The sequence below is a fragment of the Azolla caroliniana genome, unplaced genomic scaffold (genome assembly GCF_043228905.1).
Source record: "Azolla caroliniana isolate FFs.n. ecotype wild unplaced genomic scaffold, voAzoCaro1.0.p SCAF_8, whole genome shotgun sequence".
Taxonomy (NCBI): Eukaryota; Viridiplantae; Streptophyta; class Polypodiopsida; order Salviniales; family Salviniaceae; genus Azolla; species Azolla caroliniana.
In genome coordinates this window covers 9940347-10012435 of record NW_028230443.1, presented here as the reverse complement: position 1 = coordinate 10012435, position 72089 = coordinate 9940347, and the positions used below count along the sequence as shown (strand labels likewise).

At 43.3% G+C, this 72089-nt stretch overlaps 3 protein-coding genes and 1 pseudogene across 7 annotated transcripts; 2 read left to right on the top strand and 2 right to left on the bottom strand.

The window, feature by feature from the left end:
* The first annotated feature begins 21067 nt into the window (after window positions 1–21067).
* Window positions 21068–42023, top strand: MAPR4 (membrane-associated progesterone binding protein 4). The gene is made up of 8 exons (XM_087323527.1): window positions 21068–21352; window positions 23493–23569; window positions 23661–23732; window positions 26958–26995; window positions 27105–27148; window positions 27260–27306; window positions 41276–41450; window positions 41529–42023. Exons 1-8 carry the CDS (start codon window positions 21083–21085, stop codon window positions 41697–41699), a joined length of 894 nt encoding a protein of 297 aa, XP_087179653.1. The 5' UTR covers window positions 21068–21082; the 3' UTR covers window positions 41700–42023.
* Window positions 42024–46014: 3991 nt separating this feature from the next.
* LOC147860990 (FAD-dependent oxidoreductase family protein) lies at window positions 46015–52821 on the bottom strand. 5 transcript variants are annotated; one of them, XM_087323521.1, is made up of 10 exons: window positions 52541–52821; window positions 52401–52458; window positions 51599–51707; window positions 50895–51021; window positions 50732–50783; window positions 50473–50634; window positions 50279–50387; window positions 46948–47074; window positions 46742–46869; window positions 46540–46658 (listed from the first exon to the last, which is right to left on the bottom strand). In XM_087323521.1, the coding sequence occupies exons 1-10, from the start codon at window positions 52789–52791 to the stop codon at window positions 46609–46611; spliced, it is 1173 nt and encodes a 390-aa protein (XP_087179647.1). In that variant the 5' UTR covers window positions 52792–52821; the 3' UTR covers window positions 46540–46608. The 5 variants fall into 5 exon arrangements, with proteins under 5 accessions (XP_087179645.1, XP_087179646.1, XP_087179647.1 ...); XM_087323523.1 differs by having other exon boundaries at window positions 46742–46834; XM_087323519.1 differs by having other exon boundaries at window positions 46015–46869.
* A 337-nt stretch (window positions 52822–53158) lies between these two features.
* Window positions 53159–54843, top strand: LOC147860989 (uncharacterized; annotated as a pseudogene).
* A 533-nt stretch (window positions 54844–55376) lies between these two features.
* On the bottom strand, window positions 55377–55814 carry LOC147860988 (uncharacterized; the record flags this gene model as incomplete). Its single annotated transcript, XM_087323903.1, has 1 exon — window positions 55377–55814. A coding segment is annotated over one exon (408 nt), but the record flags the coding sequence as incomplete, so codon positions are not given.
* Between the last annotated feature and the right edge of the window lie 16275 nt (window positions 55815–72089).

The following is a 72089-nucleotide window of genomic DNA, read 5'->3' as shown; positions in this document are numbered from 1 at the left end:
CAAACTATGGTGTGATGGCTGACCTAGAAAACAAAGCGCCGATGTTTGTTATGCGACACCGGGTGAATAGCATGATAACAAGTGTTTCCCAACCTGATGATGTATGGTTCGTGGACTCAGGTGCCTCAAATCACATGACAAGTCATCAAGAATGGTTCATGAATTTGAGGGAACCCGAGAGACCCGCGTAGTGGAAACTGGTGATGACTCCACACACATGATTGAGCACATTGGAGATGTGGCCCTTAACAATCACAACAACAAGGGCTACATGAAGGATGTATTGCATGTCCCGACAATCATAAAGAATTTGGTCTCGGTTGGCCAAATTGTCGAACAAGAAATGCAAGTGTGATTCAACTAGGAAGGTTGCTTCATCGAGGATAAAGGCCAACTTATCGCTCATGCAAGAAGAGAAGGTCGCATGTTTATTCTTGATGCGACGGAGGTGACCACAACAATGTATGCAAAGGGACTCAAGGCGGAGTCTGATATTGAGTTGTGGCACAAAAGGGTTGGCCATGTAAACCTTGGTAAACTCCGATCAATGCAAACAAAAGGGGTTGTGCACGGATTGCCACAATTTACTTCGAAACATCCTGATAATGTATGTGAGGTGTGCCAACTAGGCAAGCAACATAGGCATCCATTCCTAAGTGAAAGAAATGTGAGTAAAGGCTTGCGGGAAGTCATCCACTCAGATGTATGGGGCCCAGTTCAGACAACGACAATCGGTGGGTGTAGGCACTTCATTACCTTCATTGACGACTATTCGCGGCATACCTGGATATGCCCTATGAAGTCGAAAAGTGAGGTCTTCTCCCACTTTCTCAAGTTAAAGAATTGCGTGGAAAATGAGACGAATCGCAAGATTCGATGCTTACGGTCTGATGGTGGCCAAGAATACTTCTCAACCGAGTTCAAGGCCTTTCTAGAAGAGAAGGGGATTCGTTGGGAATTCTCTTGCCCGTACAAACCACAACAAAATGGTGTTGCTGAGCGGAAGAATCATACAATTCTTGAGATGGCCCTCGCCATGCTACATGAGAAGAACATGCCCAAGATCTATTGGGCAGAGGCAACAGTTACGGTTGTGCATCTCATCAATAGGTGCACAACCGAGGGTGTCCATGACATCACCCCTCACGAGAAGTATTTTGGGACAAAGCCAGACCTTTCACACTTGAAGGTTTTTGGCAGTATTGCATTTGTGCATGTCCCCGATGAGAAGCGGAGAAAGCTTGACCCAAAATCAGAGAAGATGATCCTCGTTGGTTACTCACTTGAGCAAAAGGGTTACAAGTGTTTTAACCCCATCACTCGACAGTCACGAGTAAGACGAGATGTGGTATTTGATGAGGTGACATAATGGTATGGCCCAACATCAGGGACCCCCACCATGCTCGAAACAAGCAGATCTGGAGCAGATTCTCAGAGTGAAGAAGAAGAGATTCTAATAACCATTATGGGTGGAGAACCAGCAGAGAGTCAGCCCACACTCCAGCTAACAGGACCTAAGGTGTCATCCAACAATCAGAGTCTTGCACAACATGAAGAAACCTCTGATGTGTTGTCACCTTTGTGCTACACCCGTAGAAAGAAAGAAAAGGGCTAGATGCCTGAGCAAGAGGCCAAGGACATGACATCCAGTGAAGACTCAGATCATTCACCCTGATCAGTCCACATCAAGTATGAAATGAAGAGGGCCCCAGAAATGACCAAAGGAAAACTCCGTCAATCGAACCGACAAAAGAGCCCGATAGTTAGGTTCGGGTACAATGAGTACATGGCCCACCACTATGCATTCATGATGAAGGTCGCAACAAACCAAGAACCCGAGACTTACAAAGAAGCTGCCCAAGATCCCCGGTGGATCGAGGCAATGAGGGAGGAGATGCGCGCGTTGTTTGACAATGATACTTGGGATTTAGTCCCATCCTTTGAAATCAAGAAGAAGCCAATTGGTTGCCGTTGGGTGTTCAAGATAAAGTATAATACATATGGCACGGTCAATCGGAAGAAAACAGAAAATAGGAATAAGACGATTAGTGCACTTACACAGAGTGAGACATCACCAAATATTTTACGTGGAACTAATCGGGAAAAACCACGGGAGCCCACAGACTCCAACTATCACTCTAAGAGGAAGGATACAATGCGAGACTTGGAGGCAACGACCTCAAGCTCTATATCTTCGTCAACCGGCGGTTACAACAGAAAAACTTTTTGTCTCTCTCTCTCTCTCTCTCTCTCTCTCTCTCTCTCTCTCTCCGTACAACAATAATGACAACAACATCAACAATCACAACTACATTATTTGCCCTAGTTATAATTATACTCATATAACTTACAGGCTATTTACAAATATGACCTCAATGGTCACGTCTGAAAAAATTTACAAATATGTTCCTACTTGTTGGTTCATACCGAATCCGACTAGACTCCTTCCAGATCCATCCGATCCGGCTCATCTGGAGGGACCTGTTTGTAAACATATCATGGGCAAACATGAATCGATATCATGATCTCACGTCAATACCCCTCTAGACGTATGAGATGAGGTTCAAGATCAAGTTACTATGGTAACACAAAGGTATTTTAAAAACCATGGGGGTGACAAATAAATGTCTTTCCCTGATCTCTATATCAATTTTTTCATGGTGGCTGCCCGAGGCTCAACCATGTATGTTCGCGTCATGAATAGTTTATACACGAAAAAAATGTTAACAATAAACTATGTTTCCGTGCCCACATATGTGGTTTCGGCTCTTTAAGTCCTATTACGAGGACCCCAAAGTGCACTTAGACCTCAAGTCTAAACATGTGTTCTAGTCATATGTATCAACGATGTTGTATGGTCTTGGTCATATTTGAACACGAGACTTCGAGAACAAATGCATTAAACACTTGAGCCAACCAAGTAGGTTGCTCTTCTTGAATGTTTAATATTTCATGCGTATAAGAGATATGCGAGGCATTTGCCCATATATGTTTTTTTAAAAGAAACATATATGTCAAGAGTCCTTATTTCACCCTCATTTACTACAACTATGTTGGTACGTTACCAAACCTCAAGTCTCGTAATTACGATGGCATACGCCAAAGTGCAACCTAATGGTCAAGCCAAATGAGCACTCTTTTCGTAGTAGGCCCAGGTGGCCCATCACATGGTCACGTCAATACGAATGCCTCTCGTAAGAATGATCTCATGGTGGCATCGTATCCATGTAATGAGGGAGGGATGTTGGATACGTGTGTCATAAGAGTGACCTCACATGAAGTGGGTCAAACCCTACGTACTCAACATCATTATGGCTATTGGCGTTTCTTTACGTAACGAAATATCGAAGTCACCAACGGGGATTTCAACAATAAAAAATTGTTGAAAAAAAAGGATGGTGACAACACGATTCTCACAAAAATGTGAGGACAACCACCAAGAACCTTTCCCCGAAAAGGAAAACATTCGATTTAAAATCACGTAAGAACGTATATACACATATGTATATTATCACATATATACGATCAACTACGTATACACGTGACCACATATACCTATATTAAAGAAATCGTTATATTTAATAGCAAAAAATGACGTAATCGAGATACATAGTCGAGGCATATACCTCTACGCACGCGAGACATCCAAAAATAAGGGTTCAACGTAATACACAATTGAGGTATTGACCTCTTACGCATACGAGACCAAACACATATCATTTACAACAAAATCGAGGTGTTGACCTCATACGCAAACGTAACATATGTTCGTGAACGTAATACGTAATTGAGGTATTAACCTCGTACGCATACGACACTCATCACATATTATTTATATGTCAAACAAGGTATTGACCTCGTGCACATATGTAAACGTTTTAGATAACCAATTAAATACCACTACAACATCATTTAATTAATGAGAATAATCTACATATTAACCATACACATGATTAGATGGGAGAAGAAAAAATAGACAAAAAATAACAAGAAAGATTACCGAAGTTCCTTGTTGATCCTTGTCTGCATGAAGGCCAACCGCACAACGATCGATTGCCATCCATCGAGAAGATAAGACCAACAAAAGAAAGATTAGTACATAGGCTCGGATACCAAATATTAGAGACATGTACTAAAGTAAGCATTAGATAAGGATAGATCTAGGTAGATAGAAAGAAAGGAGAGAGAGAAAGAAGGGTGTCGATCCACCCGACCACCCCCGAGCGAAGGGATCGAGACGGACTCGAGCCTCGATCGGCGTCCCATACCACCGCTGTGGCGTTTAGTTGTACCTGGTGCTGGCGCGCTCGCTACAAGAGTTGACCCACCACAAGACAAAGTCTCGATGTAGTCAACCAGATAGTCAAATGAGGGTAGCTAGGCCTCTTATTTATAGCGATACCCAAGGCCCCTAGGCAAGTTCACACTTGGCCTAATGGGTTGTCTCAATCCCGAGGATTTAAAAGTAATCCTCCCCTTCTTTACACTCTCGTTTAACCCTCACACTTATCCACGTGTATAGAATACTATGGTAAATTCTCACCACGAGATATTATATGGTCATGCCCGTAACAGATCGGATGGAGGAAAGGAGTACTTCTCCGATGAATTATCGGAATTCACCTCCTACCTCCAAAGTGAAGGCATTCGTAGAGAATTCTCATGTTGACACACAACCCAACAAAATGGAGTCGTCGAAAGGAAAATTCGGCAAATACTCGAGGTAGCACGCGCCATGATGCATGAGAAGCACATGTCGTACCTCTATTGGGTCGAAGCTGCATCCACGGCCGTCTATCTCATGAACCGGTGCACCACCAATGGAGTCCATGAGCTAACTCCATACGAGCTACTCGTCGGAAGGAAGCAGATCCTGTCGCACCTCAAGGTGTTCGGAAGCATTGTGAATGTATGCATCCCGAACGAACAACGACAGAAGCCCGACGCGAAGTCGGAGGAATGTATCCTCATAGGATACTCGTTCGAGAAGAAGGCATACAAGTGCTACAACCCTTCTACCCAAGCGGTTCGGGTAAGTCGAGACGTAGTCTTTGACGAGTCCGCATCCTGGTATGCACCAGAAACAACTTCGACTTTGACTCCGCTCGACCTAGAATCCGCCGAACAAGAGGTAGAAGATGGAGATCGCTTCGAACACATGTTCGAAGAAAGTTCGATTACGGCAAAGCCTAGTGGGCCACAAGAGCCCCTACGCAACCGAAGCACGTCGCGGCCAAGTACGAACTTGGACAAATGCAAAGGTAAGATGCCCGAATACGAAGTCGACCACCTCGACGACAATGATTCGGATGGATTGGCTCCCTCACTAGACAGTGAGCTCGGTGTACCCATCATGCGGACACCCGGAGTAAAGAAGGAACTCACATCGGCGAGCGAAAAACTTCAATGCTCATCTAGAGCTAAGAACCCCGTCACTTGGCATGGCTACAATGAGTACATGGCCCATCATTACGCCTTCGCGATGAAGGTAGCAACCGAACAAGAGCCCAAGAGCTCCACCGAAGCGGCTCATAACCCACGATGGGTGGAAGTAGTTGACCTTCGCCCACACACTACAAGCCTTCGTCACCGGCTTGAGGGGGAGGAACCGAGATTGCCACGGTGAAGAAAGTCGAAGATCGGACGGAAGCACATGAAGCCGACAAAAGCCAAAGCAGATGTCGGACGCCTCACACTTGAGCTTGAGGGGGCGTGTTGAGAGATCAAGCTCAACTTAGTTTAGTTAGTTAGTCAACCATGTAACTTCGTAGTTACCTAGATAGAATCTAGTTAGAAGTGTTGATTATAATACCTTAAATTCGACCTTGTACTTAAGTGGGATATTCTAGATCCTCCACTCCTAAGTACATTTAATATAGGACTTACACCTTATTACCTATATTCTACTCACACATGTGCACCTTTGAACATGAGATGTATATATACCTCATTGTGGGTATTTTTGTATTTGATGATGATAATGCTAATTTAATATAGTTACTCATCCCCCATCTTGTGTTGTTCATAAGTGTTAACTTCCTCTCTCTTCCTCTCACACACATATCACTTAATCTTGCGCTTATCAACTAATCACATAATTAGGTACTAATTAACCCTTGCTTAATTACTTACCTAATTCTTAACAAATAGAGACCACCATTTGAATCCACAACAAGTCAACGAGAAGGGCCAAAATACAAGTCCGATGGAATGAGATGGACTCAACCCTATGTGAGGAGATTCCATCTTATTCAAATGAGGAAGCACAAGATGTTGGAATTGTTCACATTGGATTAAGAAAGCCACAAGATCACAAAACATGACAAGTGGTAATAAGTTAGCCATGTATGCCAAAGTGTTTTGGGTTTGTTCATTTGGTACACTAAATATTGCAAGTGTTAACCATTTGTGATACTTGTAATTTTGGCCTAAAAAACAGGTTCCAACTTGCATGTCGAAGATTGAATCTGTTGGTCTACATGCTTGATCATGATTTGTGATCATTATACAAAGCGGGGGAGATGGCATCCACCTAGATGATGAGCCTCTTCAGCATATGATGGAATATACGCAATCCCAAGAGGTCTCTAGCCGATAATATTTTAAATTTTTTGTGGCTAGAAATTTGTATAATTTGAAGTTTCTAATATGTTCAAAACACATATTGGATATTTTTGTGACTAAAAGTTTTGGTGGCCCAAATTTTCATGGAGGCCCATATCTTCGTAATTTTAGTGTAAGGCCCACAAGCTTGCGAAATTCGACGATGATGGAACTCACTCAACTGTTTGAATCGACACCAATTAAATTGAGAAGGGCCAAAATCCAAGTCCAATGGAAAGAGGTGGACTCAACCCTATGTGAGGAGATTACATTAGATTCATATGAAGCACGAGATGTTGGAACTATCCACATTGTATTTGGGAAAACCACAAAACCATAAAACATGACAATTGGTAGTAAGTTAGCCATGTATGCCTTGTTTATTTGTTCATTTTGTACACAAAGTACGGAAAGTGTTAATGGTTTGTGATCTATATGCTAATTCTGGCATAAAAAACAAGTTCCAACTTTGCATGTCAAAGATTGGATCTATTGGTGTTCGTGGTTGATCATGATTTGTGATCATTATGCAAGGTGAGGGAGATGGCATCCACTTGGATGATGAGCCTCATCAGCATGTGGATGGAATATTCCCAACCCCAAGAGGTTCTTAATAGGTATTGGGATTGTAGATCCACTTTGGGTCCAACTTTCCAAACAAAGCAACAAGGTGGATGACATCCTTGGTCACGTGCAAGAGCGGGATTTATGTTTTCACACCCATATTTTCAATCAGGCCATTGGTTGATTTGGAAAAAAGATGCACAACAATTCAATTGGCGTGGATGTTTAGAAGGTGATTGGTCCTATAGTCTTTTGCAATCCATTGAATAATTCGACGACCTGAGCCTTGAAGACTTTGGTAGATCCAACTGTACAGAAGAAATGTAGCATGCTTGGAGAACATTGCATCCTAAGTAGGGGGAAAAATCACAAACACCAAATCCCAACACAACCCAATGGGACCCTTTGTGGCTATTACGTGATGTAGACTATTCAAATGCTAGTGGAGGCGTTCATTCAAGGATTGGGATCTCCAAATTTGGTAAGTAGTCATATTTGCAAGGATGCCCATGGTGCGGCCAAATGCAATAGTCTTTGATAAAATTTGGACATCATATAATGTCATATCTATTGTGGTTGCTCAAGACCTCAATGTTGGATTGTTGCAAATGGACAATGCTCACAAACACAATGTTGTCTTTTGTTGTGCTAGTTCCACGCTAAAAAATCATGGGTGGACAACATGTTGCCGAAGGTAAGTGTTGCAAAAAGAAATCACCTTTATCAATGAATGTGCCAACTCATGGATTGCATTACGGAATCTGTCTTCAATGTTATGTGTGAGGAGTTAAAGGTAGAGTATGTGGACAAACCCGATGTTTGACAATATGTAGAAGGAGAATGGTGTGGCATAACTATGAGCCTGATTCAGTTTGATTTCTTTACCTTGAAACCGAACCAAACTGAATCAAACCATTTATATAAAACAAAAACAAAATAAAACCGTTGATGACCTCTCAAACCAATTAAGAAATGGTAAATGAGACCATTTAAACCAAATTTGTTCAATGAAAAATTGAAACCTGCAAAGAATATGCAGAATAGTGCTCGGCCACAACTGAGTCTTCAATCACTCAATGATAATCAAACACAGAAAGGGTGAGAAATGGAAGTAAGTACGCAAACTTAAGAGAATGCACAGGATGTTAACGTGGAAAACCCTAAATGGGAAAAACCAAGGGAGTTCACAAACTCCAACTATCACTATATCAAGAGGAATACAATAGGTAAACACGGAGGCAACGACCTCATGCTCACAATCTTTGCCTGGCGGCAGTTACAACATAGACTCTCTCTCTCTCTCTCTCTCTCTCTCTCTCTCTCTTTCCCTCAGCTTCACTCTGTACAACAGTTACACTCAATAACTCTATATAAAATAATGACAACACACCGATACTGTTTGCCTTAGGTTATATTTATACTAATATGACTTTCGAGCTATTTACAAATATAGTCCATGTGGGCTCTCTGGAACATATTTACATATATGTCCCTTCATCCGGTGAGAGGTTCTCACCGGGCCTTCAACATTCGGTTCTCATCGGGCCTTCATCATCCCATTCGGAGGAACCGAAATCCTAACAAACTCCCCCTTCACTTCGGCATGGGATGCCTCATCAATCCAATCCGATTCCGGCATGCGTCTAGTTTGTCGAGTGTCAGCACTTTGGTCAACATATCTGACCCGTTCTCCTCCGTGTGGATCTTCGTCAGCACGAACTCTCGCTCTTCCACTCGCTCCCGGATCCAGTGGTACCTTCGCTGGATGTGCTTCGTCCTGGAATGATACGCTGCATTCTTCGCAAGGTGGATGGCACTTTGACTGTCGCAATAGAGCCGGTATTCCTCTTGCCGGATCTCTAGCTCTTCGATGAAGTCCTTCATCCATAGTATTTCCTTGTTGGCTTCCACATCCGCCATGTACTCCGCCTCTGTGGTTGACAACGCAACCGTCTTCTACAACCTCGATTGCCACGAAACTGCTCCCCCTACATATGCCATAACATATCCCGATGTTGATTGGCTAGTATCTACATCAGCCGACATATCCAAATCGATGAAACCATCAAGTTGGGGTTTACCGGAGCCGAATCGAAGGCACATACTTGAGGTGCCTTTCAAGTACCGAAGTATCCATTTTACTGCATTCCAGTGCTCCTTGCCGGGATTGCTCATAAACCGGCTCACCACTCCGACTGCGTATCGGATATCCGGTCGGGTACACACCATTGCGTACATTAAGCTCCTGACGGCAGAGGCATATGGTATCTTCATCCTATCCGCCTTCTCTGCCTTCGTCTTCGGGCTTTGCTTACCGGATAGCTTGCAGTTTTCCGGAAGTGTCGATCTAACTGGTTTCACGTCCGACATGTTGAACCGTTGAAGCACCTTTGTCACGTACTTTTCCTGTGATAGCCACAATAGCTTCTTCGACTGGTCCTGGATGATATGCATCCCCAGTATCTGTCTTGCCAGACCCAAGTCTTTCATTGAGAAGGTTTGTTTCAGAGCCTTCTTCAACATCCGTATCTTGACTTGGTCTCGTCCGACGATCAATATGTCGCCCATGTACAAGAGGAGTATCAAGGAGTCTCCACCTTCGAACTTCTTCATAAATACGTAGTGATCGGCCTGCGTCTTGTGGTACCCTTGATCGGTCATGAAGGAGTCGAACTTCCGGTACCATTGCCGGGGAGCCTGCTTCAAACCATAGAGACTCTTCTTCAACTAGCAAACCAGGTGCTCCTTCCCTTTCTTCACAAATCCCTACGGTTGTTGCATGTAGATCTCCTCTTTGAGGTCATCATGGAGGAATGTTGTCTTCACGTCTAACTGCTCTACCTCGAGGTCCATGCTTGCCGCTATGCTCAGCACCGTCCGGATGGAAGTCATCTTTACTACCAGGGCAAATATCTCATCAAAGTCCACTCCCTTCTTCTGCTGGAACCCCTTCACCACGATCCTAGCTTTGTATCTTGGGGGGTTGTCGGCATCTCCCGGTTTCAACTTGTACACCCACTTGTTCCGGAGTGCCCGCTTTCCTTTCGGCAACTCCACCAGTTCATATGTGTGGTTCTCATGCAGGGAATCCATCTTGTCCTGCATGGCACTCAACCACTTGCGGTTGTGGGTGTCCTCCTTTGCTTCTTCGAAGCTTTCCGGCTCCCCCTCATCGGTTAGCAGCACGCGCTCTTCATCCGGAAATCTCCTTGGGGGCCTTCTCTCTCTGAGAGGATATCTCCATCTTTGGCTTTCGGCAACCAGCTCCTCTGTTTGTTCTTCATTCGAATCCGATTCGGGGTCTTGGCCGGTTCCGGTTTCTGCTTCTTCTTCTTCTTCTTCTTCTTCTGCTGGTTCGGTATCCTCACCGTAATCGGCCGGTTCTTCGAGTGTCAACCGGCTCTTAGCCGGGTAGGTCCGAATCTCATCGAACCGATCCTTACCGGTCGACTCAGAGTTGATTATCTTCTTCTCCGACTCCCAGTCGGCAAGGGTCTTGTCCTCCATGAAGATAATATCTTGACTCCGGAAAACCTACTTGTCAACCGGATCCCACACTCTGTAGCCGAGCTCATCATCGCCGTATCCAAGGAATATGCAAGGTCGAGACTTTGGATCCAACTTTGCTTTCCGGTCCTTTGCAACATGCACGTAAGCGAGACACCCAAACACCTTCAAATGCTAGTAAGACACTTCCTTACCGGTCCACACTCTCTGCGACGTGTCTCCGTCCAAGGGCACTGAGGGTGATCTGTTTATCACGTACGTCGTTGTCACCAACGCCTCAACCCAAAACGTCTTGGGTAACCTTGCATGTGCCAACATACTCCGGACTCTCTCCATTATGGTCCGGTTCATCCTCTCGGCGAACCCGTTTAGTTTCGGCGTCTTCGGCACGGTAAATTTGAGCCGGATTCCCTTCTAGCGGTAGTACTCCTCGAACTGCCTTCAGCTTTCGGCCAGTTTCTCTTTCCACTCTTGCGTGGAGCTCCTTGAAGACAGATAACACCTGATCATTTGTCTTCAACGGTGTGACCCACAGCTTCCGGTTGTGGTCATCTATGAACGTCACGAAGTACTGCGATCCGGCATGTGACTTCGTGTCCACTTGACACACATCGGTATGCACCAACTCCAGTGATGCATTACGTTTCATCGGTGGCCTTGATCAGAAGGAGGTACGGTTTTGCTTACCGGCAAGGCAGTCGGTGCACCTCTCAAGATGCACGTCCTTCACTGGAATGAGGTTGTCATCGGCAAGCCTCTTCATCTCCTTCTCACTCATGTGACACAATCTTTTGTACCATAGCTCACCGGCAATGTCGGACGCAACGTTCACTTCATCCCGGCATAACCGGGCATTCATTAGGTACAGTGTGTTGACTTTTCGGACCCAAGCCACTATCAGGCTCCCCTTGCTGAACTTCATGACACCATCCGGATGCTACCCGTGTAGCCTTCATCATCTAGCCGACCAGCTGATATCAGGTTCAAACGAACCTCTGGAATGTGTCGGACATCCTTCAGCAGCAGCTTGCATCCGGTTCACGTCGTCAACAACACATCTCCTATGTCGATAATTCGGCAAATCCCTTCATTCCCCATTCGGACACACCCATGCTCACCGGTTGTGTAGGATGAGAAGCATTTCCGGTCCAAGGTAAGGTGGAACGACGCTTCGGAGTCGACAACCCACGTTGTCTCGTCGACGGCAAGGTTCAACTCACTCTCCTCGGCGATGAGCATCAACTCCTCTTCATTTGCTGCGATTGTCATCGTTCCCTTCCGGTCCGGTCCTCGCCGATCCGAACCGTTTCGGTCTGGTGACTTCTTCGAATCAGTACTGTCGATTCCCTTGTCTTTTCGAAAATGCCGATAGTTCTTCTGGAAGTGCACCGGCTTGCCGCAGTAGAAGCAAGTGGGCCTCCCCCTTGACTTTGACCGTGTCCCCGACTTTTCCCGGTTCTAAGGACTCCGATTCCTTTGTTTTCCGCGTTCCGATTCGGTAAGGAGGGCTTTGGCGTCGGAGATCACCTCCTTGTCTTTCTGACGTGCCTCCTCATCTAGCAAGCTCGACTTGACTCTTGCTAGGGATAGTTATTTTCCTTCCGGCCCGGCGTTGCCCAAAGTGACAACTAACGTCTCCCAGCTATCTGGGAGGGAACCGAGCAGGAGTAGAGCAAGTACCTCATCGGCGAGAGGTACTTCCAACGAGGTTGCCTGGTGAATCAGCCCCTGGAAGGCATTCATGTGCTCCGCCATACTGGAGACGTCTTGGTATTGGAGCCTCACTAGCTTCCAAAATACCGAAACCCGATTAACATCATTTTTGTTTTGAAACATAATGCCGATCTTCTCCCAGATCTCATGAGCCTTGCTCTCCTCATTAAAGTTGTTGTACAAGCCCATGTCGATGAAGCACCGTATGTACGTTGTTGTCTTCATGTGCATCACCTCCCATATCGTGGCATCGATCTCATCCGGTCTCTTGTCCCCGAACTGAACCGGTAACCAAAGATCTTTGACCACGAGCATGTCCCTCATCTTCGACTTCCACACTGAGTAGTTGGAGCCAGTGAGCTTGAATATGCCGCCGAACGGTTTTTCCATTTCTGTGTTACCTGCTTTGATACCAGTTTGTAAAGAATATGCGGAATAGTGCTCGGCCACAGCCGAGTCTTCAATCACTAAATGTAAAAAGTAACGTGCGGAAGCAAGTATGAAGACCGAACAGAAGGAAGAAAACTCAGGTTTAATGGAGAGCTTGAGCTTACGCAATATACGCGGGAGAGACAGAGAGAGTGAGAGAGAGAAAATACAAGAACAATCTTAACAAAAGATCTCAATTCACTACTATATACATATGTGTGTTCCATGAACACTTTTATACAAGTCCTAGAAGGACTGACCGTACTTCAATGCTCTTTAAGAGCTCCTACACTAACTCCCAAATATATTCCTCACGGAATATCTTTCCTAACGGCCTCTCAGTTTACGCACTCGGCCTAACCGATTGGTCCCAACCGATCCAGTCCTCGGCTTCTTCAGTCGATCCGGCCGATGTTGAGCTTGTCTCTCAACACTCCCCCTCAAGCTCAACTTGAGGCTCTTCGGGATCTTCGGGCTCATAGCTCCGGTTCCTCCTGGCTTCACGCCTCGCTCGTGCTCCACGGCCTGTTTGACTCCGCGCGCTTCGACCCTTCCGGTTGGCTTGTCTGCTCATGTGGCCCTTATCAGCTCTTTTGTTGTTGCGGTGTTGACGCTTCTCCTATTGCCTTTTCTTCCGCTTGGGCCTCGGTTGATTTAGCGTATCTGAATCAAACATCTGAACTGACTCGACTACCTCCGATCGGTTTTTGCTCTCGTCCGAGTTGGCTGTCTCCAACTCGTCTTCGGTCTTCTCGCCCTCGGTGGCGTCATCTTCCCCATGCGTGGTTGGCTTCGGCTCTCTCCTTCGGTCGCTCCCCTTCTGTCCGTTTCTGGACTTTTCCCCGGGTCCGCCCTCGGCTTCTTCAGCCGATCTGAAGTCGAACTCGACAACCGAGTCAACCGACTCGGTGTCTCGGTCTCCGCTCCTTTCCTGCTACCTTGCTTGGTCATTCGGGACTGTTCTCCCCCTCAAGTTCGGCACGTCGAGGTGACGCAATCCGAGCGCACCTGAGAATTGCCGCAACTTGTCCAGACCAAGAGGCTTGGTGAAGATGTCGGCAGTCTGCCGATCCGTTGGAACGTACTGAAGTTCGACTTCACCGGAAAGGACACGCTCACGAACGAAATGGTAGTGCACCTCAATGTGCTTGGTCCGTGCGTGGAAAACGGGGTTTTTCGCGAGTTGGATGCTGCTGATGTTGTCGTAGTAGATCGTCGTTGGATCGGACACCTCCACCTGCAGATCCTTAAGTAGCCGCTTCAACCATATGGCTTCGCATGTCGCGACAGCCGCTCCTCAGTACTCAGCTTCGGTGCTCGACAGTGCAACTGTCGGTTGCTTCTTACTGCTCCACGCGATCGTGACACTCCCGAGGGAGAACGCGTATCCAGACATGGATCGGCGATCGGCGGCGTTGCCAGCCCAATTAGCATCGGTGTAGCCGACTAACTGCGCGGCTGCACCGGTCCGATATAGCAGTCCCCGGTCCTTAGTGCCATTGACATACCGAAGTATGTGTTGCACACACTGGCGGTGCTCCTCGGTAGGTCGCACCATGAACTGACTTATCACTCCGACCGGATAATTGAGGTCGGGTCGGGTGATGGTCAAGTATATGAGGCTTTCGACAATTTGTCGGAAACTCGTCGGGCTGCATACCTTTCCGATATCGGGACAAAGCTTCATGGTTCTGTCCAGAGGAGTCGAGACGGACTTACAGTCGGCCATCCTGAATTTGAAGAGCATACTCAGCACGTAATGATGTTGGCTGATCAATATGCCTTCGGGGGTAGGGATCACTTCGATCCCGAGGAAGTAATGAAGGTCCCCCAGATCCTTCATGTCGAACGATGCCGCAAGCTGGAGCTTCACGCGGTCGATTTCACCTAGGTCGGCGCCAGTGATGACCAAGTCATCAACATATAGTAAAATACTAACCGGTCCGAGTCGACCTTTCCGGATGAACAGGGAAGAGTCCGATTTTGACGTGATGAAGCCCATCCGACGCAGTTGTTGCGTAATCTTCGCGTTCCAGGCACGCGGAGCTTGCCGCTTGCCTGGAACGCGAATCGGCATATTGCCGAGGAGTTCGTTCTAGAGTGAAATCCGGGGGGTTGTACCATGTACACCTGTTTCTCAAGGTCACCTTGTAGGAACACATTCTTTACATCCATCTGATGTAAGTGCCACCCCTTCACCGCAGCTACTACGAGCAAAACACGGACGGTCGTCATTTTAGCGACCGACGCAAACGTCTCATCGTAGTCGATGCTGTGTTTCTGCGCGTAGCCCTTTGCCACTAGCCAAGCCTTGTACCGGTTGACCGAGCCATCGGTGTTGTACTTGACCTTGTACACCCACCTACACCCGATCGGTTTTACCCCTTTTGGTGTGTCAACCAGGTCCCAGGTCTCGTTCTCCGCCAATGCGTGCATCTCTTCTTCCATCGCGGCACGCCAAATCGCGTCTTTAGCCGCTTTTGCGTAGCTCTCCGGCTCATGCACTTCTGCTACACGAGTCATGTACGCATAATGATGCGCCATGTACTCGTTGTATCCGAACCGCAAAACAGGATTCTTCTAGCGGGTAGATCGACGTAGTCTCACATTAGCCGATGTCGAGGCCTTCTCAGTCGACGCGGTCTTCACCTTTAAAGACCCGTCACCAGTTCCCTCGGAGTCGGACTCGTTCTTATCCGTGCCGGAATCCGACACCTTCTTCTTCCCTTTCTCTTTGCGCGTAAGCCGTCTCCTCGGCTTCTTGTGCGGGGAATAAACGGCCGAGTCTCCACTACTCGCCGGCTCTTCATCGGACTGATCGTACTGACTCAGTCGTCCAATCGGTCCACTTAAGCGGAGTGAAATCGGACTCTCTTCGTGGGTCTCGATTTTGGGCTCATCCGGAGGCATCTCGGCCTCGCTGACCTCATCGTCAGAACACGGATTGGAGCCGGGGTTCGGAGTCGGGGGCTGGTACCAGGACGCGGACTCGTCAACCACAACGTCGCGGCTAACACGCGCTTGTTTGGTGCAAGGGTTATAGCACTTATAACCCTTCTGCTCGTCCGAGTAACCGACCAAGATGCATTTCTCGGCCTTTGCGTCCAGCTTCCTCCTTTTCTCCTTCGGTACATGCACATACGCAATGCTACCGAACACCCTCAAGTGTTGCAAGTTCGGCTTCGTTCCGAAATACAACTCGTGCGCCGACACTTTGTCTCTGATCCGGTTCTGGATGTATACCGCGGTCCTTACCGCCTCGGCCCAGTAGAACTTGGGCAAGCTCTTCTCTTCCAACATTGCCCGTGCCGCTTCCACAACTGACCGATTCTTCCTCTCGGCCACGCCGTTATGCTCCGGCGTGTATCTACAATTGAATTCGCGCCGAATTCCCATTTGTTGTAGATAACCGTTGAATTGACCAAAAAAGTACTCTTTCCCGCCATCCGACCGCAGGCACTTGATCTTCCGTCCCGTTTCCGTTTCCACGAACCCTTTGAGGTCCCGGAAACAGTCGAAGACTTCGCTCTTCCTCTCAATGAGGTAGATCCACGTGTGCTGCGTGTGGTCATCGATGAAGGAGAAAAAATATCGGCTCCCGCCAAGACTAACGTTTTGTGTCGGCCCCCATACATTGGAGTGTATAAGGTTGAGCTTGTTCCGGCTCCGGTTTCGCTCGTTGGGGAAGGGAAGTCAGTGTTGCTTCCCGAGCTGGCAGGCTTCACAAATTTGTGCCTTTCGGCCACTAAATTTGGGCAACCCAAACACTACCTGTTTCGTTTGCAGATCTTGAAGCCGCTGGTAGTTGACATGGCCTATCCGCTTGTGCCACAAGTCGATGTCCGACTTGGATTTTTGTCCCTTCGCGAACATTGCGGTGCCGCCGTCAGTGGAGTCGAGGATGAACATCCTCCCGTCTCTGCGCCCTTGCGCAATCACACGGCCTTCTTCCTCAATGAAGCACCCGAGGTGTGTAAACCGAACCTCCATCCCTTGGTCGACGATCTATCCGACCGAGACCAAGTTCTTCGTGATTGTCGGAACGTGCAACACGTTCATGAGTTTCCCTTTCTGCTCGACATGGCTAAGGGGAACTTCTCCGACATTCACGATTGGATACAGAGTGTCGTCTCTAGTTGCGACTACTCCAGGTTGTATCGGTTTTTCAAGGTACGAGAACCACTCCTTATGGCTCATCATGTGGTTTGACGCGCCGGAATCTACGTACCACACCTCGTCCGATCTCGGGGTGGTCTGTTTCATTGAGTTTGCTTCGTGTCTCGTCACGAAGGCAGACCCTTCTCCGGCTCTCCCGGAGTCTTCGGCGTAGTGCGATCGCTGCTGATTTCCCTTGTCGGTATGTCCGGAGCCGTTTCCGGAACCGGTTCTCTATGAATCGGCGCGCTTCTTCCAACACTCAGTTTCCCTATGGCCTTTCTTGCCACAGTACCAGCACTCCGCGATGGCCTTCCCTTGCCGGTTCTCATCGCTTCGACTCCCCCTGTTTCCGGAGGGTCCGGAGTTGCTGTCGGCATCACTTCGGTGCCTTCTTCCTTGATCTCGTCGGCCGCCTCCATTGCGCGCCAACTTGCCTCGTCCTCCACGTCCACGTGGCCTAACTCCCTCCGTGTACAACATTCTCCTGTTGGTATGCGTGCTTGTAGACGCACCCGCGTGGTTCTCCTCTACCAGGAGCATTGACTGTAAGTCAAAAAAGGATGGCGTATTCTCCCAAGTACACACAGCCGTTCGGAACGCTCCGAACTTCGACGCCAAACCTCCGAGACAGATCTGGACCATCTCGCTCTCCTCGATGTTCACCTCTATGGAGGCGAGGGAGTCGCAGATATCCTTGATCTTCGAGGTATAGTCCGCCACCGACAAGTCGCGTTGTCGTAGGTTGCTCAACTCCTGTCGGAGCTGAAGCTTCCTGGCTGTGGTGCTCGCGGCGAAGATCTTCTTTAGATTTTCCCACGCACCCTTCGGCATCTTTGCATCCTGAACATAGCTCAATAGTTGTTCGCCCACACACGACGCAAAGCAGTATAATACCCTGCTCGCTGATTGCTCCCACGACGGGAAGTCTCTGTGTGTCGATTCGGGTGTCGCGTCATTAGCTCCTTCGACATAACTCCAGTAGCCGTGCCCGAGCAGGTACTGGTGCATCTTGTAGGACCAAGACGCGTAGTTCGTTCTGTCGAGCTTCTCTGTTGGAAGCGAGCTCGCCATGCCTCTATCCATCGTTCTTCTTGTTCTTCTTCGTCAAGCTGTGTTGGCTGCAGAGAGGTTCTCAACCCTCGCGCTCTGATACCATGTAAAAAGTAACGTGCAGAAGCAAGTATGAAGACCGAACAAAAGGAAGAAAACTCAGGTTTAATGGAGAGCTTGAGCTTATGCAGTATACGCGGGAGAGACAGAGAGAGTGAGAGAGAGAAAATACAAGAACAATCTTAACAAAAGATCTCAATTCACTACTATATACATATGTGTGTTCCATGAACACTTTTATACAAGTCCTAGAAGGACTGACTGAAGTACTGACCGTACTTCAATGCTCTTTAAGAGCTCCTACACTAACTCCCAAATATATTCCTCACGGAATATCTTTCCTAACGGTCTCCCGGTTTACGCACTCGGCCTAACCGATCGGTCCCAACCGATCCGGTCCTCGGCTTCTTTAGCCGATCCGGCCGATGTTGAGCTTGTCTCTCAACACTAAATGATAATCAAACACAAAAAGGGTGAGAAATGGAAGTAAGTACACAAACAGAAGAGAATGCACAGGATGTTAATGTGGAAAACCCTAAATGGTGAAAACCACGGGAGTTCGCAAACTCCAACTATCACTATGTCAAGAGGAATACAACAGGTAAACATGGAGGCAACGACCTCATGCTCACAATCCTTGCATGGCGGCAGTTACAACAGAGACTCACTCTGTCTCACACTCTCTCTGTCTCTAACTCTCTCTCTCTCTCACTCTCTCTATCTCTCTCTCTTTCCCTCTACTACGCTCTGTATAACAGTTACACTCAATAACTCTATACAAAATAATGACAACACACCAATACTGTTTGCCCTAGGTCATATTTATACTAATATGACTTTCGAGCTATTTACAAATATAGCCCCTGTGGGCTCTCTGGAACATATTTACATATATGTCCCTTCATCCGGTGAGAGGTTCTCACCGGGCCTTCAACATCCGGTTCTCATCGGGCCTTCATCATCCCGTCCGGAGGGACCGAAATCCTAACAAAACCAGACCAAACCATTTTAATAAAAAATTTAAACTTGACCATTTAAGTCCAATCTAATTTTAAAAAATAAATAAATAAAAATACATTAAATTAAATAAGTATTTAAGTTAAATCAATTAAATCAATTAAACAATTAAGGAGAAAAAAAAGTTAACAAAAAATCCATAAACCTTTAAACCAAACCACTTAAACTTATATGTAAATTCATAAACTTGAGTTTTAGAACCAACCTAAGCTAAAACCAAACCAAACCATTTTATTATTTTGTAATGATAAATCTTAAACCATGGCTTAACGGTTTAGTTCAATTTGAGCCAAAACTGGACCCATAGTTAGTGTCACATTACTTGTGTTTAGAGGAATCTATGGCCCAAGTTTGGAGGATTATTCAACTACACATTACTTGTGTTTAGAGGAATTGATGGCCAAAGTTTGGAAGATTATTCAACTATGGACATGTTGACACTACGAATATTGTGAAGAGACATTAATAGTTTATCAAGTACATTATCTTGAGAGGAAGAATATACCGGTCTATTACCGATCTTGTGCGTGTCTTAATTTGGGACAGTGAAACCAACACTTGCACAAAGGAACCATCATAGAATGGTACATGCACTAAAAATAAATATGTGAGAGTGGTAGATTTGCGGCCCATGCAATTTGTAGGGATCAAAGGTTAATACTTGAAGAGGTTGAGAGGATACTCAAAAGGTATGTGACTAATACCAACACAATGCATATTGTAAGTTTATGGCCCGATATTGATTTAGAATATTGAGCATGACCACTCCCACTCTTATGGTATTATGTGCTCCAATGCTTTTTTTATGATTACCAAGACCTTGCAAGTAAAGGTAAGCATTTAGTCGGAATTTGGATGATCATTGAGAGGCATATGCCATCCCTATGTGGGTCATTACCATTTATAGATAATGTTAAATGTGAATGGATGATATCATAGAAACGGATGTGGAGACAAAAGTAGAACCAACAAGTGGAGGTGAATGTAGAACCAAGAACCATCCGAGGTGGAATCATGAAAGCCTTAAATACAAATGATCGAGAAAGCTATTCATTAGCTCAAGCATTGGTTAGGATCCTTTCGAAATGGATGTCGTTGAGGATTGTATGCAACAATTGACAAATTTCGGGAAAAAGGTGTACAATCTAGGCGCATTGAAATCAACCAATGAGGTAGGCACGAGATCCATAAGTCGGAAGCAGTGCGAAAAGAGGAGTGATGCTCGACATTTCACAAGAACCTATTGGCAACTCCCCAAACTTTTAATGGTGGAAATTTGATATATCTAAAACTCGGGGCAATAACTCGATCGGGCTATTGATATTTGGGTTAGATATTGTCCTGAGTTGGTCAAACTATTGATTTGGGCCGGGCTACTTCCCTACGTTGGTCACACTATTGATTTGAGTCGGGCCACTGCATTTAGAGAGTCGAGCTATTAGTGACAAAGGTTGTTAGAGTGGGGGTATTGTATACTCGATCAAGCTATTGATATTTGAGTCAGGCTACTGTCCTGAGTCGATCAAGCTATTGATTTGAGTTGGGCTACTTCCCTAAGTTAGTTGGTCACTCTATTGATTTGAGTCGGTCGGGCTATTGCATTCAGAGAGTCTGGCTATTAGTGACAAAGGCTGTTAGAGTGGGGCTATTGGATACTCGAGCGCTTTTTTAAATAAAGATGTGACGGTGCAGATCGCACGGGCCGCGATTCCAATATGCCAGGAAGGCCTTTTTTTATGATTTGGTACCAAATAGACACGAGCGTAGCGTAATGTACATATGTAAAGAAAGTATAGATAGACACGAGCGTAGCGTAGCGTATGTAAAGTATTTGGTATGTTGATCGTATGTGCGTGCGTAGCCTTGCTTTCTTTTTTTGTTTCTGGTTTTTTTGGAGGAGAGCTCTGCTGCTGGGATTCCTTTTTATTATTATTATTATTTTGTGCTCGTCGCTTTCCTCCCAGTTGCGAGGAGCAGCTATATGGCAGCAGCAGCAGCAGCAGATGACAGTCTTCGCCATCGCCGATCAGCAGACACCGTACCTGCTCCTGCTTCTTCCTCCTCTTCTCCCACAACTGACGGCGTTTCTTCTTCACAAGGAGAGCCGGATAAAAAGAAGAAGAAAGATACAAGTAGAACAACTTCTGATGATGAGGAAAGTAGCCGTGCCCCTGCTTTCCTTGGTCTTTCCATCGCCCTCTGCTTCGTGGCTGTTGTTCTCTACTTCTCTTCAGAACCTGTCATAAGTCCGGTAAGTCTAATTTACCCAAGGAGATAGATTAATAGGTTAATTCATCCAGGGGAGACCTAATACAACCTAAGGAATGGGGATGACCTGATGGAAAAGATCAAACTTAGGCTCATATCTTCGTGCTTTTCTTTGCCCGATCTATTGTAAACCCGTTCAAGTTTTGTGGTGGAGACCTTATTTGTGTAGCACTTTATTGATTTGTTGAATGATTAGAATAGTTGGAGCTAAAGCAAGTTGTGATGGTTCTTCATTGATGATCTTTCATGGTCGTATTGGTTTCCGTCGAACTACTTTTCTCAGTGTCTATTCAAGTCTACAAGTTCAATACCAAGCACCATTGGTAAAGAAAGACAATACAATGGCAAACATAGTGCTTATCAATTCCACTCCATGATGGCACTATTGGAAGATCCGTTCTTCCGTAGAAATATTTACATATCTGCTCATCTCATCCGTAACTGCTGTGAAGAGTTCGTGACCTACCTGATCTCACTATTGATTGCATGAGATAGATGTAAGGGATGTATGATAAATCCATCTTGTGATATGTGTTCATAGAGGGCTTTATAGTGGTCCATCGTCCTACCAAGAGATGTTTTGGTGCTGATCCATATTCATTCATTATATAATATAATGATATCAAAGCAATCACCCTATTCTTTTCTACTTTGGTCATGTGCAGGCTTTGGCCAATTCAAGCTATATTGAAATGGGGTAGCACATCTATATTTATGCAATATGACTGGAACCATTCTTGCATTTCAGCATTCCAATAATGATTCTCTCCATGTTCAGCCAGTTGTTTTTTTGAAATAAGGGCTAATCTCAAGTACCTTTGGTTTGGGTGTCCCCAAATCCATTGGATGTGGGTCATTGATCTGAATTTTTACCTCTGTCCTGATTTTATCATAGGCACTGAATCATAAAGCACCATCCTTCTTCTTGACAAGAAGATAGGTGCTTCAATGACTGTAAATTCTGGATGAACTGGTGGCGAAAGCCTTCTTAATAAAAATGGACAAAACTTCCAAATCAGCAGGTGATAATACATACATGGAACCATATAGTGGCAGCATCATAGGCCATCAATCAATAGGACAATTATGTAGATGATGCACTAAAATCTTTGGTAGCTTTGATTGTGTTGAAAATGCCTGAGAAGTCATGATTTTATTTGAGAATTCAGTAGCAAACTTCAGTTATGCAAAGTTCATTGAAAGCTGAATTTTGATTGCAAATATTGTACTAAGATTTTGTTTTCCAGCTTCAAGAAATGCAGAGACAAAGATATTCAAGTTGTGAAATTGAGTGTGTATGAAAAAATTCTATTGAATCTGGAATATGGGCATGATCTGGATGGGGGACTGGAATAGGATTGCAACAAAACTGATGCAAAAAAAAGGATTGGGTATGGAATTGGAATATCGATAGGTACTTAGAAGCAGAAAATTGAGCAGGAATTGAAACAAGACCATGCATTGTAAAATCATTGTACCTAACCAACAATTGGTTCCTCTAATCCTGGAGTTGTTGGATCAGCTCTAGATGTAGGTCCATGACAAATCCTGGCCTATGTGAGTCCTTTTTCTTGACGTCTACAGAGGGTAAAACCGGTTGATGTTTCTTTTTTTGGAACAAGAACATGCATTAGAGTAGAATTACAAATTATTATTCCTAACCAGCATTTGCTTCCTCTTATCCTGTAGTTGTTAGAACATCTCTGTTGGTAGGTTCATGAGAAAATCTGGCCTATGAGAATCCTTTTTCTCAATGTCTACTAGAGGATAAAACGGGTTTATGAGACAAATCCTGTGATTTGAGTATCCACAACAAAGACAAATGGCATGATACAAAAGCTAAGGACAAATAGTGGAGCTCTAACGAGGAGTAAATGAGGTTTCTGATGGGAAAGTGGGTGCTGTAACGCAAGAGAATCAAAGGAATTCCTTTATGCACCAAGTATAATTGTATGACATGCATGTGTAGTGGGATCACCTACCCATGGCTGGATCTGATGTGAAGAGCACTAGCAGTACAAAGATGATACTGATGATTATATATGAATGTCTAGTGTGTAAATGAGGGATGAGCAAAGAGAGTTTTTAATTTGGTGTTTTTCTCACTTAACGATTTTTTGTAGAAATTGTGGACAAAAGAAGAACTTTTAAAATATAATGCAAGCAATCAGGAACTTCCCATCTTATTAGGAATCCTAGGGTAAGATGGACATATCATATACACATGTTTACATTTACGTTACTGTCTTCCTCTTTCAGTATTTGTGATAACAACTTGTTCTTTTTCATAGGAGTGTCTTTGATGTTTCCAAAGGAAGATCACATTATGGTGTTGGTGGAAGTTACAATCACTTTGCTGGAAGGTATGAGCTATATTTTATCTAGAAGTTGTTTGTATTGGAAGGCAAATAGCGAGTGATGCATTTATTCTTAGTAATAGCTCACCAATATGAAGTTTTTTATATGATTATATAGTTCACATGGGCATTCTTTCCCATCACCATTACGGAACTTCCGTCTGGGCTCATATAGGCAACTTGTGAGCAGCCATTTCCATAGTGGCTCTTGCTCATAGAGTAGATGGAAACTGAACACTGCTCTCCATTCAAGGATTCATAGAAGTAGTTGTTTAAAAGTGAAAAGGAGAATGTTATTCCTGGCAACACCATTCCAAAGAGAATGTCAATATGTTAATCCTTCATTTAGGCTTCGTAAAGACAAGTCTCATTTCACAAACTCGATTGGGTGATAAAAAGTAAATTTAACTACAATTCTATCTATTTCATCCTATCTACCAGTCCAAAATTTGACTTTGTGCAATAAACAACACGTCTATGGATTTGGAGTTGTAGGAGATATAGCACAACACTATGGGTTGATGAAACCCTAGCTTTCAGTAGTCATCATCTTCTATTCTCTGAGAGAAAAGACACTTTTGCATCCCATTATCATTTGCCTTGCAATCAATTGTGATTTTTATGTGTTAAATCACATAGTTTGAAGGAATCTATGTTATGTACATAAATTCATAAAATTGATGTGATAAAATTATAATGTTTTTGATAGGTTGATTGATTGTCAGGTAAGTTTAATGCATTATGAAGTTAATTTAGCGTAAATTGAGTGCTTTTATCATAGGAAGTTTTGAAGATGTTTAGTTTGGTGGAATTGCGAAGCAGCAACTAATAGTCTCTCCAATAGTAAACCCTGATGATTAGGTTCATCTATGGGCTGTGCCCACGTGTATCAATCCAATTGCTTTCTCGTAAGAGATTTGGCCTAATGGCTATAATGAACAAGCAAAAAGCCTTTTTAGCTTCATTGGAGGAACAATGACTAAACATGGTGCGTGTGAACATGGTCTTAAATGCTTCTCATTAAGTTATGCAAAATAGAAGATTATCTAGCATGGAAAATCCAATGTCATGAAAATTGGCACGTGACTGAGTGACTGAATTGTGATGAGCAGCCGATGGATCATCCGTAAACACTTCAGATCAGAGCAATCAAATTATGCGTTTTCTGCCTATTCTATTAATGCATCTAAATCACTATAGGATTTTAGTCTGGATGACAAAGACAAGTGGCTGAGTGTAGGTGTATGGTAGTGGCAATTTGTTAAATCTCAGAATGCACCAATTCCAAATAGCCAAGAACATTGTGGGGTGAAAGAATTTTGGTGTAAAACGTTGACATGCTAATATGCCCATGATCTAAATGCTATACAACTTTGTTTGGGCTAAGCATGCAACTTTCAGAAGTATTGCACTCCATCTGATGTGAAACATCCCAAGTGCTTCAACAAAGATTTGCTTTTTTTTGATATAATCAGGGCATAGATAGGATCAGCCCCTACAACCATTGAGGCTTTATTCTGATCAATGACTTGTATCCAATAACTCTGGGAGCTCCTAAAAGAAAGTACTCAAGGTTGGTGTCAACACAACTTGCTGAACATGGAGACATTCATGGGAGTTGTTAGCCGATTCATGGCTAATCCGGCCAAGGCACATTGGAATGCAGTGAAGTCCATTATGAGGTACTTAAAAGGGACTAAAAATAAATGCCTCTGTTATGGAAAAGACCCATTAGAGCTGAAGGGTTTCTGTGACTCTGATATGGCAGGTGATGTGGATACATGAAAATCCACAACTGGCTATGTATTCACACTTGCAGGTGGTGCTGTACCATGGTGTAGTAGGCTGCAAAAGGTTGTTGCTTTGTTCACTACCGAAGCAGAATATATCTCAGCCACTAAGGCTTCCAAGGAAGCAATATGGTTAGCACGTCTATGCAGTGAGTTTGGTTTGCCTGAAAAGGCACCCATTCTCGGTTGTGATAGCCAAAGTGCCATCTGTTTGGCAAAGAATGCTATGGTTCATGCACGCACAAAACATATTGATGTGCGATATCACTTCATTCGAGAAGTGCTTGAGGATGGCCTTATCACATTGATAAAGGTCCACACATCACAGAACCCTGCGGATGTACTGACCAAGTGCTTACCCAAAGCACAACATCCGATATGTATACAACTGGTGGGAGTCATGTAGCTTAAAGCCGTCATTTATGCCTTTAAGTGGGAGGTTGTTGGGGTAAAGACCCTAAATGACCCCCTTAAAGTGTGGTTAAGGCTAAAAGTCACTAACCACTTTTTCGTTATTTTTGGGCTAAGTTCAGTATGAACTTGGCCAACCCTAACTGGGTCCACTATTGCATCTAAAGGGCCTATACTATTGCATCTTTTCTACCATAGCTCCACTATTGCATCTAAAGGGCCTATACTATTGCATCTTTTCTACCATAGCTCCACTATTGCATCTAAAGGGCCTATACTAGGGTGAATCTTGAGTATTCCTTAGCTCGATTGACATCATTCCTAACCCTTATAGGGGTTACAAAAGATTTGGCAATACCAATTTGTCGTGCATGTGGGCGGTCCCATGGACCATGATCTCACCACCTTTGTTATTGACATATAATGATCATTATCTCCTGCCATCATTGGTGCTTTCCTCATTTCAGAGACCTCTCATCCTGGATCAACCTATGCTAGAGATCTTTTGAAGAAAAAATTACAATATATCTGACTTGAGAATCTTACATGTACCGGTAACAAGATTCTTTGGTCTCTTTTTTATTTTATTTACCTATTTTGTACTTAGTAACATTTGTTTATTTTGATTTTTTGTTCTCAAAGATGAGACAACACTTGTAATCTCTTGTTCAGTCTTATAGGCCATTTTGTTCTCTTAAAAGATGTTACTCTCTCTAATTTGTTACTTGTCTAGGGTGCTTACAACTCGAAAAGATCCCTCATTCTTTCATGCTCAATATATGAACATGAAATAAAGCTGGGTTTTGGTGTCTGATGTCTTAAATAGTTTTGATGTAGTTCACAATTTGGTATGTGTGCATGCATGTATATGTGATATATATAGATAATTATCAATGTATGCGTGTATCCATTTACGTTCTATGCACATAAGTGTGCGTTTGCATGTTGAATGTATTTTTCTGGTGAAACATGCCATCAGTTCTAGACGCTTAAATGTAAATGATTTAAGATTCTAATTCTATGTCTTCAGGGATGCCACGCGGGCTTTTGTTTCAGGAAACTTTAGTGGTATATACTTTTTCTTTCTCTAATTAGGTAGTGCTAGTGGTTATAAGAACATTTACCTCTCTAATGTATAAATTGTAATACTCTAAATTGTTGCATTATTTTTTATCAGGTGATGGATTGACAGATTCAGTAATTGGTCTGTCTACAATGGAGGTAAGATGTAGATACAACCTAATATTCAAATGGCTAACTAAATATATCCTTCAGATTATCTGATTTTAAAACTTGATGATACAATAATCAATAAGGTTTGTAACTCTTCAGATCAAAAGTCTGGTGGATTGGAGAAGCTTTTACAACAAGACATATGTGTAATCTCTCTCTCTCTTTCTCTCTCTCTCTCTAATGGGATCTCCATCTCTTATACCTGAAATAAAAGTGTTCACTATATCGGGTAGACCTATTGGCTTGGCAGCAGATCATGCATATCTACGCTTCGAGGTAAAGGATGGATGCACAAAGGATGTATATGCTAAGGAGAGTGGGCTGGCTAAGTATCTATTTACTCGCGAGACAATTGATGTGTATAGTTGTGGTGTATACAATGGCATGCTAGATTTAGATCCTTTCGCACCCCTTGAAGAACTTACCCAAGGATTGTCCAAATCATTGCATAAAGCAGCCACAAATGCTTTCCCTCACACAACGGCCAATCCCCCCAAACTTGGTAAAGTAATACAAAATAGTTGGTATGATGAGGAATGTCGTGATACAAGGAGATGCTTGCAACGTGATATAACTCGGGGCATTTATACACACAACCAAGCAAGAGCAACCTTCCAACGCCTCGTAAGGAAGAAGAAGAGATTGTATTTGGCTAAATTTGAAGATCATTTGTATCGCTTGTTTCTAGGACAAGAGAGTAAAAGAGCATGGAAAATGTTTAATGAGAGGCAACCCACCACACAACTGACCTCACCTTAGGTGTGGCATGAATATGCAAAGGTTCTATATGATATGCCGGAGCAACCTCCTCTTCCCCACCCGAATGCCTCACACCCACATGAATCAACCTTCTTTATACCACAAAATGTAAGAAATGCCATTGATCGGCTACAATTTGGGAAGGCCCAAGATCATGATGGATTGGTGGGTGAGCACTTTATCTACGCCCACGACACCTTGCTCCCATTGCTAGCACACATCTTTAATAGAGCCATGTGTGAAGGTTTCCCTACTAGATGGAGTCAGCATACCATTGTGCCAATCCTCAAAAGTGGAGACCCCATGATGCCAAGCAACTATAGGACAATCATGATTGGCCATTACTTGGCTAAACTATATGGGTCGATTCTAGAATCAGAATTGAGTATATGGCCAGAGTAGAATGGTTGCCGTTCAGTTGGACAGGCAGGTTTTCGGAAGGGGTTCACAACTTTGGATCACATATTCACCGTCCGGGCCCTTATTGAGGAGGGCAGAGCCCACAATAAGAGGATTTATTATTGCTTTGTGGATTTCCGAAAAGCCTTTGACACTATGCCACGTGCTAGGCTTATGCAGCGGCTAGAAGCCCTTGGTGTTCCTACATATATGCAATGGGGAGTCTATGAATCCGTGTCAGGAAAAGTGTGGTCTCCCAAGGGCTTGTCAGAGGCGGTGGCTAGCACAATTGGAGTGAAGCAAGGATGCCCACTATCCCCCACTCTCTTCGGTCTCTATATAGATGAGGTATCACATTTCATAGAGAGATTCGGGGGTTTCGGAGCACGCCTAGTAGGTATAGCTATACAAATATTACTATATGCTCATGACATTGTGCTGATTTCTGACTCTCCGGAGGGACTAGGAAGACATCTAAATGCCTTAAAACTATTTTATACGGACAAAGGTTTGTCAATCAACATGGACAAAACTAAAGTGATGGTGTTTAACACCACTCAAGCATGGGTAACAAGATCAGAACCCAAATTCTTCTTGGGAGAGGAAAAGGTAGAATATACACGCTCCTACACATACCTAGGAGTAACATTTACAGGACCTAGGTTCTCCTTACAAGAGGCTGCTTGTGCCCGACTTTCTCGTGGATATGCAGCCCTTGGTGCTGTCGAGAGACAATGTGCACATTTGCAGTTCCAAGAGCCACAAACTAAGCTATGGTTATTTGATACACTTGTCACACCAACTCTTCTCTATGGAGTAGAAACATGGGGACCGAGTCCTAACAAGGCAAATCATTGGAAAGATTTAGAGAGACCTTTAGTGTCAATGATTGATCGCATGATAAGGAGCAAAGCATTGGTGCCCCATGATATAATCTGAGCAGAGATGGGAGCAGCACCTATAATAACCGAGGCATTGTTCCAATCAATGACATTTATCCAACGTCTTTGGGAGCTCCCTAAACGAAGGTACCCAAGGTTGGTACTTATGTCATCAAGACAACTGGCTGAAAATGGAGACACTCATTGTTGGTATGCTGAAATGCAGCAATGGTTCGAGTCACATGGCATGAGTATAAATGCACTACCCTCGTTCCAATATAGCTTGGATTGTCCCCACCTAAATATGACCAAAGTGGAAAAGAATAAAGTGATCCGAACTGATATTATTAACTTGTAAAACAAGATAACATGGATCAGCCCCAAAATACCACTTGGTAAAAAGATGGCTCACTATAAGACGGACTTCTTACATACATCGGAGGATGGATTCATCATCAGGCCACCTTATATGGACATACATCTATCCTATGCGCTGCGTAGTGTGATAGGGCAGTTGTGAACTTCATCACATCAGCTACAAATTGAGGTAGGCAGATATACACGACTACCTCTAGAAGAGAGAATTGGCCAATTGTGTCATCAAGGAGTGGAATCTGAGGAACACTATGTTTGTCATTGTAGTGTCTTTTATGAAATCAGAGGGAAATACCATTGCCTCTTTAAACAAGGCTTTGGTCCACTACGCAAGGTAATGGAATATGACGACCAACGATGCCTAGGACTTTTCTTGCTAGAGCTCAAGAGACATCGGGAAAAGTTGTTGAAGAATACAACCACACAAGCTCATCCACAAAGAACAATCACAACTTTCTTTAACCCCATCACTCCTACTAATGCTACAAGTCCATCACGGGATACACAAATGGGCTCCAAACGAGGACATAACAAAGGGGTTACAATTGATCGGGCAATAGCAATTTGTCGTGCACGTAGGCCCATCCCCATGGACCACGACCTCGACACCCTTGTTATCGACAGATAAAAGCCATTATCTCCCGCCATCGTAGGTGCTTCCCTCGCTTCGGAGACATTTCCATTCTGGATCGACCTATGCTAGAGATCTTTCGAAGACAAAAGCTACAATATACCTAACTTGAGAATCTCACATGTGCCAAAAACCAGATTCCCTCATTTCTTCTCTTTTCATCTTACTTACTTTTATATTTACTGTGTAATATTTATTTTATTTTTAATTTGTTCTCAAAGACGAGACAACACTCAAGATGTAATCTCTTATTTGGTCTTATAGGCCATTTTGGCCTCTTAAAAGACGTTAATATATCTTTCTTTCTTTCTTTCTTTCTCTCTCGTTTTATGGTTTCTTGCAATGTTTTGGAAATTTTATGTTTTAGAGTTTCCTCTTATTGCATTTTAGGGTATCTTGCGACATTTTAGGCTTGTTTTGTATTTAGGGTTTCTTGTAGCATTTCAAGTTTTCCTCTTATTGTATTTTAGGATTTTTAGAATTTCATTAACCTTTCATTTTTAGGGTTTCTTTCTTGTTTTGTTATAAACATTTCTTTCCTTGCATTTTAAAACTTTGAATGCATGTTAGTATTTTAGGGTTTCATTTTAGATCGAGCAATAGCAATTTGTCATGCGTGTAGACCTTGGCCTCGTGAACCACGATCATGCCACCCTTATCATTGATAGATAAAGGCCATTATCTTTGTATTCTGGATTGACTATGCAAGAGATCTTTTAAAGACGAACATTACAACCTATCTTACTTGAGAAGCTAACATGTGTAGATAATGAGATTCTTTAGTGGCTTTTATTTTATTTACTTTATTTGCTTAGTTGCATTTTTTTTGTTTGTTGTCACAGACAAGACAATGTTTGAAGATGTAATCTCTTGTTTGATTCTATAGGCCATTTTGGCCTCTTAAAACACATTAACATATCTTTCATTTTTATTTATTCATAAGCGACCATATCTTTCTCCCTCATTGACCATCCATGACAACCTCAAGAAGATGAATGGATGTTTGACAAACCTTGGGACACCACTTCGTGACTCGATAAACTCAGACACAATAATTAATGCTCTGTAATGTCAAATCTCCGTCCTTGAAGAAGACCAACAATGTCGACCTAAATATGAAGCAATGAAGGTGAAGGTTTGATGGGCCCTATCTTCCTTAATGTTAAATCAATGCTTGTGGCTGTGCAGGTGTCACTGAAGAATGAATCGACTATAGGGAGCATGTAGGTTGTAAAAACCTTGACTTGATCAGGTTTCAATAGGCATTCAGTTTGTTGGTCGTAAGCTTTGTCCCAGAGCTGAATCACAATCTCCACATGTAGAGAGAGGGCATCGTCTTTTCCATGCTGGGAGCTGGGTCAATAAGATATCTCAAAGTCAAAGTTGGCCAAAAAGTTGGATTGTTGAATCCATTGTCGGTTTAGAGTGCGGGTGGTTGTGAAGTAGACCAAGTTCTCATGGTCCGTTAGTACTTGGATGCGGTATCGGGCTTAAGAAATTGACCTCTCAAAAGGATAGAGATCTTCTTCAGTATATAAAGGTTGAAATGCTCAAATGGATGGTAAAGGAAGCACATTCATAGATGAGTTGCATGCCCTATGATTGGACTATGAATTGGATCAAACCTTTACATAAAGGTGGAGATGTAAATAATGTAAACATTTATTGAACCATTATGATCTGCTCACTAATGGCAAAACTGTTTGGATATAATGGAATCAAAGATAAGTGTATGGGTTGAAAAAGATGGTAAGAGAGCTTATGGATAAGCTAGTTTTCAAAAACACCATAGTACCATTGATCACTTTGTCACCTTTTGAGTATTAATGGAAGAAACTCGCTTGAGAGGTAAGGGTTTATATTGTTGCTTCGTAGACTTTAAGAAAGTTTTTGATATGGTACCTCATGAGCATCTTTGGAGGTGCATGGAAGAACTCGGGGTGCCAAGTGAATATATGCTTACAATTTCTCCAATTTATGAGAAGGCTATATGTTGTGTGCATATGGTGTAAGGGTTAGGAACGATGTCCATAGGATTGAGGAATACTTGGGATTCACCCTAGTATAGGCTCTTTAGATGCAACAATGGAGCTATGGTAGAAAAGATAGAGAGAGAGTAGTAGTTGGAGGAGCTCACCTTTGAAGTGAGATCCAAAAGTTTTTAACTTATGTTTTATATGACCCATTTAGGGTTGGCCAAGTTCACACTGAACTTGGCCCAAAAAATAACGAAAAAGTGATTAGTGACTTTTGGCCGTTATAATTAGGCCTATACACATTTACACAGTATGAGGGGTCATTTAGGGCCTTTACCCAACATATGGACAATGGAATTTTAGATTTATTAAATAGCCCTATTGGTGTTAAGCAAGGATTCTCAAGCATGGAAAGGTTGTCCTAAAGAAATACTGTTAAATGTCCAAAAGTATTTCCTTACAAAGTTTCTCCGAAGTCAAGAAACTTACGCCATACACCCTCCTACTTCTAGAGACAAGATCACCTTTAATTGACATCATTGCCATGGAAAGGTTTGTCAAATCCATGCTTAAGGTTCAAAAAATCCCTCACATTGACGTCATAAAATTGCATGGGAGCAAGCAAAAAGATCCAAAGCTACATAAAAACAAAATATTGTGTTCCGGTGAGATTCAATATTATTGGAAAAATGCTTTGGAAGATGGGATGTAACACATTTGCTTCATGATGCATTGATAGATTCATATGGGAATGATGCTTTTTTGCAATGCCAATGTATCATGACATGAGAAAAATGTGGAGGCTCATGGTTTACACATTATACTTCGCTTGGAACCCACTTTGTTCCATGCTAAAGTGATGAGAGTAGTCAACTATGTACACTTTGCATTACAAGTTCAGGAGTCTATGTTTTCTACACATCTTTGACCAAACTCAATCCTTGCATGAATTTCTTTGAGTCATAGTGTGCACTCTTCATTGTGACATTCGTTAGTAAGTTCTTGAACATTGAGAATCGGTACTTATTCACATGTATCACATGAAAATATTATTTTTTTGGTCTCATAGGTCATATTGACCTCCAAGGTGATAATAAATCAGTCTCTCTCTATCTATCCTAGAACGTATCTATCAAAATACCCCCATGAGCCTTGGCTCTAAGAGGCCTTAACACTTCAAACTCGCTCACACAAGCTAGGTGTTGAGGTAGCATCATGACATCATCACCGTAATATAAAGATATGCAATGAAAACCTAGTGGAGGATGAATATCACTTATCACATGCTCAATGCATAAGAACATTCATAAGAAATATGATGACTTGTTGGATGAGCACGACAATGTAAGTATTTTTATTAATCTCTATGGGAATCGCTACCACCTTGTACTAGGATTGGTCCGTTAGAAATCCCATTGGTCTAGGACACTCAAATGTCCACCAAGAAGGGTGAGCACATATGTGTGCATTGTTTTCACATGAGAGAGCTTTTACTATATAGTAAACCACATCTAAGATGATATGTTGATTTGGTCCCATGGTTCAAAATTGGCCTCATCATAGACGATAAAACATCTCTTCTATTCTCTCTCTCTCTCTCTCTCTTTGACTCTCTCTGGTATGGTGAATGCATTGATTCGAGTCACATGGCATAAGTATAAATGCACTACCCCTATTCTAGTATAGGCTTGGATTGTCCCCATCTAAATATGACCATAGTGGAAAGGAATAGAGTGATCTGAACTGATATTATTAACTTCGAAAATAAGGTAACATGGATCAGCACCAAAATATCACTTGGTACGAAGATGGCCCACTACAAGACACACTTTTTATACACATCAGAGGATGGATTTATCATCAGGCCACCTTCTATGGACATACATCTATCCTATGCGTTGCATAGTGTGATAGGGAAGTTGTGAACTTCATCACATCAGGTAGAGATTGAGGTAGGGAGATATACACTAATATCTCTAGAAGAAAAGATTTGCCAATTGTGTTATCAAGGAGTGAAATTTGAAGAACACTATGTTTGTCACTGTAGTGTCTTTTATGAAATCAGAGGGAGATCCCATTGACTCTTTAAACAAGGCTTTGGCCCACTAGGCAAGGTAATAGAATATGAGGACCAACAGGTTCCTAGGACTTTTCATCCTAAAACTCAAGAAACGTAGGGAAAAGTTGTTGGAAGGACAATAGTACAATCACACAAGCTCTCCACAAAGACCGCGGTTCTCTTTTCAGGAGGCTGCTAAAACTCAAGAGACATGCTGAAAAGTTGGCATACACGATCCTATGCTTGGTTTGGAGTAATATGTACAAGGCCACGGTTCTCCTTTCAGGAGGCTACTTGTGCTTGATTTTCTCATGGATATATAGCTTTTGATGTGCATGAAAAACATTTTGCACATACACAGTTCCAAGAGCAACAAACTAACTTATGGCTGTTTCATACACTTGTGGCACCCACTCTTTCTTACAAAGTAGAAACTTGGGAACCAAGTCTTTACCAGGCAAACAACTGGAAAGATTGGGAGAGACCTTCAGTCTGAGAACTGTCCCCAATTGGAAGGAGCAAAGCATCATGCTCCATGATATAATTCAGGCTGATATGGGAGCAGCCCCAGTAATCAGCGAGGCATTATTTTGGTTAGTGAGGCACTATTCCCATTCCAGCAGAGCTTGGATTGTCTCCATCTAAACATGACCAAAGTGAAAAAGAATAGAGAGAAAGAAAGAAAGATATATTAACGTCTTCTAAGGCCAAAATTGGCCCATGAGACAATTGGTTTACAACAAAATGAGTATTTATCCAATCATCATAACTAAAATAAAATAAAGTAAAAATAGAACTTAAGCTAAAAGAGTTCTAGTAGTGTACAAAAACGTGGTATACTCGATAAAGGAAGTGACTTTACACTAAGCCTAATTTTATTTCCACCCAAGCCTCTCGAAAAGAAGTGGGAGGTCAAAGGGTTTTGGTGTGGGTGTGACCCGTGGTCCCAATGTAGAGAGTGCACTAGCCATAGCTTTTAGGCTGTGTAGCTCACGTTCCCTTATTTTCATTATTGCTTCTACACCATGTCGAGTTGCTTTGAAACCTGGCACCCGAGGACGTCTAGTTCTTCTTTGGTTTTCTGCCTCATCAAGGGAAAGGCCGAGTGGTGTAGGTGTGTTGACATTTGTTGTCTCCCCCTGTTCTTGAAAAACTTCATTTGTTACATGTTGGTGAACATTAGCAACATTATTGTCAACATTTTGTAACGTATTCTCTCTGTGTTGTTTTAACTCTAAAATGTATTTGCCTAATTTCTTTATATCTAGAGTATCTAATAGGTTGGGGAGGGTGGGAGAGGAACCAAGTATGTCTTGGTATTTTGCCTTTATCACGACGTAGGTTGGACACTTGTATGTAAAGTGATACTCATCCTCTATCTCTATGTGGCATAACCTACATATCCTTTCCTCCCTCGGGACTCCATTAGTACGATCATTCTCAATCTCAAGTTGGTGAGATGATAATCTAAGTTGTCCAATGGCAACCCTTAGTGCATGTGGTAAGAATACATCTAGATATTTTGGCCGCGTGATAAAACCTAACTTAGAGAGGTGCATGAAGTGTTCCTTATAGTACAACATTTTAGATGGGAGTGGCTCTAATGGGGTGATCCATTTATACCGAGAGTAAATTTGCTATATTTCTTGGCGTATTACTTTATTGCGGTCCTCATGAGAGATTAAAATGTTATCAATCGTGTGGTTGTACCTCAGGGGAGGTAGGTTATTAATCTCTAGACCATTCGCAAGAAGCCAACTCACCATCATGCCATACCATGAGCTAGTATAGCCGGACTCATACAGTGATCGAGAGGCCTTAAAGGCTTGATGAGATATTCTATCATGTGGTTGGCTATGTATCTTGTGAATAAAGACTACAAGTTGGAAAAGTGCCTCTACTAACATTGGGGGTAATGTGAACTCAGCCCTAATAATGTCATGTGGTATTGTCGATTTGCTTCGGAGTTGGCATGATAACATCATCACCAATGGTCTCTCTAATTGCGTCCACATGAAAGATGGTAATCCTGGAGCCCAAACCGTTGATGCATACATGAGGGAACGGGTCACTAATGAGTCAAATTGCCACCCTTTAGTCCGTGGCTCTTGAAAGTATGCTTGGTGGCATTGTCTCTCAAGTAGTGAGAGGGATGCACATCCTCTCATAAGTCTATCCTTCGCTACCTGTGTCATCGAAAATTTACCTGAGCGGGCACTGAAAGTGACTCCGAGATAGACATATGATCCAACCACCTCAACTAGGCTATGGGAGATAGTTAGGTGACACTTAGCTCTAACTTGGGCCGATGTGTGGAAGATGAGGACTTTAGTTTACCCTAGATTCACTACCAATCCTCGTTGTGCACAAAAGTCATCTAAGGCATTAAGTTGCCTTTGTAGGTCGTGTTCGGATTCAGAGAGCAAAACTATGTCATTTGCATAGAGCAAGATACGAACCTGCGTATCCCCAATGACTACTCCGTTGCCTCCCTTACGAGCAATAAAATCTGTGATCTCATCAATGTAGATCCCAAAAAGTGTCGGTGATAAGAGGGCAACCTTGTTTTACACCAATAGTGCTAGTGAAACAATTAGATAGTCCACCTGGGCATCGGATACACCCAGACACCTGTTCATATAGTGTGTAGATGGCCCAGACCATATCATCTGGTATCCTCAAGCTTTTAAGCATATTAAACAATCGCTCTCTAGGGACTGTGTCAAAGGCTTTGCGGAAGTCCAAAAAACAGCAATATAATTTCTTCTTGCGAGCCTTAGTTTGGTCAATTAAGCATCTAAGTGTGAAGATATGATCAATAGTGGAAAAGGCTCGTCTAAAGCCAGCCTGTTCAAGTGCACGAAGATTTAGGGTCTCCATATAATCGCTAAGCTCTGCTTCCATTACTGCACCATATAATTTAGCAAGTGTATGACCTATCATAATGGTCCTATATGTATTTGGGTTCATTGGGGTCCCCCCCCTTTATGTATGGGGACCACTATGTTCATAGTGATCTGAATTGATATAAGTAAATTGGATAATGGAAAAACATGGATCAGTTGCACATCATCTCCTAGTAGGAAGATGGTCCACTATAAGAAGCTTTCACATATCGAAAAATTGATTCATCATCAGGCCCTCTTATATGGACATACATCTATGGCATGTGTTGTGTTGCACATATGCGGTGAAATGCACTGTGATAGGGCAATTTATTGTAGACATTGAGGTAGGTAGATGTGCAACACACCTTTGGAAGAAAGAAGCTACTAATTGTGTTCTATACTATTGCTTCTCTAACCGACGCTTGGTCCACTACAAGGTTATGGAATATGAGGATCAATGGTGCTTGGGATTGCTAGAACTCTAGACACAGGGATAAGTTGTTGAAGGAAAACAATACAGCCACTCAAGCTCATCAACAACAAACAATCGCACTTTCCTTAGCCCCATCATCCTTACTTGGCCTACAAGGCAATCAAGGGCTACAGAAGTGAGCTCATGACCAAAACATTTCAAAAGAGGTGATAATAGGTTGGGTGATAGCAATTTGTCGTGCACGTAGGCCTTGGCCTCGTGGACAACGATCTCACTACCCTTGCCATTGACACAAAGGCCATTATCTCCTGCCATTGTGGGTACTACACTCGTATTGGAGATCTCTCCATTATAGATTGACCTATGCTAGAGATCTTTTATTTTATTTAGTTACTTTTATTTTCGTTTGTTCTTCCCAAAGACAAAACAATATTTTAAGATGTAATCTCTTGTTATGGTTATGTAGGCCATTTTGGCTTCTTAAAAGACATTAATATATCTTTCTTAATCCAAGTTCTATAGTTGTCTTATAGTGAACGATCATACATGGAACTGAAGGTTGTATAGTGGCCTCCCAGCAAAGTGATGTGTTACTAAACCAGTGAAGTGGATTACCATGCATGGTTTATATACTAGAAAAGAGAGTTATACCTGACTTATTGAGTAAGGTTTTGAATCAATCTATTTACATTAACTTTCACAACGAAAGTGAGTTAAGGACAACAACGCATGTTACACTTAATGTGTATTCTATGAAAGCTTTGGTGTGAACATTGTTATAATAGTGTGAACCTAGTTAAGTAATTGTTCGGTGTGAACATACTTAGAATAGTATGAACCTAGTTAAGTAGTTGTTAGGTGTGAATATAGTTATAATAGTGTGAACCTAATAAAGTAACCGTTGGGTTTCCACCTACCTGTAGAAACTAGTTATATAAACTATTTTACATCTTTGTAATCAATGCTCGTTTTCCCTAATCTACTGATATTTCCGTAAGTCTTGTAAGTGATCTTGCTGTGTGAGAGTTAGTCTAAGATCCCTGCATTTTCTACATATGGTATCAGAGCAAGTTTAAGTTTCTTTCTCTATCCTATCCTTCCAAATAGGCATACACAGATCTGTCAGTTTATCTCTTCGCACCTAAGACATCAAACCTCTCCATCTACAGCAACGAAAGTTCGAACAACAGAAAACTGCAGCAAAGGCGATCTTTCCTTATTTTCACATTTTCAAAAAGTAGATTACAAGGTGATTCTTCTGGCTACTTGCACGCCCAAATCAGAATTTTGGTTTTGGAGGTCTATAGTCGAAACAAGTTTTGTAGTAGTATCAAACCCTGACTGCACAACAAAGTAACTCTTATCTCTCATCTATTTCTTCAATATTATATTGCTTTAGTACATTTTTGGTGAATATTACCACCAAGTACTACAATATCTCATCCATATTTCTTGCTTCTGCAATTGCTAAGCAAGCTAATATTTTTGGTATGCTTAATGCTGAAGACAAGATGGATGGTACTAACTATCCTATGTGGGCGTACATGATGAGACATGTACTGGTAGCAAAGCAGCTATGGGACATTGTCATCGGGTCCAATGAACGTCCAACTTCAAGTTCTTCTCTAAACTCTCCCTCCCCTTCAGGAACAACTGATGCAAACAATGCTTCAAGCTCCACTCAACAATCCACTTCTTCACAACTTAAGTGGGATGGTAAGGACGCTCAAGCCCATGCTCTCATCGCAATATTGATCAAACGTCACATTGTTCCACATATCCGATCTTGCACGACCTCAAAAAGTGCTTGGGATGTGTTAAAGAACTTGTATGCTCAAAGGAATGAAGCAAGAGTCGCTATGCGTAAGTGGCAACTTGAAGAAACAAGGATGCAAGGAGGTGAATCCATGGATGCATTCTTAACAAAAATCAAGGACTTGAAGGAACAACTACTCAAAATTGATGAAGTGATATCAGACAAGCAACTAGTTTCTAAAGTTCTTGTCTCGCTTCTGGATTCATATCAAGGCTACGCCACAACAATAAGGCTTCTTACAAGAGAGCTTTAACTTTGATGAGCTAATCTCCCTTCTCTTACACGAATCTCAATCTCGAGCAAATCGGGATGTTCTTAATAGTGGTGATCAAGCTTTTGTTACCTCTTCCAAGTTCAAAGGCCAGCAAGGACGAAAACAAAATAACCTTCCTTCTAAAGGCAATGATGCCTCGACTTTCCGTGATGAGAAGAAGAAGATAAGGTGCAATTATTGTCAAGCCATGACATTAGCGAATGTCGAAAAAGGAAACCTAGTGAAGAGAAGAAAAAACAGTCTAGTCTTAATGTTACCACCTCTACTGGTACGAAGGTAGAAGCACACATTGCTCAACATGAGTGGGCATTCTCGATACATACAATGTATGATCCCTCAAAGGATGGCGTATGTTTATCGGTAAGTGACTCTACGGATGCTTGGTATTTTGATAGCGGTGCAGATATTTTCACCAAGGCTCTATCAAGAGAAAAGTCTGAATATTATCACAAGGAATTGGGCATTCTTCCAACACCTGGATAGTGACCACATTCAAGTCCAAACCATTCACTTCAGGGGTGTTTGTTACACTTAATGTGTATCCTATGAAAGCTTTAGTGTGAACATTGTTATAATAGTGTGAACCTAGTTAAGTAACTGTTCGGTGTGAACATACTTAGAATAGTATGAACCTAGTTAAGTAGTTGTTAGGTGTGAATATAGTTATAATATTGTGAACCTAATAAAGTGACTGTTGGGTTTCCACCTACCTGTAGAAACTGGTTATATAAACCATTCTGAATCTTTGTAATCACTGCTCGTTTTCCCTAATCTACTGATATTTCCGTAAGTCTTGTAAGTGATCTTGCTGTGTGAGAGTTAGTCTAAGATCCCTGCATTTTCGACAGTGCAGTAGTGTTTTGAAGTAATATGTATGGCAAGTATTTAAGACATGTTGATTGTATAGAACCAACCTCTGGAAATTTCATAGCTTGGGGCTTGGGAAGATCAAGTGGATATGTCCCTTATGGGATCATTTCACATCTTATGAATGCATAAGGCTCACTTCTTTATCATTGTACCAACCTAATGATAAGAGGCTGTTAATGACCCATCTAGCTGTATGCTGCTTGATTGAACTTCTCAATAAATATATAAACATGGGGAATAATGGGCTAGATAACACATTTATCATAAATATGTATCAGGTTTTCTGTTTGAGATTGTGCACCTTAACAATTGGCTCCTAAAGAAGTATCTTTACAGCTTCACTTCCAATGACCCCCAATGGTTGAAAATGTTAGTACAGAATCATCAAGGCAATGCTGGAAAGGAAATTTGAAAGTCATGGACGGATAGCAGCATGGCTCGAATTGTAGACTGGACACAGATAAAAACATTACAAATAAGAAGGATATTTGTGAGTCATTAACCAGTTAGTAGCATCCCAGACTCAAACCTTTGGCCCAGAGGATGTCAATATAATACACTAGTGAAACACTGTACCTCTTCATATAAAAGACTGTATTCTCCTCATGCATTAATTTAGATGGCATTACTTGGAATGATCCATGATGCACTAGTAATTGGTATCTTCATATTATTTAATTTGATCTAGTGACATTTGTTTTCCCTTCCATGATGTTATTTTTTTGTTTCATATATTGTGTAATATGTACAACAGTTATAGGGGGAAATTGGTGGGCACATATTATGATAGCAATGGTAATGAAACCAAGGCATTGAGGAAAGTTGAAGCAAAGGCAAAGCTTGGAGAGAAGTTGCTCAAACAACAAGAGGCAGAAGAGAAAAAATATCCCATTTGTAATTCAAGGTGGAGCCAACAACATGGGGGTGAGGTGAGGACACAATTTCAATACATTATTATATCATTGTTTATGCATAGAAATTGGCAGTTATATCTTTCTACAATATAGGTATGGTGTGATTTGGGTTATCCAAGATTAGTCGAAAAGGTTGGAGAACTACCTTTGACTGGAAAGAAAGAGAAGCGTTGTGCATGTTTTCCGGCTGAGCAATTGGGGAAAAGTGGCCTTGAGGTTTATCAAGGGTGTGACCCCCTTCAATCTACGTGCAAGCTCTCCTAATGGTGGTTTCTCTTAACATGTTTGGAGGGTTGAAAATGGGATAAGAGTAATTGTTTTTGTTCAGTAGATTTACTATCAAGCTAAATTGAATGGTAGTTTAAGACTTGTCTAGGAACGTTGTACTAGTTGAATAGGGGTGTACCATGTTTGGTACTTATAGCATGACTTAATAACATGTATCTAAATCTATATAATATATATTTAGTACAAACTCTTGTATAGTGTGTAGATATATAATACACACAAATGTAATATTGTATCTATGTATTGGTAAGCCATTCCTATATGGCTTTTCTTTGAAAGAAAGTTAGTTGATAGTCTGAAGGCTTTGTTGGACTATTATACAAATTAAAGAGGGATGTATACAGACCCCAGTTCGGCATTTGCATGCATGGAAGAACTGTGCAAATATTATATATATATTTTAGTAACTCATGTATGGTACACAGATAATTAATTTCCTTTTCAAGAATAACTTAACTTATTGATGGCACCAATTGAATAAAACAAATTTAACACACTTGATAAAAAATCTCAGAGATATGAAGATGACCACTGGATGGCACTGCTAGGATATTAGTATCAAGTAAACGACAAGATGAAAAGGTAGCAAAGAAGAAAGAACATAACTATTCCTTAATGAAGGAGCATGTGCAACATGGTATGATTTTCAAAATACATTTAGATGAGGTCGTTTTCATCAAATGTAACATGAAGATGTAGCTTTTCAATTCATGAAAGGTATAGATATGGGAAGCGAATTACATAATAAGATTGTGATTTGTAGGCTTGAGAATGATATGTTTGTAGGTAGTTCCATAGTTATTATGCATGCCAAATGTGGGCTACTTTCAGATGCATGGGATGTATTCAAGAAGTTAAGAGGCAGGGGATGCAGTTTCGTGGACTGCCTTGATATCCGGATTTGCTGAACATGGTGGATGTGAAGAAGCTCTGAAACATATAGAAACAATAAAACATGATAATTTAACTCCAACTGCCCATCTCTATGCTTATATTCTGAAATGTTGTAGCACCTTGAAAATGGGCGATAAAGGTTGAGAGATACACATAGAGGTTGGATGCAGATTTATATGTTGGTACTAGTTCAGTTGACATGTATGCAAAATGCCTCTCATTCATTGAGACATGCGAAGTTCTGGATAAATTGTCAGGTTCAACTGTAGTATCTTGGAATGCTCTTATCACAAGAAATGCTGACCATGGACAAGGCAACAAATTACTTGAATGCTATAGAAACATGTAGGTTAAGAAGGTCACACCTGATAACACAACTTTTACTTGTGGTTTAAAGTTGTGTGCCGGTATTGGAGCTATAAAAGAACAACAAAAATTGCACAAAGAGGTCATACATGGAGGGTTGAACGAAGATCTCCTTATTGGCACTGCATTGGTGGATTTGTATGCAAACTTTGGTCGCCTTTCTGAAGCACGAAAGGTATTCGATAAGATGACATTGAGAAACATTGTTGTATGGAATGCTCTCATAGCTGGATATGTTGAACAGGAACAAACCAGCAAGCTATGGAATGTCATGGGGGAATGAAGCTCCAAGAAATTTGATCTAATGCAACAACATTTACATGCATTTTAGAATTTTGCAATATTGTTGGGCATATTGAAAATGATGTAAGAGAGATCCATTTGCGTGTTGTAATGCAAGGCTACGAACAAGATTCATTTGTTGGTAATAATATGTTAGTCAACCTTTATGCTAAACGAGGTGCAGTTTTGGAGGCAGTATTTGACGCACGTCAAGTTAAGAGTTGGAAACTTGGACCTCTTTGATTACAGGTTACGTTGAACAGGAGCCGAGTATGGAGGCACTAAATTGCTTTGAACACATGAAATTAAGAGGTTTTTTCCTGGATGCTGTGCTTATTGTTTGTGTTCCAGAGGCATGTGGATGTTTCTTTAGAAGTTCACCAAGAGATTTTGAGAAAGGGGTTGGAACGAGATCCCTTTGTTAGCATAACATTGTTCTATGTGTATTGTAAATGTAATTTCTTACCAGAATTCCGATGTGGTTTTCTTAACACTACCTGATAAAACTCATGTGGCTCTCTCTCTCTCTCTCTCTCTCTATGCTGAGATGCAGATACAAGGTACCTCTCTTGGCATAGTTACCTATATATCTACTCTGAGAGCCTCTGGCCAAATGGGAGCCATAGAAGAGGGAAGAAAAATACACAAAGAATTGAGACCCTCCAAGGAGCATGGGGGGGGGGGGGGGGGGCTTTCAACAAGCTTCCACGTGAAGATGTCTTACCATCAAGGAATGCAATGCTGAAAGCATGTGGCATCAGTAATGATGGAGAGATACGGCCATCCACCTATTTGAGCAAATGCAAGAAATGAGTGTAAAGTCAGATGGCATCACATTTACATGTCTTCTTACGGTATGTTGTCAATCAAGTCTGGTTATTGAGGAGGGCCAGAACTTTCTCAAGGAACACTTGGCATGCTGGTTGACATTCTTGCAACAGGCAGAAAAGCTCTTTGAAAGTTTGCTACATATCCCATCTTAGCAAATGTGGACAGTACTCCTCATCGCTTGCAATATCTATGCAGAAATCGAATTAGGAGAGAGATGCTTTGAGCATCTTAGATCATTGGGTCAAGCATCATGCATCATGCATGGATGATTATGCGACCTCCAAATCTATAATCTGATTATTGCAATTTATATACATGCACGTTTAATTCCAATAAAACGTAAACTCCTTATAAACAAATCTGTACTAGAGTTGAAAAATCTCAGTATGCATCGTGAAATTTTTGGAAACCAGTTAAATTGATTTTGATTTGTTCTCTTTTCAAAGAAAGGGATTACATTGCAAACTTCAAGTAAAATTATTCAAAACTCTTTGAGATATCTATTAATTGTAGTTTGTGATGATAAAAAATGTAGAACAAAAGGTTAATGTATACAATCTGTTTCTGTTATACCATATGAAAAATTATGAGGATGTGTATTAAGCATGTTTGAAAATTGGTCTGACATATGGAGGAGTGTTGCAAACAATCTTTTGCATTGGTATGTCACACACCAACAGGTACTCGTTGCTTCAAACCATTGCTCAATTATATGGTTTATTCTATCAACCCACTTAGTTGACCAATCCATAGGCATACAGTATTTTTTTTTGAGGCAATACAATTTAGTGGTATGTTTGAGGTTCAAATCTTACGAGGAGACTCATCATAACAAAGTGCAAAAAAATAAACAAAAAATGAAATAGTCATGTTGTTTGCGTCAATGTTACTAAGAAGATGAATTGTCGATCCTTGGGATGATTCATGTCTCCAACCAAACTTGTGTAAAATGATAGTGGCTGAAATCCATATATTAACATGACCTATGTATCAATCTCATCCAACACCACATTCAATCTCATCCTTCATCTTTAAATGCTCAAAACCCCCTAGGAAATATTATTACTTAACTTTGAATTTCCATGAGACACAATTTTATGAGTACCCCACGCAACTGGTTTATGGTCCCTTAATACATCCGAGTTGATTTGGGCTTTTACCATGCTTCTAGTGCCTAGAAGCTTATTTGATAACACTAGCCACAACAATTTGCCTTTGAATATTTGAATACCCCTAGGCCAACATGAGTGCTAAACTTTGAACTGTGATCAAAATGGGTAACCCATGCAACCTAATATAATGCCCCCCTAAACCTTCGAGCTAATTTGGGAGCTCCTATCATACTTCTAGTGCCTAAAATTTGATGACACTATACACTACCATTGGTCTCTAAATTCTTGACATCCCTTGGCAAATAATAGTACTAAACATCAAACTTGTTCAGCTGATATAATGGCTCATAAGCATTCAAGCTAATGTCAACACTATCATCACACTTCTTGTTCCTATAAAAGTAATGTTAAGGAGACTATTTACTACCATCCAAAGATAAACATAATCATGATCTTAGTGTACTGCTTACAACCCAACAATTTCTATTGGAAAGCTTTCCCTTTTAGCATGAGAATAATCATTGTATGTAGAAATGCTTACACCTTCAGATATAGATAAGGCTTTATTAGATTAACAAACCATAAGGACACTAGGATTTGATGTGATTAGGTTATAAGCATACGACCACTGTTGGAGAGTAGCAGAAAATTCCACTATGACAAACCATGACAATACAAGGATTTGATGTGGTTGGACTGCAAGCATACAACTACTGTTGCAGAGTAGCAAGAAAATTCACTATGACAGAAGAGTGACAATTCATAACCATGAAAAAGAAGATTCTTTTGTTTACTAGAAACTAAGGAAACAATAAGAAAGAAACAATGACATTTGGATTTTGGCCTTGCCACAAATGGTTGAGAGTTCCGGCTATTTAACGCCAGCAATTAAAGCCAGCAGATAAAGCCAGTGGAAGTGACATTTAATATGATTGCTTACAATTGTGACCCTTCACATTATATGAATGTTATGTATTATTGTAGCCGACATCAGTTTTTTCTCAATGAACGTTTTGTCCATTGTTCATAGTATTTTAGAATTTTGCTTGGTTAGGAGCAAGAATGTTCATAAGAGATAACTGAGTGCCTTGCAACAACAGATCAATATTTTGGCTTCATGCTTTAGTGGAAAAATCTGCTTGGTAAAGAGCAAAAAGGATGTTTGGTGAAGAGATAATTACCTGTCTTAATATTTTCTATCAGATCTCCAAGACAAAAGTTCCTTTGGAAGGGATGCTTCACTCCTGGAAACAATGGCCTGAGCAATCTTCTTACCCAACCATGCATGATATATGAGACCCCTGGAACCAAGTCCTCCAAATATCCAGTAGTACGGACACTGAAGCTTTCTTAAAGAATTAACATTAACAATTTCATCGATACATCCAATAAGTGGGAGTTTACCCCATGGTGTGCGTGGTGCCATTGCTCTCACACCGGCACGGGCCTCCTGTAGCAACCAATGGTTTATCGAAGGGTAGAAGGTGGAAACTTTCTTAGAAAGTTGAACAGATGCAGCAACAGCAGCTTCACCTTCAACAATTGCTGACATGTTGCAATTATCCCAATCTTTTGTTGCTCCAAGAATGAGATTGTGGAATCCTTGAGCTGCAACCCACGTGTCCCCTACAATGCAAGGTCCCTCGAACTTGAGTTCATCTCTACATAGCATGACAAGCACAGACTAAGACAACCATTAGAAGTAAAGACATTGGTAGGTCTCTGGTAATACTGCTCACTGTTTTTCAGGTGGCAATTCAAGATGCACAACCACTCCTCGACAATAGGTAATAGGTAGCTTGCCGTCAAGCTCTTTAAGCCTGCTGATTCCAGCACCTAAACAAATAATGACTCCATCATAGATGCCTGCAAAAAATGGAAGTAATTCAAACTAGGGAATCTATGAACCCCACCTATTTATTACCATCCACGTTCAGCCAATCATGATGCATCACTAGAGTACACAATCCTCAGGGTCTCATCTATGCTAATGGGTCGACATGGCATGTTCCTAGAATGTTGTATATTATTAATTTTGAGCTTTTCAACTTAAAATAGCATTACAAAGTCTTGTGATATTGCAAAATGACTAATCAAGCATTCAGTACCTTAAACCACATTTGCCTTTTTCGACCCCTATATTGAACTTCTGCCACAAATCTACCATAGGTCATATTTCCCATGCTCGCAATACTTCCGTGCTACTCTTTGGCACACACTTTATTATGTGATGGTCTTCTAGCCATAGGTCATCATTCCCATCTTATGATGGAGGACCCCATGTGGTGTAATGAAGATGCCCTAGATGATGACATTGCTGTTGAAGGGATTGCGGAGACTCCCTTTTTTATTAGTGTGAGTACACTTGTAGGTGTGTGCTTTGTAGTTAGGCCTGTGTGTCATGTGGTATGTGAGTATGTATGTCTACATGTATACTCCTGTTTGTGCACGTAAATTGGGCATTTGTGTTACAGGTAATTGTGTATTTGAGTAAGTGTGTAAAATAACGTTGTGTGTGGCATGTGTGTTTGTATTGACTTTTATAAGGGGAAGGAGGGGTATATTGTAGTGAACAGTAAAGCATTTAAGTGTTATAATGGCAGGGTCATTTGGGAATCATAAAGTCTACTCCCCTTCTTTTCCTTTTGGCTAGTTTCTAGGAGGAAGGGATAACTGAAAATTTGTCTGTTCAATAGCATGCGTCATTCCTCAGTCACCAATTCCAACCTACAGCAACAACTTCTGTACACCAGCTGCTGTTGTGTTGCACGGGTGACAGGGGGAGGAGGGCAGCAGACGTGCTGCTTCTTCCTTCTCTTTTCCCTTCCACAGCAGCATGCAAGTTTGTTGGCATCCTCTTCATGGAAATTTCCATGAGAGAACTTCACATTTGATTCCACGAAGGTTCCACAACGTTGTTGAAACGTTTTCACAAAGTGAACCATTGTGGAATCTTTTCCTAGAAACCAGCAGACCTCTTCATCCCTGACTTCAATTTCAAGCATTGCCCAATTGGAAGGGCGCCAGATTTCTGAAATCTGGAGGTGTGTCCAGTTGCTCCAACCCTTGCAGGAATTTGCCTCAGTACTCAAAATTTCGTGCAGAACATTTTCTCACGATCCTCGTAGTAACAGCTCAGCAGTAGAGCACCAATCACTCAGAAGAATGGATTCAAAAACTACTTCCCACCAAGTAGAGAAAAATTTGAGTTTAGTTTTGATTTCAGTGGTCAGATTTTTGAGCCGTAAATTCCGTCACGATCTTGATTTAGCTCAAATTGCGCTAAGAACAAGATATAACAAATTATTATTCTTTCCAAACTGGATATACTATAGAATAACATCAGATTTCACAGATTAAAATGAGTCCGGATGGAAAATCACGATTCCATGAAGTTTACAAACGTTAACCCATTTTCATAGGGTGAGAGAGATTGAAAGGAATAGAATTGCATAGAATTTTTGTAGTCTACCAAAATGGGCATGTCATTTTGATTGTGATTCGCTAACCTTAAAATTCTGTCATCTATCGAAGCCTGGGTGCTTGATTCCTCAAAATATCAACCCAGACAATGAGCTGTCTTGCTTATTATATACCTTTCAAGAGCTCTTTTGTTAAACAAAATTAGTGGCTCCTCCTTTAGCGTGCAACACTGCTTTTCTTTTTGCACGTCCTTGATCTTATCCTCACATGGGGACCTGACACCAACAAACTGTTCATTGACGTGTCCTTATATATACCTCCCAGTTCATTGTTTTCCGCTCATTGATTGTAGGTTATCTTTTCCCCTCTGTCACCCATAGTGGGATTCAGACCCTTGACCTTATTGCACTTGTTGCTAGCTTTACCATTTGACCTATGGTTTGTTGCTGGTTTGATCTTCATCTCCTCACATCCCCTTCTAGCAACATCTTCAACCTGAATCTTGACCTTTCGTAAAACTCAACATTCTGGTGCTTTTCTCCTTTTGCACCCGCTACATCTCAACAATGTAATGATGATATCTGATATCATAAGGAGTAACGCCAAGATAAGGTTGGAGCAGCATCAACAGTAATGGAGGCCTTGTTCACAATTGTTTGTTCATCCATCACATGTGGGACACTACAGTGTTAGCTGACTCATCTTCGATTCCTCACAGTGGTTGGTGGTTTAGATAGTACCAGTATGGCACTCTCAAGTTGCAGGTTGTTCCACTCTATGTGAGCTTGATATACAAGCCTACCATTCCATCATAGCATGGAAGCCCTCTCTTAATACCCTTAACCATCATCAATCAAACAAAGTGATTACGAAGAATATTATTAGATCCAATACCAACAGGCTTTACCCACTACCAGAGAATTACCAAAATGGCATCTATAGACCATTTTCTGACAGGACTAACGGATAAGACTAATAGCTTTCTATTCCAACCAATTTACATGGGCACACACCCATCTCAGGGTATGAAATATGTGACTAGAAAGCTCCTATTGCTTCAGGTGGAGATGGCCAGAGACCTTCGTCAAGAGTACGCACACCCAGATGCCTTTATTGAGAGCACACACATATACATCATCACATCAGCTTCAAATGGAGACGGTTAGATGTCTTCAATGGGAGGACACACATGTAGATGCCTTCATTCAGAGTACACATATGACCCAATACTACAGATATACGAGCAAGATCAAGTGTACTCGTGAGAGACCCACAGAGACATTTCAAATTATAGGCCCATATCTATGGCGAGATTGAGAGGCAGATAATGCAACCATATCCAGCCCACTCACTCACTTTCAGGACCTCACTACATGATTCTTTGATAAGGCAGAGAAACTTGGCATGATGCAAGGATTGCTACTACACATATTTGGATGATCCATAAGGACTCACCAGAATTACTAGAGATTTGGAGTTGCCTACAACCAAGGAAGCTTTTCTACTTACTTACTAGGTTATTTGTAGCTTATGCTTTGATGAGATATAACATGATACTATGATTGTAACAGTTGATTTGCTGATGCCATTTTTGAGATGATAACCTACATTCATTTGAACAATGAAACCAACAAGAATGAGTTATACCTGCCAAGTCTGAAAGAGAAGTAATATGTTCCTTGATCAACAAAGCATGTGAATGATGGCATTCTTTTGAATTATGCTCCACTTGTAATTCGCACGCTCTCCATAAGGCCTTGAAAGCCCACAGTAACATTCCAAAATAGATTTGCATTTACCATTTTCAAGAAATACATAATTAAATGGACATATACACCAACCTGTAAATATCGCAAGGGATGAATATTTAAACCTTCAGCTATGTGCAACACAAGGTTATCTGGAGATACATCTAGTCCAGGCAACAGTTTATTAGCTACAGAACCTTCTATACATGAAAGTCCAGCTAGTTCTTTATGTTCACCCGAAGAGAGCTTCACAAACTGCACCACCATTAGGAAAACAACATTTCTTTATGTTCACCCAAAGAGAACCATTAGGTCCAAAAGATCCATAACAGCACGAAAGAAGTAACACGACCTTCCTGAAATCCTCGCAATGTTTCTGAGATGCTGGAGGTCTGAGTATTCCTCTGCACGAAACCAAGAAAACAGATCAGAATTCATGGAAAAATCGACAATCTATGGTCTCTTCGCCTTTTGACCGGCAAAATTTTCAAAAGAGAAACAAAACAGCTGGTTACCTTCTCCAAGCCAAAGGTTTTAAATGTTCGTGCATTTCATTAACCTCTTGTCTGTAGGCTGCTTTTGCAACATTCAGCAGCTCCAAAGCAGAAGACCATCCATCTATTCCATTCCATACCAACTTTCCTTCATGGCACATGAAAAACTGAAGTTTGTCAACACATGGATTTCAAGATTGTAAAGCAGTATGGTGAAAGGTTATCAAGATATATGCCCAATACTGCGGCCTTAGACTCATTAAATTAATCAGCTCTCATATCAGGAATTAACTTGTTAAATCTGAAGCAGATTGTAGAGCTTGTATTCAAATCCACATCCAGAGGGTAATGGTGTTTAAAAGTAACCCAATTTTATGGTTGAATACTTTTAAGGAGTAAAAACATAATTAAATTATGAATATCCTATATGGTTACATTCATTTAACCCAACTTCCCTCCTTTGAATTAATTTCACTTGATGATATATACACACATGCATATGCACAGAGAGAGAGAGAGAGAGCGAGATTTACATCTATGAGAGGCCAAAATCAGCTTATGAGACAAATAATGATTATAAATATGGGTAATTTCATGTTCTCAATACTGGAGTAAAAAAAACAGTTCTAGGTTTCCTAAAGGTGGTAGATAATGATAACGAGAGAGAGAAAGACAGAGAATGGGACATAGCATCTAACAACTATAAAACTCCATTAACGGACTACCTTTTGGAGTATATGGATGTAACAAGCCTCCTGACACACCTGAGGCTCCTCCTCCTATGCCATTTTCATCAAATACGTCTATGCTTATGTGGAGAGTGTCAGTAGACAGCTGAAACAGGTATACGCAATAAAATCATAGCCAACGACTTAGATACATGATTAAGCATTCCAAGGCTAGCTTTTAGTTCCTCAAAACAAAGTAAATACATGCATGGGCTGAGAAGTTACAAACAAAACATTCCTGCTTGTCAAGCAGGATTTTTAAAGATTTGCAATGTGATTCCAGGAGGATCAATCTCCTCATGTCAGTTGCAATCAAATTCCAACATGATATTCATGAAACGCACAACACAAGGTTCTGTGTAACCTTTTCATTAGCATGTTTACTTACCAATATCTATTGAAACATCAATAAAATTTTCAAACAATTATATCGTTAGAGATGGACAAGACTCCAACAGCTCTCATATAACCATTTTGATGTAGCATCAAATGGACATATAGTCAATGTGGTTAATTGAAAAATATCAATGCAGTTAATTGACATATATAAATGCAGCTAATTGACAAATTGGCTAAGTTTCCCGTTCACAAATGTTTATAATAGAAATTAAGGGAAGACTAACTCAAATTTGTAGGAATCTAGTAGAAACAGCACTTGCTTTGTCGGATTTTGTTGCTTTTTTAAATATTATCAGCAACAACACCTTTGTCTTTGGGTTCCTTAAGTGTCTAATTAAAGGAAGGGAACAGATCACATGAAATCGTCTGAATTAAAGAAGAGCGTGTCAGAAGGAAAAACCTGAAGAAGATGCCACGCCACAGACAAGCCAGCAAAACCAGCTCCCAAAATGGCGTACCTGAAAGGAAGGGGAGGTGACTCAAAATAAGGAGACAAAAAAGTAAAGAGAAGAATGCATAAGAGGGGATCGGTGGAATTGCCTTCGAGAATTGATAGGTGCAGGTATGGCTGTCGAGGAGGAGGAGGAGGAGGAGGAGGAGAAGCAGCAGCAGAAAGGTATTGATCCTCTTCTTCTTCTTCTTCTTCTTCTGCTGCTGCTGGTTCTGAGAAAAGAAAGAGCAGGAGCAGAGGAGGAGAGTAAGGAGCAGTTACTTCTGGGAATGGAGGCGACAAGGAGGACAATGGAGGAGGTGTTGTTACGAGGAGATAGCAGAGATCGCGAGACGAGCATGGCTCTCTCTGCTCTCTTCTCTTCTTCTCTTCTCTTCTCTTCTCTGTTCTGTTGTGTTCTGTTCCTGTTAAGTTTTTAAAAGTTGTGGTTGGGTTCTCTCTCTTTTGTTGTAAACCAAATTGTCTCATGGGCCAAATTTGGCCTTAGAAGACGTTAATATATCTTTCTTTCTTTCTTTCTTTCTTTCTTTCTCTGGTGGGTGGCTTTAGTTAGGCTTCCCGCCCCAAATGAACGAAAAGAAACATAAAGAGAGCGACGTGAAAGACAGACAGACAGACAGAGTTTACCACATTATTTTTGTCAAGGATGGCTCAATCATCTATCTTTTGTATGGAATAAGAAGAGGAAAGAAATTATAGAAGATCCCATGGATACAAAATGTGTTCAAGATAGTCTTAGAGTAGAGGACTTTGCAGAGGCTAGAAAGACATGGGATGGGCCTTTGCCAAGCAAAACATTTTTACTATCCCATCACAAGACTTGTTGAATCCTTTAAAAGTGTACATGTCAAATGCTATTATTCTTTTCTATCCTGGGAAGATGCCTTCTGCAAATGATGTGGCTCAATGGATAAATGTCATGTTTAAAGTCTATGCAGTTAATGGAGTTTATTTTGCTGCTAGAGGGTGTTACGAAGTATTGCTATCAGAACCGAAGTACAAAACTCAATTACTTGAAGAATCTCCTTTAACATATAGAGATCAAATGGTTCATGCATTGTCGTGGTCTTTGACAAAAGACTATCAAGGGTTAATTCGTCACAAATGTCTTGTTTGGGTGGAAGTCCTTGACTTTCCACGAAATTGGAATCACGTGTTACCTACAATTGCAACGGGAATGGGGAGAGTAGTATGCCCCCCAAAAACTACAAGTACTTCTAATAGATTTTGCATTCTTTGGGACACAGATGTTCCGATCTTGGAAGGTATCACCCTCAACTCAGATGATCCAACTATTGCTGCAAGACCTTTTTAGCTGAAATGGGGCAAAATTGCAGGTGCATGTTACACATGTAACAAGTTTGGTCATATGCAATCAGAATGCCCAACACTGACTATTCAACCACCTGAAACCACAATGTTGAAACCTGCATCACGGTGTCGTGAAGAAAACCGTCCACAAGCGGAATCGGTGCACAGGAGCGTAGGAACCGGCTCTTCTCGAATGTTGTCCATAGAAGATCCTAGGCAGGTAGATTTAGTGGGTAGGAAGTAAAGGGGAAACGGCTCCTTCCTTGCCTATAAAAGGAGGGAGACGCGAAGGGGGATGGGATCGCGGAAAGTCGAGGACGAAGTGCTGTCGGTTTGTGTGCGAAGGCTTCTCTCTCTCTCTCTCTGGTTCGCAAGCTCCATAGCTTCCTTCTGTGCAGGTTTTCGGGAGGCTCGCGCTACTTTGAGGAATGCCCGAGTGCTTCCGGCAGCACCTCCAACCTACTCCTTCCTTTCTGTGTGTTTGCGAACAGGTATCAACATCTGTTCGCCGGCCTGTTCGGTTGTAACCCACTTCGCGTTTTGTCGTTTGTCTTGTTAATACATACATACATTCGTGTCTCTCTATGTCGCTGTCCCACTCGCGTCTTCGTGTCGAAGGGCCGTGTCCCTATGAACCTACTCTCGCACGTAGTGGGTCTCTTCTCCTTTCTCTCTTGCTCTTCGGTACAGGACCCTCGAGGTCCCGCCTCATTCCACGCATCCGCGAGGAATACCTCGACAACGGAAAGAAAATAGTCAGGTTTCTTCTTCAAAGGCAACAAACCAATCTATGATGCAACTAATCCTGAAACCAAGAGTACAAGACAAAGGGAAAAGTAAAGTCTTGTTGACAATTGGTAATGTGCAATCAAACATGCACGATTTGAGACAAGCCTTTGATGTGGACAAAGAGAATACTGAAGGATGGCAAATATCTAAGAAATCCTTTAGAAGCAAGACACGTGTGGTGGTGAGGAACTACACTCACGCACTTGAGGATCAAGGTTCATCTTTACAGGTTAATGCTTCAATGCTCTCTTCAGTCTCAGAAGCTTGGAAAAGGGTGAGTAGAGGCTCATAATATATGGATATTTACAAAGATGGATCAAATGCAGATAATAGTCTTCATGCAAACAAGCATGACGGTGATACTAATATGTAATCATATTAGTATTTTGCTTTGTTTTATATCTTACCTCTTGTACTATATAAACCCCACCCATGGGGCATAATGTAATATAGCTTTTTCACCTCTCATTTTGGTGTCGTTTCTTATATGTTTTTTTTTCTCTCTCCCTCACATGTAACCCCCTTTGGGAGGGGGGTGAAGCCATTCTTGTGAAATTCTCCTCTCTGCCCCTCTTCTCTTTCTTATTTCTTTCTTCTTCGTACACTTTCTTCTTTGTCTTCTCTCTGGCTATCTTCGCGGCTATCTCTCGGCCCTTCTCTCAGTCACGCGTCTCTGTTGTCCTCTCGACTGTGCATATCACGCCTCTCGGCCGCGTGTTTCGACCGTATTCATCGTGTCCGTCGTGCTCTCGGCCACGCATCTCGGTCGCGCGTCTCGGCCATATTCTCGTCCACGCATCTCCGTCGTGCTCTCAGCCACGCGTCTCTGCCGTGCATCTCGAACGTCTTCTCTTTTCAGCCACAAACAACCAATTTTGCATCCTCTATTCTTTTGGTCTCTGCTACAACTCTCAATTTCTCTTGACACCCACATTCTTCTCGAGCCAAAGCTTCTCTCTTTTTAGCATCCGCTTCTCTTCTTACTTTCCTTTCTTCTACTTGTGAACGTTGATCATGTTCATGTTGTAGAGCAAATAGATGTGTGTCACGAACAACAACAATTGAGCGTTGGTATTGTTTGTCTATGTGGCGTGCAAGCTTACCCTTTGATTCCTCTTCTCTTTCAACCTGTTCATCATTGTTAGTGTTGTTAAGAGAACCTTCCTTGATTTCTTCATCTATTTGTTTCCCACTTTCTACATTTCCTAATTGTTCATTTCTATCTTCTTTTGCATGCTGGAAATCTGAAGCAGAATCTTTTACATGTTACTCTAGTAGCAACTTCCTCCGCTATACCAGGATGATTAATGCCTTCTTTCTCTTTGCAATGATCCTTCTCTTTGGCCTCTTCTACACTTTGTCTAATTAATGTATCCCCGGAAGCAAAATCTTAAATCATAACAGAATGATCGACATCTTTCTCATTACCATTGTCTTCTTCTTTGCAACCAACTTCCTCTTGGGAATCATCCTTCTCTTTTCACCCTCATCACTGTAGAGAGGCAACATCCAAGGAACAAAAGGAACACGAAAGAGAATGGGAGGAAGGCAGAAAGAATGGCGACGACCACGGTCACAACGATTGCAGAGAAGGAGTTGGTTCTCTCGATCTCCTAGGCCACAACTCTGACAGAGAACATCATCAACGTGGCCATAGCCCGCACCAACATGGTGAAGGTCTCCTTGGCCAGAACTGAGAGCGGTGCAAGTGAATGAGGAAAGGTGATGGTTGTGGTGGGGAGGGTGGGCTTCTTCCGTGAAGACACACTTGCTTCTTCGTCGTCGTCCATTGCTGTTGTTGTTGCTGCCCGCCATAGCTAGAGCGCGATGAGTGTTGTCTGTTTGTAGAGAGAGGGAGAGAGAGAGAAAGTTAGACTTCCTTCTTCCATCAACTCAATGGAACACACACACTAACGCAGAGAGTTGAAGACATAGAGACGAACTCGAACTCTCAGCAGAGAGCGAGTGAAAAAAGGGGAGGGGTTTGAAAGGCCATGTCCATTAGGCCTTGAATACATTAGACATAATAGCAAAAGAGAAATCACCATTGTCATTGCAGGCCAATCTCACATAGAGAGTTCATGCACAAATCACACTCTCTAACACAAAGACTAACACACAGAGAGGGAGGAGAGAGAGATTAATGAGGGAGAGGGAGAGTGAGAGAATTCTTCTCAAGGGAGGGTCTGTGTTCAAGCATGCCTATGTAGAATGGCTTCACCCCCCTCCCAAGGGGGTTACGATAAAGAGAGAGAAGGAGAGTGGAAATAAGAAATGACACACAAATGAGGGGGGAAAAAGCAGCACATTATGCCCCATGGGTGGGGTTTATATAGTACAAGAGGTAATCGTTACAAATAAAGAATGAAACAAGTAGGGAGTTACATTATTTACCCACTTTCTCACCTTTGTACACATGCAAACAAATGTGCATGTATTCATACACATACTCATACTCATACACTCATTCATATTACACATACACATCAACCACATTATCATGTTCCACCCTTTATGCCTCCCCGTATATTTTTACGGGTAACAATGCCGGTAGAAGAATCAATTATGTCATGGACATCTATTCCATGGAGAGAAGAGGTGAGTAGAGAAGAATTGCTTGCTTTGCGAATTCAACAATTAGAGCGTCTACTTGAAGATATAGAATTAGCAACCCAATGATTGAATGAGGTTCGACTGAAGAATAAAATTCGTTTTGATAAAACTCACAGAATTCGGCCTAAGAAAATAGAAGAGAGGGATTGGGTGCTTGTGTATGATAACAGTTTAAATAATCAACATATCATTATTCGCAAGTTCACTGAAAGATGGTTTAGGCCCTACATAGTAAAAAAAGTATATGATAACTTTACTTATAATCTTAGTGAATTGGATGGGACACTAATCCTAAACGTGCTAGCTGGAAAGAGGATATTTAAAGTATTTAAAAAATGGACGTGAGAATTGAGAGTTATGAATAAAAGACCACCATACACAACTACCCCTCAAGCACGGTTGAAGAAAGAATGCCAAATAGAAAATCTCTATTTCCTCGAGAAGAAAAAACCATTTACAAAATATGTCTCTTTGATTGGTTGTGTTTTTTTTTTCCTTGATGACAATAATCTTCCCTTCTTATATTAAATGGATGCTTCTACATGTGGGCCACATGGCACCCCCTAGAGAAGCTTGTGCATGTGCATTATAAAAAAAATGTAGAGAAGCTTTGCATGTGCATTATATGGTGCACATGCAATACATTACATGGTTTTGACTATACAATATTTGTTCCAATAAAATAATGCATATAAATCCCTAATAACAATAATACTAAAGAAACTTGAGTCTAGAATGTAAATCAACTCCAATGACTCAAATCAGGTGGATCTCCAAGGAGTGTTGGGTCATCGAACCAAGTCGAGATGCGTGGTTGTAGTTGAGGCAAGTGTGGAATCGTGGTGGCACTAGTTGGCCGTATCCCTTTATGACATGCACCCCTTCCTAACCTGCACATCCTCCGTTATGTGCCAAGTGGAGAAAATTCAACCAAATTCCTCTTTCCCTTTATTTGAACAGCCGATCCACGCTAATCATCTTCATTCAATTCTGGAATCGACACGAGAGTCATCTTCACCCCTTCTAATAAAAAAGTTAAGTCCTCATTTACATTCTCTTCTAGTCCAATATCCTGTGATGAAACTACCATTACCGCGTCTAATTGGATAATTGTAGCTGCCACTTCATGGACCACCACCTCTGCTTCAACATCTTCTTCCCAATTCGAATTAGCTTCCACTGATCCTTCATCCTGCAAAATGTCAGGAACAAGACAAACTCTTTGTTTAAAGAGTTTAATTTGTTTACCAGCAATTAGAATTCGAAGAAGAGTTCCATCAAATTTTGATAAAATATATGTTCCATTTTGTCGGACTTCTACCACTCGATATGGCCCAAACCATCGATGAGAGAATTTTCGAATAGATTTGTGTTGACGTTCGAGACTACTATCAAACACCAAAACCCAATCTCCTTTTTCAATGGGAATATTCCGAAGTTGATGTCTCTTGTCAAATCAATTCTTATTCTTCAATCGAACTTCTTGTTGTTTCATGGTAGCTTCAACTATATCCTTCGGCCTATTTTCTAATTAACGAATTCGAATAGCCAACAAATCTTCACGTTCCATCTGGTTTTCCTAAGGTAAAAATCCCCAAGTGGGAATCATCTACTCCGTAGGCATAATAGGCTTCTGACCAAAAAGTAGTTCCGATGGCATAAATCCCATAACAGAGTTGTGACTGCATCTATCGGCCTAGAGAGCATAAGGTAGCATGTCAGGCCACATAAGAATTTGACCATCACATGCTTTGACCAAAGCTTTCACAATTGGACCATGGCCCCTTTCAACTTTACCATTTCCCTCCGGAGTATATGCAATAGTGTCATAGACACAATGAAATATAGGTTGAACCCATGAACTCCTGGTCTTATTGGGCAACCTTACCAATTGAGCTACATCCATCTATACATTATTGTATTGTATAAGATTCAACTTATTACATTCTATGTAATCACTAGAACTTTCAAGAAACTTCTAGAGAATGCATCTTCATGCACTCTCTAGATGTTTCCTATCATGCATGCATACCACCACATTCTTGTATAAATACTTCGGTGCACCTTGATTACAATCAAGGTGAACAACACCAGTTATGGAAACATAATTTAGTTCTTGCTCTTTTGTCTACTTTCCCTCTCTCTTGTTCTCTTGTCTATGCTCTCTCTCTATCTATATATCTATCTTTTGCTCTCTCTTAATATTTAGCTCGCCTACTTATCCCTGTCCTGGTCTACCCGTCCGTGACAGTTTGTTCACCTTCCCTTCTTGTTACCATGTCTGACTCGGCCTTAAGCCAAGTAATGGCAGCCTTGGAACAACTTCAATTAGAAAATGAAAGCCTTCATCAATCATTACGGGAGCTTCAAAATAGCACAACCAACACAACCCTCCACCCGTTGAGCCTCACCTTCCGTTAGCACCTAACCCAACCCCTTCCTCTTCCCATTCATATGTCCTCGAACCTAACGTTAGCCTACCTCACAAATTCAACGGCTCGAGGGTGCATCTTCGTGGCTTCATCAATCATATTTCGCTTATAGTTCGCTTACAACCCCAACGCTATGCTAGTGATTTCTCTCGGGTCGACCTCGTTGGCATCCTTCTCTCGGGGCTGGCACAAGTGTGGTTTGCACCATTGATCGAGACCTCATCCCCACTCTTAGACAACTTTCCTGCCTTCCTTGCGGAGCTTGAAGCCACATTCAGAGAGATAGATCGACAACAAATGGCACTCACGAAACTCTATTCTTTACAACAAGGCTCTCGTCCAACTTCCGTCTATGCTTGAGTTTCGTCAGATCGAGTGCGATATCAGTTGGGATGACTAAGCTTTATGCAACCAATTTCATCAAGGCCTCAGAAATTATGTCAAGACTCTTTTCTTAAACTTTTTGGAGACCACATCATTGTCCTAGGTAATCTCCCAAGCCGTTCAATGTGATAATCGTCTTTTCGAGCTTCGACAAGAGGAACGGGTGACTCGAGGCTTTCCGTCTTCCTCCCGCAATGTTCCACTCACAAGGCCATATATATCAGTTTCGCCAAGCACGCCATGGTTTCCATCTTCCAATGATACTCATACCCTGATGGAGGTCGGCCCCCATACCCCAATGGAGATCGACCATGCTCGGTTCCAACCATTATCGTGAAGAGAAATGCACGGAATATCACTCGGCCACAATCGAGTAGTAAGTCTCTTCTATAAGAATCAAACACAGAAATGGGAAGTAGAGAGTACACAAGAAAGTGACACAGGATGTTTACGTGAAAAACCCTAATAGGGAAAAACCACGGGAGCCCACATACTCCGAACTATCACAATGAAGAGAAGGGGTACAATTAGAGACTCGGAGGCAACAACCTCGAGCCCTGTTTCTTCGCATAGTGGCGGTTACAACAGAGTATCGCTCTGTATCTCTCTCTCCCTCTCTCTCTCTTTGTACAACAGATACAACAATATGACAACAACACAATCACACAACTACATAAATTGATTGCCCTAAGTCATATTTATAGTTATATGAACTTAGGGCTATTTACAAATATAGCCTCAATGGGCTTATTCAAGACATATTTACAAATCTGTCTTCTCTTTCGGTTCTCACCGGGTTCACCGATCCGGTTTCCAGATCTCTTCCGGTTCCCATCGGCTCTCTTTATTCATCATCGGATCCCATCCGGAGAGACCGATTTCCCAACAATCTCCCCCTTCACTCCGGTATGGGATGTCTTGTAAGTCCGATCCACTTCCGACATGCGTCCAGCTTGTCAGGTGTCAGTACCTTGGTCAACATATCCGACCCGTTCTCCTCTGTGTGGATCTTCGTCAGCCTGAACTCTCGATCTTCAACTCGCTCTTGGATCCAGTGGTACCCGCGCTAAATGTGCTTCATTCTGGAATGGTATGCCGCATTCTTTGCAAGGTGGATGGCACTTTGACTGTTGTAGTAGAGCTGATATTCCTCTTGCCTGATCCCTAACTCTTTGATGAAGTCCTTCATCCATAATATTTCCTTGCCGGCTTCCACAACTGCCATGTACTCTGCCTCCGTGGTTGACAATGCAACCGTCTTCTACAACCTCGATTGCCACGAAACGGCTCCCCTTGCATAGGTCATGACATATCCGGAAATTAACCGACTGGTGTCCACATCAGCCGACATATCCGAATCAGTAAAGCCTTCCATGAGGGGTTTACCAGAGCCGAATCGGAGGCACATACTCGAAGTGCCCTTCAAGTACTGGAGTATCCATTTTACCACATTCCAGTGCTCTTTTCCGGGGTTGGTCATGAACCGACTCACCACTCCGATTGCGTATCCAATATCCGGTCGAGTACACACCATTGCGTACATCAAGCTCTCAATCGTAGAGGCATATGGAATCATCATCATATCCGCCTTCTCTACCTTTGTCTTTGGGCTTTCTTTACCGGATAATTTGTAGTTTGCCGGGAGTGTTGATCCGACCAGTTTTGCTTTTGACATGTTAAACCGCTGAAGCACCTTTGTCACATACTTTTCCTATGACAACCACAATTGCTTCTTTGACCGGTCCCGGATGATGTGCATCCCCAGTATCTATCTTGCCGGACCCAAGTCTTTCATTGAGAAGGTCTAGTTAAGGGCCTTCTTCAGCATCCGTATCTTGACTTGGTCTCATCCGACGATCAACATGTCGTCTACGTATAGGAGCAATATCAGGAAATCTCCTCCATCAAATTTCTTCACAAACACGCAATGATCGGCTTGCGTCTTGTGGTACCTTTGATTGGTCATGAAGGAGTCAAACTTCCGGTACCATTACCGGGGAGCTTGCTTCAGTCTGTATAAGCTCTTCTTCAGCCAACGCACCAAGTGCTCCTTCCCTTTCTTCTCAAATCCTTCCGGTTGATGCATGTAGATCTCTTCTTCGAGGTCTCCGTGTAGGAATGTCGTCTTGATGTCCAATTGCTCTACCTCGAGGTCCATGCTTGCCGCTATGCCCAATACCGTCCGGATGGATGTCATCTTTACTACCGTGGCAAAGATCTGATCGAAGTCCACTCCTTTCTTCTATTGGAAGCCCTTTACCACGATTCGGGCCTTATACCTTGGTGGGTTTCCGGCGTCTCCCGGTTTCAGCTTGTACACCCACTTGTTTCGGAGTGCCCTCTTTCCTTTCGGCAACTCCACCAATTCGTATGTGTGGTTCTCATGCAAGGAATCCATCTCATCCTACATGGCACTCAACCACTTGCAGCTGTGCGTGTCTCCCCTTGCTTCTTCAAAGCTTTCCGGCTCCCCCTCATTGGTTAGCAACACATGCTCTGCATCTGGAAATCTTCGGGGGGCTCTTCTCTCCCGGAGAGGATATCTTCGTCCTTGGTTTCTGACTGCCGGTTCCTCCATTTGTTCCTCATCCTCATCCGATTCAGGATCTTGTCCGGTTCCAGTGTCTTCTTCTCCTTCTTCTTCTTCTTCTTCTTCGATCAGTTCGGTTTCCTGTCCGTATCCGGCTGGTTCGTCGAGTGTCATCCAGTTATCGGCTAACATCCGGTTTTCAAAGGATGATCTAGAGTCGTTACCTTCTTCTCCGACTCCCAGTCGGCAATGGTTCTGTCTTCCATGCAGACTATGTCCCGACTCAGGAACACGTTTCTATCGACTAGATCCCACACCCGGTAACCAAACTCATCATTGCCGTATCCAAGGAATATGCATGGTCGGGACTTCAGATCCAGCTTTGCTCTCTTGTCCTTTGCCACGTGTGTTGAGAGACAAGCTCAACATCGGACGGATCGGCTGAAGAAGCCGAGGACCGAATCGGTTGGGACCGATCGGTTAGGCCGAGTGCGTAAACCGGGAGGTCGTTAGGAAAGATATTCCGTGAGGAATATATTTGGGAGTTAGTGTAGGAGCTCTTGATGAGCATTGAAGTACTGTCAGTACTTCAGTCAGTCCTTCTAGGACTTGTATAAAAGTGTTCACTGAGCACGACTTATGTACAGACAGAGTATTATTGTTGAATATAATTCTTGTGTTCTCTCTCACTCTCTCTGTCTCTCCCGCGTATACTGCGTAAGCTCTAGCTCTCCATTAAACCTGAGTGTTCTTCCTTCTGTTCGGTCTTCATACCTGCTTCCGCACGCTACTTTCTACATGGTATCAGAGCGCGAGGGTTGAGAACCTCTCTGCAGCCGACACAGCTTGACGAAGAAGAACAAGAAGAATGATGGATAGAGGCATGGCGAGCTCGCTTCCAACAGAGAAGCTCAACAGAACCAACTACGCGTCTTGGTCTTACAAGATGCACCAGTACCTGCTCGGGCACGGCTACTGGAGTTATGTCGAAGGAGCTAATGACGCGGCACTCGAATCGACACACAGAGACTTCCCGTCGTGGGAGCAATCGGCGAGCAGGGTATTATACTGCTTCGCGTCGTGTGTGGGCGAACAACTATTGAGCTATGTTCGGGATGCAAAGACGCCGAAGGGTGCGTGGGAAAATCTGAAGAAGATTTTCGCCGCGAGCACCATAGCCAGGAAGCTTCAGCTCCGACAAGAGTTGAGCAACCTACGACAACGCGACTTGTCGGTGGCGGACTACACCTCGAAGATCAAGGATATCTGCGACTCCCTCGCCTCCATAGATGTGAACATCGAGGGGAGTGAGATGGTCCAGATCTGTCTCGGAGGTTTGGCGTCGAAGTTCGGAGCGTTCCGAACGGCTGTGTGTACCCGGGAGAATACGCCGTCCTTTTTCGACTTACAGTCAATGCTCCTGGTAGAGGAGAACCACGCGGGTGCGTCTACAAGCATGCATGCCGACAACAAAATGTTGTACACGGAGGGAGATAGGCCCCGTGGACGTGGAGGACGAGGCGAGTCGGGGCGCAATGGAGGCGGCCGACGAGATCAAGGAAGAAGGCACCGAAGTGATGGAGGTGGCCGACAGCAACTCCGGACCCTCCGGAAACAGGGGGAGTCGAAGCGATGAGAACCGACAAGGGAAGGCCATCGCGGAGTGCTGGTACTGTGGCAAGAAAGGCCACAGGGAAAGTGAGTGCTGGAAGAAGCGCGCTGATTTGGAGAGAACCGGTTCCGGAAACGGCTCCGGACATACCGACAAGGAAAATCGGCAGCGATCGCACTACGCCGAAGACTCTAGGAGAGCCGGAGAAGGGTTTGTATTTGTGACGAGACACGAAGTAAACTCAATGAAGCAGACCACCCCGAGATCGGACGAGGTGTGGTACGTAGACTCCGGCGCGTCAAACCACATGACAAGCCATAAGGAGTGGTTCTCTTACCTTGAAAAACCGATACAACCTGGAGTAGTCGCAACTGGAGACGACACTACGCATCCGATCGCGAATGTCGGAGAAGTTCCCCTCAGCCATGTCGGGCAGAAAGGGAAACTCATGAACGTGCTGCACGTCCCGACAATCACGAAAAACTTGGTCTCGGTCGGACAGATCGTCGACCAAGGGATGGAGGTTCGGTTGACACACCTCGGGTGCTTCATTGAGGAAGAAGGCCGTGTGATTGCGCAAGGGCGCAGAGACGGGAGGATGTTCATCCTCGACTCCACTGACGGCGGCACCGCAATGTTCGCAAAGGGAAGAAAAACCGAGTCGGACATCGACTTGTGGCATAAGCGGATAGGCCACGTCAACTACCAGCGGCTTCAAGATCTGCAAACGAAACAGGTAGTATTCGGATTGCCCAAATTTAGTGGCCGAAAGGCACAAATTTGTGAAGCCTGCCAGCTCGGGAAGCAACACCGACTCCCTTTCCCAAACGAGCGAAACCAGAGCCGGAATAAGCTCGACCTTATACACTCCGATGTATGGGGGCCGGCACAAAACGTTAGTCTTGGCGGGAGCCGATATTTCGTCTCCTTCATCGACGACCACACGCGGCACACGTGGATCTACCTCATTGAGAGGAAGATCGAAGTCTTCGACTGTTTTCGGGACCTCAAAGGGTTCGTGGAAAAGGAAACGGGACGAAAGATCAAGTGTCTGCGGTCGGATGGCGGGAAAGAGTACTTTTTTGGTCAATTCAACGGTTATCTACAACAAATGGGAATTCGGTGTGAATTCAGTTGTAGATACACGCCGGAGCAGAACGACGTGGCCAAGAGAAAGAATTGGTCGATTGTGGAAGCGGCACGGGCAATGCTGGAGGAGAAGAGCTTGCCCAAGTTCTACTGGGCTGAGGCGGTAAGGACCGCGGTATACATCCAGAACCGGATCAGAGACAAAGTGTCGGCGCACCAGCTATATTTCGGAACGAAGCCGAACTTGCGACACTTGAGGGTGTTCGGTAGCATTGCGTATGTGCATATACCGAAGGAGAAAAGGAGGAAGCTGGATGCAAAGGCCGAGAAATGCATCTTGGTCGGTTACTCGGACGAGCAGAAGGGTTATAAGTGCTATAACCCTCGCATCAAACAAGTGCGTGTCAGCCGCGACGTTGTGTTTGACGAGTCCGTGTCCTGGTACCAGCCCCTAAATCCGAACCCCGACTCCAATCCGAGCTCTGACGATGAGGTTAGAGAGGCCGAGATGCCTCCGGATGAACCCGAAATCGAGACCCGCGATGAGAGTCCGATTTCACTCCGGTTAAGTGGACCGATTGGACGACTGAGTCGGTACGACCAGTCCGATGAAGAGCCGGCGAGTAGTGGAGACTCGACCGTTTATTCCCCGCACAGGAAGCCGAGGAGACCGCTTACGCGCAAAGAGAAAGGGAAGAAGAAGGTGTCGGATTCCGGCACGGATAGGAACGAGTCAGACCGACGCGAGTCCGACTCCGAGAGAACCGGTGACGGGTCTTTAAAGGTGAAGACCGCGTCGACCGAGAAGGCCTTGACATCGGCTAATGTGAGATTACGCCGATCTACCCGCCAGAAGAATCCTGTTTAGCGGTTCGGATACAACAAGTACATGGCGCATCATTATGCGTACATGACCCGTGTAGCGGAAGTGCGTGAGCCGGAGAGCTACGCAGAAGCAGCTAAAAACGCGAATTGGCGTGCCGCGATGGAGGAAGAGATGCACGCATTGGCGGAGAACGAGACGTGGGACCTGGTTGACGCACCAACAGGGGTAAAACCGATCGGGTGTAGGTGGGTGTACAAGGTCAAGTACAACACCGATGGCTCCGTTAACCGGTACAAGGCTCGGCTAGTGGCAAAGGGCTATGCGCAAAAACATGGCATCGACTACGATGAGACATTTGCGCCGATCGCGAAAATGACGACCGTCCGTGTTTTGCTCGCAGTAGCTGCGGCGAAGGGGTGGCACTTACATCAGATGGATGTAAAGAATGCGTTCCTGCAAGGTGACCTTGAGGAACAGGTGTACATGGTACAGCCCCTCGGATTTCACTCTGGAACGAACTCCTCGGCAGTATGCCGACTGAAGAAGTCCCTTTACGGACTGAAGCAAGCCCCGCTTGCCTGGAACGCGAAGATCACACAACAACTGCGTCGGATGGGTTCGTCACGACAAAATCGGAGTCTTCCCTGTTCATCCGGAAAGGTCGACTTGGACCGGTTAGTATTTTACTATATGTTGATGACTTGGTCATCACCGGCGCCGACCTAGGTGAAATCGACCGCGTGAAGCTCTAGCTTGCGGCATCGTTTGACATGAAGGATCTGGGGGACCTTCATTACTTCCTCGGGATCGAAGTGATCCGTACCCCCGAAGGCATATTGATTAGCCAACGTCATTACGTGCTGGGTATGCTCTTCAAACTCGGGATGGCCGACTGTAAGTCCGTCTCAACTCCTCTGGACAGAACCGTCAAGCTTCGTCCCGATACGGGACAGGTATGCGACCCGACGAGGTTCCGACAAATTGTCGGAAGCCTCATATACTTGACCATCACCCGACCCGACCTCAGTTATCCGGTCGGGGTGATCAATCAATTCATGGCGCGACCTACCGAGGAGCACCTTTAGTGTGCGCAACGCATACTTCGGTATGTCAACGGCACTAAGGACCGTGGACTGCTATATCGGACCGGTGCAGCCGCGCAGTTAGTCGGCTACACCGATGCTGATTGGGTTGGCAACGCCGCCGATCGCCGATCCACATCTGGATACGCGTTCTCCCTCGGGAGTGCCGCGATCGCGTGGAGCAGTAAGAAGCAGCCGACAGTGGCACTGTCGAGCACCGAAGCTGAGTACCGAGGAGCGGCTGTCGCGACATGCGAAGCCATATGGTTGAAGCGGCTACTTAAGGACCTGCAAGAGGAGGTGTCAGATCCGACGACGATCTACTGTGACAACCTCAACAACATCCAGCTCGCGAAAAACCCTGTTTTCCACGCACGGACCAAGCACATTGAGGTGCACTACCATTTCGTCCGTGAGCGTGTCCTTTCCGGTGAAGTCGAACTTCAGTACGTGCCGACGGATCGGCAAACTGCCGACATCTTCACCAAGCCTCTTGGTCTGGACAAGTTGCGGCAATTCTCAAGTGCGCTTGGATTGCGTCACCTCGACGTGCCAAACTTGAGGGGGAGAACAGTCCTGAACGACCAAGCAAGGTAGCAGGAAAGGAGCGGAGACCGCGACACCACCGAGTCGGTTGACTCATTTGTCAAGTTCGACTATTTCGGATCGGCTGAAGAAGCGGAGGGCAGACCCGCGGAAAAGTTCGGAAGAGGACAGAAGGGGAGTAGCCGAAGGAGAGAGCCGAAGCCAACCACGCATGGGGAAGATGACGCCATCGAGGGCGAGAAGTCCAAAGACGAGTTGGAGACAGCCAACTCGGACGAGAGCGAAGACCGATCGGAGGTAGCCGAGTCGGTTCGGATGGTTGATTCAGATACGCTGAATCAACCGAGGCCCAAGCGGAAGAAAAGGCAGCAGAAGAAGTGTCGACACCGCAACAACAGAAGAGCTGATAAGGGTCACATGAGCAGACAAGCCGACCGTAAGGGTCGAAGCGCGCGGAGTTGAACAGGTCGAGGAGCGCGAGCAAGGCGAGAAGCCAGGAGGAACCGGTGTTGTGAAGATCCCGAAGAGCCTCAAGTTGAGCTTGAGGGGGAGTGTTGAGAGACAAGCTCAACATTGGCCGGATCGGCTGAAGAAGCTGAGGACTGGATCGGTTGGGACCGATCGGTTAGGACGAGTGCGTAAACCGGGAGGTCGTTAGGAAAGATATTCCGTGAGGAATATATTTGGGAGTTAGTGTAGGAGCTCTTGATGAGCCTTGAAGTACTGTCAGTACTTCAGTCAGTCCTTCTAGGACTTGTATAAAAGTGTTCACCGAGCACGACTTATGTACAGACAGAGTATTATTGTTGAATATAGTTCTTGTGTTCTCTCTCACTCTCTCTGTCTCTCCCGCGTATACTGTGTAAGCTCTAGCTCTCCATTAAACCTGAGTGTTCTTCCTTCTGTTCTGTCTTCATACCTGCTTCCGCACGCTACTTTCTACAACGTGCACGTATGCGAGACACCTGAACACCTTCAGATGCCAGTAAGACACATCCTTACCGGTCCATACTTTCTGCGGTGAGTCTCCGTCCAAGGGTACTGAGGGTAATCTATTTATCACATAGGTCATCGTCGTTAGCGCCTCAGCCCAAAACGTCTTGGGTAGCTTGGCATGTGCAAGCATGCTTCAGACTCTCTCCATTATGGTCTAGTTCATCCTTTCGGCCAACCCGTTTAGTTCTGGCGTCTTCGGCACAGTGAATTCGAGCCGGATTCACCTTCACCGGAAGTACTCCTCGAACTGCCTCCGGTATTCTCCTACATTATCTGCTCGAACCACCTTCAGCTTCCGGTTGGTTTCTCTTTCCACTTTTGCATGGAGCTCCTTGAAGACGGATAACACCTGATCCTTCGTCTTCAACAATGAGACCCACAACTTCCGGCTGTGGTCATCTATGAACGTAACAAAGTACTGTGATCCGGCATGTGACTTTGTGTCCACTTGACACACATCGGTATGCACCAACTCTAGTGGTGCATTCCGTCTCATCGGTGGTCTTGATTGGAAGGAGGTTTAGTTTTGCTTGCCGGCCAAGCAATCGGTGCACTTCTCAAGTTGCACGTCCTTCACCAGAATGAGGTTGTCTTCGACAAGCCTCTCCATCCCCTTCTCACTCATGTGACACAGTCTTTTGTGCCACAACTCACTGGCAATGTTGGATGCTACGTTCACTTCTTTTCGGCATATCCGGGCATTCATCAAGTACAGTGTGTTGACCTTCCGGGCTCGCAGCCACTATTAAGCTCCCTTTGCAGAACTTCATGACACCATTTTGGATGCTACCTGTGTAGCCTTCATCATCTAGCCGACCGGCTAATATCAGGTTCAGTCGAACCTCCGGAACGTGTCAGACATCCTTCAACAACAACTTGCATCTGGTTGATGTCGTCAACAACACATCTCCTATGCCGATAATTCGGCATGTCCCTTCATTCCCCATTTGGACACAACCGTGCTCACTGGTTGTGTAGGATGAGAAGCATTTCCGGTCCAGGGTAAGGTGGAATGACGCTCCGGAGTCGACAACCCCCGTTGTCTCGTCGACGGCAAGGTTCAACTCACTGTCCTCGGTGAGAGCATTAGTTCTTCTTCACTTGCCATGATCACCGTCATTCCCTTCTGGTCCGGGCCTCGCCGATCCGAACCATTTCAGTCCAGTGACTTCTTCGAATCGGTATTGTCGATTCCCTTTTCTTTCCGGAAATGCCGACAATTCTTCTGGAAGTGCCCCGGCTTGCTGCCATAGAAGCAAGTGGGCCTCCCCCTTGACTTTGACCATGTCCCCGACTTTTCCTTGTTCTGGGGACTCCGATTCCTTTGTCTTCCGCGTTCCGATTCGGTAAGGAGGGCTTTGGCGTCGGAGATCACCTCCTTGTCTTTCCGACGCGCCTCCTCATCTAGCAAGCTCGACTTGACTCTTGCTAGGGATAGTTGTTTTCCTTCCGGCCCGGCGTTGCCCAACCTGACAACTAACGTCTCCCAGCTATTCGGGAGGGAACCGAACATGAGTAGAGCAAGTACCTCATCGGCGAAAGGTACTTCCAACGAGGTTGCTTGGTGTATCATCCCCTGGAAGGCATTCATGTGCTTTGCCATACTGGAGCCGTCTTGGTACCGGAGCCTCACTAGCTTCCCAAATACCGAAGCCCGATTAACGGCATTCTTGTTCTGGAACATGATGCCGCTCTTCTCCCAGAGTTCATGAGCCTTTCTCTCTTCATTGAAGTTGTTGTACAAGCTCATGTCGATGAAGCACCAGATGTATGCCGTTGTCTACATGTGCATTACCTCCCACACCGTGGCATTGATCTTATCTAGTCTCTTGTCCCTGAACTGAACTGACAACCAAAGATCTTTAACCACCAGCATGTCCCTCATCTTCGACTTCCACACTGAGTAGTTGGAGCCGGTGAGCTTGAACATGCCGCCGTAAGATTCTTCCATTTTCTGTGTTCCTCGCTCTGATACCAGTTTGAAGAGAAATGCATGGAATATCACTCGGCCATAACCGAGTAGTAAGTCTCTTCTATAAGAATCAAACACAGAAATGGGAAGTAGAGAGTACACAAGAAAGTGACACAGGATGTTTATGTGAAAAACCCTAATAGGGAAAAACCACAGGAGCCCACAGACTCCGAACTATCACAATGAAGAGAACGGGTACAATTAGAGACTTGGAGGCAACAACCTCGAGCCTTGTTTCTTCGCACAGTGGCGGTTACAACAGAGTATCGCTCTGTATCTCTCTCTCCCTCTCTCTCTCTTTGTACAACAAATACAGCAATATGACAACAACACAATCACACAACTACATAAATTGATTGCCCTAAGTCATATTTATAGTTATATGAACTTAGGGCTATTTACAAATATAGCCTCAATGGGCTTATTCAAGACATATTTACAAATCTGTCTTCTCTTCCGGTTCTCATCGGGTTCACCGATCCGGTTTCTGGATCTCTTCCGGTTCCCATCGACTCTCTTTATTCATCACCGGATCCCATCCGGAGAGACCGATTTCCCAACATATTTGATGTCCAACGGCAACATCAACATGACAATGGCCTCTATCTCTATTGTGGTACCCCCCGCCATGTCATCCGCCATTGCCCAATGTGCGACCCTGGTCATCAATCCCACTGTGCACGTCTTGTAGAGGTTTCTCGACAACAAGAAAACAATCGTGCACGTCTTGTAGAGGTTTCTCGACAACAAGAAAACGATCGTGCACGTCTTGTAGAGGTTTCTCGACAACAAGAAAACGATCGTGCACGTCTTGCGGAGGTTTCTAGACAACAGGAAAACGAGCAAGTCTGGTTGTAGTAGGAGCCATGCCATTGGACACTTCCCGTCGCCCTACTTCTTTGTGCTCCTTCAATTCAGTCACGCTAGTAGGAGGTTTTACTTTGCAAGTAAGTCCTTGTTTTGGGTCTATTTCAATAAAATCCCATGCCTTGCTCGATTATGGTGCATCTACTTGTTTCATCGATATCGCATTCGTCCGAACACATAAAATCCCCACTGTCTGCACAACACAACCCATATCCGTTGAAGCTATCGACGAATGGGTTCTCTATTCGGGGGCGGTTACTGAAGCCACTGTCCCGTTGGTACTTCAAGTCGGGTTCCACCAAGAGGTATTAACATTCCATCTCATCGCAACCCCTCGACATCCAATTTTTTTAGGGCTCTCTTGGTTGGAAACACACAAACAATCCGATGGTGGATTTGTCGAATACGAGTGTATAATGGCCGTATTCACACTGTCCCCTTGGACAACCCAAGTTTGGGCTATTTCTATAAATAGCACAAAGGGCAGTTGCCCTAGGACAGTCACTATATAAAGTGACTTTGTAACCCGTTAGTGGTTGTTGTTTTTTGTAATTCTTGTAGTTGTTGCTATTGAGAAATAAAATTCTAT

Excerpts from the sequence above, each read along its gene's own strand:
- MAPR4 (XM_087323527.1), top strand. The coding sequence starts at position 21,083 with ATGGCAGCAGCAGCAGCAGCAGATGACAGTCTTCGCCATCGCCGATCA. Across the intron at positions 27,307-41,275 it reads TTTTACAACAAGACATATGT|TTATAGGGGGAAATTGGTGG; the intron begins GTAATCTCTCTC and ends TATGTACAACAG. Across the intron at positions 41,451-41,528 it reads GCCAACAACATGGGGGTGAG|GTATGGTGTGATTTGGGTTA; the intron begins GTGAGGACACAA and ends TCTACAATATAG.
- LOC147860990 (XM_087323519.1), bottom strand. The coding sequence starts at position 52,791 with ATGCTCGTCTCGCGATCTCTGCTATCTCCTCGTAACAACACCTCCTCC. Across the intron at positions 50,784-50,894 it reads AAACCTTTGGCTTGGAGAAG|AGGAATACTCAGACCTCCAG; the intron begins GTAACCAGCTGT and ends GGTTTCGTGCAG. Across the intron at positions 50,635-50,731 it reads ATTGCGAGGATTTCAGGAAG|TTTGTGAAGCTCTCTTCGGG; the intron begins GTCGTGTTACTT and ends ATGGTGGTGCAG.